A 72,089-nucleotide genomic window follows, 5' to 3' on the forward strand; every position below is an offset into this window, starting at 1 on the left:
TCTGCTTGTAGTATCCCTTTCTTGAACATCATTTTGATTTTTTCTGTTCATTTCATATCACTGACATTAAATTTTTCCCATATGGTTTCTACTCCATACATTATGACAGGTGCCACTGCCATTTTGAATAGTATCATCACTGTGCTTGTCAGCAGATTGCTTATGTTTGGAATATTGTATGAGACTTTGACACCTGCAGCTGCTGCTACTCTTTCCTGAATGTGCAAACAAATAGAGGTTGTTGTTGTCTGTAGTGTGATTCACGGGTATTTGCATTTCCCTACTGCTTTTAATGGTTCATTGAATAGAGTTACAGTGGCTTTGGGTAATGTTTTACCTCCCTTCCTGAACAACTTTTTTAGTGCTTTGTCTTGATTTACTTTTAGATCACTTTCCATTCCTTGGTTTCTAGTCTTTTTAGCATCTTATTTGTGTTCTCTGTTACTGTTGATTCTGTCACCATTTCATCTGTGTAGAGACTTATTTCTGCTTTTGAGTTTTCCTCAATTATGTTTGTAACATCTGCTGTATAGATGTTGAACAGCATTGGACTAATAGTGTCCCGTTGAAAAGTTGCCCTTATCTGTATAATTTTCTCTCAGAGTTTAACGTAGCTGTTTATTTAAATTAGATTTTGTTTAACACATTCCTGAAGTGTACTCCCTGGTGAACCATCCTCTCTGTCCTTCCCTTCAACTCTCCACTAGTTTTCCACTATTCGCTACGTTCAGTGCATTCCTTAGATCTGCAAAGACTGCATAGTACTTCCCTATCTGGTCTGTTAAGTATTTAACTGCCTATATAATGCTCTGGCCCTTCATAAAGCCAAATTGGTATTCCAGGAAGTTTCCCTCAACTACATCGAGTAGTCTTTTGTGGAGCATTTCCATAAATACTTCAAAGGAAGCATTTTGTATCACCACTCCTCTAAATGAATCTGGTGATGCTCTGTCTACCTTCCTGTTGTACAGGGTCTTTACTATCACTGTTTCCCAGCATTCAGGAATTTTTACTGTCTGTTGGCACTTGTTCCTCAGTGCCTCCATGCTGTCAGTGGAGTCTTAGGGTTGCTTCATGTATATGGTACCTAAACCCACCAGTTCACCATTTCTTCTTCCTTTGATTGCTTGTCTGAGTTCAGTAGTTATTAACTAATGGAAATTCCAGGGCGGAACAATGACAGTATTACGGAAAGGATAGATTACTACTCATAATAAAAAGCAGATACTGAGTTGCAGGCAGGCACAGCAAACAGATGACTATACATGTGAGCCTTCAGCCACAAGACCTTCTTCTAAAGTAGTAAACACACAGACGCATGCAATCACAAATCACACACACATAACCACTGTGAGCCTCTCCCTTAAAACCCACATCCTTTCGTCTTTCCCTCTCCTTCCCTCTTTCCTGACGAGGCAACCGTTGGTTGCGAAAGCTAGAATTTTGTGTGTATGTTTGTGTTTGTTTGTGGGTCTATCGACGTGCCTGCACTTTCATTTGGTAAGTCACATCATCTTTTTTTTTAGGTGTATATATATATATATATAAAACAAAGATGATGTGACTTACCAAACGAAAGCGCTGGCACGTCGATAGACTCACGAACAAACACAAACACACACACAAAATTCTAGCTTTCGCAACCAACGGTTGCCTCGTCAGGAAAGAGGGAAGGAGAGGGAAAGACGAAAGGATTTGGGTTTTAAGGGAGAGGGTAAGGAGTTATTCCAATCCCGGGAGCGGAAAGACTTACCTTAGGGGGGAAAAAGGACGGGTATACACTCACACACACACACACACACACACACACACACATATCCATCCACACATATACAGACACAAGCAGACATATACCTGCTTGTGTCTGTATATGTGTGGATGGAGATGTGTGTGTGTGTGAGTGTATACCCGTCCTTTTTTCCCCCTAAGGTAAGTCTTTCCGCTCCCGGGATTGAAATGCCTCCTTACCCTCTCCCTTAAAACCCAAATCCTTTCGTCTTTCCCTCTCCTTCCCTCTTTCCTGACGAGGCAACCGTTGGTTGCGAAAGCTAGAATTTTGTGTGTATGTTTGTGTTTGTTTGTGGGTCTATCGACGTGCCTGCACTTTCGTTTGGTAAGTCACATCATCTTTTTTTTTAGATATATTTTTTCCCCATGTGGAATGTTTCCTTCTGTTATATATATCATCAAACCCACCAACAAGCAACAGTACCTCCATTATGACAGCTGCCACCCATTCCACATCAAACGGTCCCTTCCCTACAGCCTAGGTCTTCGTGGCAAACGAATCTGCTCCAGTCCGGAATCCCTGAACCATTACACCAACAACCTGAAAACAGCTTTCACATCCCACAACTACCCTCCCGACCTGGTACAGAAGCAAATAACCAGAGCCACTTCCTCATCCTCTCACACCCAGAACCTCCAACAGAAGAACCACAAAAGTGCCCCACTTGTGACAGGATACTTTCCGGGACTGGATCAGACTCTGAATGTGGCTCTCCAGCAGGGATACGACTTCCTCAAATCCTGCCCTGAGATGAAATCCATCCTTCATGAAATCCTCCCCACTCCACCAAGAGTGTCTTTCCGCCGTCCACCTAACCTTCGTAACCTCTTAGTTCATCCCTATGAAATCCCCAAACCACCTTCCCTACCCTCTGGCTCCTACCCTTGTAACCACCCCCGGTGTAAAACCTGTCCCATGCACCCTCCCACCACCACCTACTCCAGTCCTGTAACCCGGAAGGTGTACACGATCAAAGGCAGAGCCATGTGTGAAAGCACCCACGTGATCTACCAACTGACCTGCCTACACTGTGACGCATTCTATGTGGGAATGACCAGCAACAAACTGTCCATTTGCATGAATGGACACAGGCAGACAGTGTTTGTTGGTAATGAGGATCACCCTGTGGCTAAACATGGCTTGGTGCACGGCCAGCACATCTTGGCACAGTGTTACACCGTCTGGGTTATCTGGATACTTCCCACTAACACCGACCTATCTGAACTCCGGAGATGGGAACTTGCTCTTCAATATATCCTCTCTTCCCGTTATCCACCAGGCCTCAATCTCCGCTAATTTCAAGTTGCCGCCACTCATACCTCACCTGTCATTCAACAACATCTTTGCCTTTGCACTTCCGCCTCGACTGACATCTCTGCCCAAACTCTTTGCCTCTGTATATATCTGCTTGTGTCTGTATATGTGTGGATGGATATGTGTGTGTGTGCGAGTGTATACCCGTCCTTTTTTCCCCCTAAGGTAAGCCTTTCCACTCCCAGGATGGAATGACTCCTTACCCTCTCCCTTAAAACCCAAATCCTTTCGTCTTTCCCTCTCCTTCCCTCTTTCCTGACGAAGTAACCGTTGGTTGTGAAAGTTAGAATTTTGTGTGTATGTTTGTGTTTGTTTGTGTGTCTATCGACCTGCCAGTGCTTTTGTTTGGTAAGTCTCATCATCTTTGGTTTATATATATATATATATATATATATATATATATATATATATATATATATAGAGGGAAACATTACACGTGGGAAAAATATATCTGTGTGTGTGTGTGTGTGTGTGTGTGTGTGTGTGTGTGTGTGTGTGTGTGTGTCTTCTGTTTTAGAAGAATGCTTTGTGGCCAAAAGCTCAAATGTATAGCAGACTTTTTTTATTGTGCCTGTCTGAAACTCAAAGTCTCCTCTAAATGATGAGTAGCAATCTATCATTTCAGTAGTTGTTATTAATTCAAAGTTGTATGTGGTCTCCGTTGCTTCCATTTCACATTCCTTGTATTTTTGTGTTTTTTCAGTATTTCTGAGCATTGTGTGTCCCAATTCTTCATGTAGATTTCTCATGTTGTGAGTAAGACTTTCTTCTCATTGCTGTGAATGGATCTGATTCTACATCCATTGCTAATTTTCTTGTCTCCTTTTTGATATATTTCATTTTTTCCCTTTTATTATACATTTGTGTTTCCTTCTTTTTCCTGCAAACACAGTTAAATCTGTCTGTCTTCTGGATGTTTTTAATGTGTATAGTGCCTGTAAGGTTTCTTTCCTTTCTGCATAGCTTTTTGATGATCTGACCATTTCTGCACTTTTCATCTTCTTTTGAATTTCATGACTCTCCTTATTACTTCAGTGGATATTTTCAGTCCTTCCTCCAGTTTTTCATCCTGTGTTAGTGCTCTCACTCTTTCAATGTTATCTTCTCTATTGTTCCCTGTTTTTATTTTTGGGAGTAGATTTTTGTCCATTTGTTTATTTTCTCAGTTGCAGTGTTTCAGTGTAGTAGCTTGTCATTACAGGGAAACGTTTCCTGCTGGGGACCAAACCTCTTCTTGTTTGTTTAGCTTTAAGTGTCCTGCTTCATAGAACATTAAATCAATCACGTTGGTTCCATTATGTGCCTTGTATGTTGGTATTTCCTTTTTCTTTGCTAGTCTGGAACCTTTCTCTTGTACTGTTTCTAACAGTACTTACACTCTGACATTCTACTTACCAGTTCTACAATTAAGATCTCTGGCTAGCATAACATTTGTGTCATATTTTGATTGATTTGATACCATATGTATTACATGCTCAACTGGTACACCTAGTTGATAGATACCTGTTACCACCATTGCAGTAGCTTTATTACTGTATTTTCCTCTTTAATAAATCTTTTGATGTTCCCCTCTGTTTTCCCCTTTTGAGAGCAGGTAATTCCCCTTGTTGGTCTTTCCTCTGTTAGCATCATTGGTGTATGATTGGCATATTAATGAATTTCAACATGTTCAATGAGAAAGGTCTCTGTGAATATTATAACATTATTTGCTCCTGTTATATCCTTTGATATGTAAGGCAGTGCATTTTATTCCCTCAATAGCCCATAGTAGTCTGTTTATGCTCTTATTCAGGTGTGATCTTCTTTTCTTGTTGATGAGTTTATTGTCTCCTCGCTTCAGAGTCCTCTTTGTATCTACAAAAGTAGTAACTCCTGATGTTTATCCCTTTGGGCCAAAAGTCTTTTATTTGTGTGTCTTCTAGATAAGTGAATACAAAGCCAATTTTGAATGCTGTGCCCTCTCCTCAAGAGTAGAGTTCTTCACTTTATAAATTCCCCTTGATACCAATGCTCTCTAGGAATTTTCTTACACTGCTTGTTTTAGTCTTCCTACGTGTAGCCAGGACATCTTATCTGCTGGTTCCCACTCATGGTCTTCTTTCTTGGATCCTGAGTGGATTTATGTTGGCTCATCTGTGGTCTCCTTTCTCTGAGGTATATAGTTTCCCAATTTATTTCCTTCCAATAATTTACTTCCATTTGTCATCTTGTCCCAGGTCCATTTCTTCCTCTCGTCATGATTGTCCATTGATGTCCCCCTCCTCTCGTGTCTGTGTCTTGGTCTGTGTCAGATTCTTAGTCTCCTTGGCCTCTGCATGTTTGTCGAATTTTCTCTTGTTCTCTGTTTTCACGATTTCTCCTCTCTTCCTTGATCTACCATCTTTCTCCTTTGATTCATCCACTTCCCTGATAGAATTTATTCCTTCTGATATGTCAGTGTCTTTTAGCAGTTGTTTCAGTTATTATTGTGCAACTGTCTTTATTTATTCTTTCTCTGAAAATTACCTAAAACAGATAGTTAAGAACCCCACCCATGATGGAAATATATTGGATCTAATGCCAACAAATAGACCTGACTTCTTTGAGGATGTCCACATCAAAACTGGTATCAGTGACCATGACGCAGTTGTGGCAACATTGATTACCAAAGTAAAAAAGACAACTAAAACATGCAGAAAGATATACACATTCAGTAGACTACACAAAAAAATGAGCAGCTTCATATCTCAGTGAGGAACCTGAAACTTTCAGCACAGGACAGGAGCATGTAGAGGAACTCTGGCTCAAGCTTAAAAGAATAGTTGACCATGCACTGGATTTGCAGGCATGAATCTGCCCGGCTGATTAGTGTTGAGGTCCCGTGTGCTGGCCAGCCTGTGGATGGTTTTTAAGGTGGTTTTCCATTTGCCTTGGGGAAAGCAGGCTGGTTCCCCACACAAAAATTTGAGGTTTACACTCATCTATTCATCTGGTATGAGACATACCCGAGGGGGGGCGGGTGGGTCCACTCAGGGCCAAATCGAACAATAACACTGGGTTCGGTGTGGGGCGGTGACATCCTACTATCCAAACTAAAGTATTATGGTATAAATAATACCGAGTTGGAAATAATCAACTCTTACCTACATAACAGGAGACAATTTGTGTCAATTCAAAACAGACACTCTTCTATGAATAATGTCACATCTGGTGTACCTCAGGGCTCTGTCCTTGGTCCTTTCTTCTTCATTGTTGCAATTAATGATTTGCCATCTTATGCTGGGCCTGAGTCAGTTATCTGCTATGAGGACGATACAACCTTAATCAGCACAGATCAAGATTTATCAAAACTACAACAGAAATCACAGGACACTCTCACCTTAACACTAAACTGGTTCTCAGCTAACAAACTTCTATGTAATCCAGAGAAAACTCAGCATCTGTGGTTGGGACTGGCTGATGAGGTAGAACCAAAATCCGTAAAACTGCTTGGAATACACATTGATTCCAAACTTAACTGGCAACCTCATATCAACCAGGTCTGCAAAAAGTTATTGAGGGTGTCCTATCTCATCTGGAAACTGTCTGATCTAGTGAGTAACAAATATCTCAGAAAAGTTTACTTTGGACTTTTTCAGTCTCAGTGCTACAAATAATGTGCAAGGTTGGTCCAAGGGAGCATTGCTGTCCTTTATTCATCAAAATGGAAATAATGACAGTGATAAATCTTTATATTTATGCATCACTGATGTATGCTAAAAAGAACAGAACAAAATTTAACACCAGAAAGAATATACACTTACATGACACCAGAAACAAAGAGAGTATTGACATTCCTAGACATAGGCTGACAAAAACAGGCAACTCTCACAAAGTGAACTGTTTGAAATTATTTAACAAATTATCACACACTGCACTCAATACACCTCTCAATAATTTTAAAAGTAAACTGCAGAAATGGTTAATAGACAATCCATACTACAGTCTCACAGAATTCAGGGATACTTGTAACATAGAAATTGAGTTTTAAGTCTATGATTCCAACACTGTATATTGATTAATGTAGCGTAAATAATTTGTACTTGTAATGTAAACACTCACTAATGTAGTAACTTCTTATGTATCTTGACATAACTGTAATGCCTATTTCACTGCATGTAGTCAACGGCAAATTAAGAAAGAAGGATCCTTTATTGTATGATTATATGATAGCGGAACAAACACTGGTAGCAGTTACTTCTGTAAAATATCAGGGAGTATGTGTGCGGAACGATTTGAAGTGGAATGATCATATAAAATTAATTGTTGGTAAGGCGGGTACCAGGTTGAGATTCATTGGGAGAGTCCTTAGAAAATGTAGTCCATCAACAAAGGAGGTGGCTTACAAAACACTTGTTCGACCTACACTTGAGTACTGCTCATCAGTGTGGGATCTGTACCAGATCGGGTTGACGGAGGAGATAGAGAAGATCCAAAGAAGAGTGGCGCGTTTCGTCACAGGGTTATTTGGTAACCGTGATAGCGTTACAGAGATGTTTAGCAAACTCAAGTGGCAGACTCTGCAAGAGAGGCGCCCTGCATCGCGGTGTAGCTTGCTCGCCAGGTTTCGAGAGGGTGTGTTTCTGGATGAGGTATCGAATATATTGCTTCCCCCTACTTATACCTCCCGAGGAGATCACGAATGTAAAATTAGAGAGATTCGAGCATGCACGGAGGCTTTCAGACAGTCGTTCTTCCCGCGAACCATACGCGACTGGAACAGAAAAGGGAGGTAATGACAGTGGCACGGTAAAGTGCCCTCCGCCACACACCGTTGGGTGGCTTGCGGAGTATAAATGCAGATGTAGAAGAATCTGAATCTGAAACTGCTGTAGCTTGTTGTGGGATTGTGTACCACTGAGGGCTACAGCGGGGACAAAGCCTCTCCATCATTTCTAGGTTCCCGGTTCAATACACACACACACAATGCACTGGATGGAGATGTACCCAGTAAAACAGTTCATAATGAGAGGGAACTTCCATTGTACACAGTGACTGTATCGAAATTTTTATAGAAAAAGAGCTTACTACATGATAGGTGCACAACAAAGTGTAGGGCTATAGATAGAGAGAAGCTGAATAAAACGTGTTTGGTACTCAAGAGAGCAATGTGTGATGCCATCAATGACTACTGTAGCAGATATTGTCAAGTGATCTTTCACAGAACCCAAAGAAATTCTAGTCATTTGTAAAGGCTGTTAGTGGCACCAAAGTTAGTGTCCAGTCCCTACTGGATAAGACAGGGACTGAAATTGAGGATAGAAAATCAAAAGCTGAAACGCTTAACTCCATTTTCAAATGTTCCTTCACAAAGAAAAACCCAGGATAATTGCCCCAATTTAATCCCCATACCACTGAAAAGATGAATAAAATAAGTCTTAGTGTCAGTGGTGCTGAGAAACTGCTGAGATCGTTAAAATTGAACAAAGCTCCAGGACCTGATGGAATCCCTGTCAGATTCTATACTGAATTTGCAGCTCAGTTCGCCCCTCTTCTAACTATAATCTATCATAAACTCCTTGAACAAAAAACTGTGCCCAGTTCTTAGAAAAAGCAAAGGTCACACACCTCTACAAGAAGTGTAATAGAAGTGATCTACAAAACTACCATCCAATATCCTTGACACTGATTTCTTGTAGAATCTTAGAACATTCTCTGAGCTCAAACATAATGAGGAATCTTCAACAGAACAACCTCCTAAATGCCAACCAGCATGGATTTCGAAAACATCAATTATGTGAAACCGAACTCGCACTTTTCTCACAATACATTCTTAAAGGTGTCGATCATTTCTGAAAAGCATTTGACTCAGTACCATATGTACCATACGTACATTTCAATTATGTACATTCAATTATGTGAAACTGAACTCGCACTTTTCTCACATAACATTCTTAAAGGTTTGGCTCATTTCCGAAAAGCATTTGACTCAGTACCATATGTATCATATGTACATTTCAATTATGTACATTCAATTATGTGAAACCGAACTCGCACTTTTCTCACATAACATTCTTCAAGGTCTGGATCATTTCCGAAAAGCATTTGACTCAGTACCATATGTACCATATGTACATACCTGTACCTCAGCTCTTACCAGAAACCAATAGTGATAAATGTGAAAGTGTGAAATGTGGCGAAAACGAATTTCATAAACTATGCACTGGAGAAACAAACAAAAAAACGGTAAAAAAATACGATCATCAAACCATCGAAAGAAAGGAACAACATTCTCTTATTAACAGACAGCCATGGCAGAAATTTAGCGAGTGTTTTACAGGACAATTACAAAGATATCCAAGCAATAGGAACAGTGAAACCAGGTGCAAGTATGAAATCTGTTACTGATGTTGACCTGCAGGGAAACAAAAAAGAAGAGAATGAATATGTAGTGTGTATAGCTGGTGCCAATGATATCACAAGAAATGAAGAACGAAATTGCCTAGCAAGCCTGGAAAACTTCCTACAAGCAAATAAATCACGAAACACCATTATTACAATGCTGCCTCACAGGTATGATCTCATGTACAATTCGTGTGTAAATAAGTTGATTCGAAAAACAAACATTAACATGAAACAAATGTGTGCTCATTTTGGCAAACGTAAAATATTAGATATAGGCAAATTAAAAAGAAGCCTACATACCAGACATGGTATGCACCTAAATTTTGAAGGCAAAAAATTCTTGTGTGACAAAATATGGGAAATTATCAAAGAAAAATATGAATTAAACAGAATTCTCAGTCACAAAGTAGACAATGATGTTTTTTTAGAGGAAAGCATAATAAATTAACTCTTGCATATCAGAATGACCAGTGTGTAACTAATAAAACAGAGCAGCTGATTGCTTACCTAAATGAAACTAAGCCTCACCTCTTCCTAGGGAGTGAGTTGGGGTGCAAGGAAGAGGAAGCATATGGTTAAAGGTAAAAAATTACAAACTTATAAACTTGTACTGCAGAAAGACACACAAAAGTGGTGGGGTAGGCATTTATAGTAGAAATGATGTAAAATGTGAAAAAGTTAAATGGATAGATGATCTGAGTACTGAAATGGTATTTGAGGTAGCAGCAGTAAACCTGAAGTATGGAAACAACAGCCTTATTATAGCAGCACTGTATAGGTCACCTGGAAGTAACACAGAAGAGTTTCTAAATTGCCTAGGGGACTTGCTAGAGGTGACAGCAATGTATAAAAAAACACTTGTTGCTTGTTGGAGACATCAACATAGACTCATTAAATAATAGTGTTAACTATTTGTGCTACATGGATGTATTACAGTGTTATAACTTTAAACAAATGAATTCAGAATCTACAAAAGTCACTGCAAATACAAAAGCATGTATTGACCATGTTCTCACAAATGTAGGAAAAGAGAAAGTAAATGTAAACACCTTAGAAAACTACATTTGTGATCACAGAGCCCTTACTATGGAAATTGATGTAGGGAACATAGATGTAACTGAAAGTGATACAGTTATATATAAAAGAAAATTTAATTATTCTAAACTTAAGATGGCACTAGGGAATGAAAAACGGGAACCAGTGTACAATGCAACTGAAGTGAATGAAAAATGGGAATATTTCTATAAGTTATTCAGTAACACTTCAAATGAAACCTGTCCTTTAGTTAAAAAAGTAAATAAAGCTGTAAACCATAAAGCCGAGAATCTCCCTTCTGAAATTATTGAACAGAGGGAGAAAATGAAAGATTGCTATATACTTTTTAGAGATACTAAACTACAATATTTCTCAACAAAATATAAACTGCTCAAAAAAACATACCGAGAGTCCTTGACTAACCTAAAAGCACAGAAACATACCTCTGAAATAAGGAACTCTAGCTGTATCAGTAAAACTGCCTGGAAAATAATGCATAAAAAAGTGGGAAACAGAATTCCTATGAACACAGCAACATAACATTAAAAGAAAATGGTGAAGAAATAAATGACCCAAAAGAAGTGTGTGAGAAATTTATACAAAAGTTCAGTACAATTGGTACAAATGAAGTTCATGTCAAGCCACAAAATTTTAGTCTGGGAAAATCTAGCCAGTCCTTTTACATCCACGGCATTACTGAGACGGACGTCCTAGCAATCATATCAGCACTTCGACCAAAAATGTCTTGTGGCTGGGATGACATTTCACCTAAACTGCTAAAGGAATGCAGGGATGCATTAGTGAAACCCCTGACTCACTTGATAAATACCTCCGTCAGAAATGGAGTATTCCCTGACCTTTTGAAAATTACTGAAATTATACCAGTGCATAAAAAGGGATTAAAAACTGACACTAAAAACTACAGGTCAATACCATTAACCTCAGAACTAGGCAAATTGTTAGAGAGTGTAATACTAAATCCAGTTGAATCATATTTCACCAAACACAATCTGTTAAACAACCTACAACATGGGTTTAGAAAAGGGAGATCTACTACAACAGCAGTAGCATCTTTTATACATGAAATATTAAATAAGCTGGACAATAGTGACAAGGTAATGGGCACTTTCCTAGATATGAGTAAAGCCTTCGATACTGTGAATCATACCATTCTTCTGTGTAAGCTAGAAGAGTACGGGTTGAGAGGACTAGCCTTGAAACTACTTACCTCCTATTTGAAAGACAGGAAACAGTGTGTAAAGCTAACTTATCAGAATAATGAGCAGCTCCTAACAATCAAATCAAACTTCAGGACACTTCAATGTGTGTGCCTCAAGGAAGACTAGGGCCTTTTCTGTTCAATGTATATGTAAATAACTTATTTGAACCCCAAAATTGCATGGTTGTAAGCTATGCCAATGACATATCCTTCATCAGCTGTGGCAGTGATATGCAGTCTGCAGCTAACAGTACCAAGATCAGTTTCAATACTCTGTCTGCACACCTTACAGCAAACAAGCTTCTTGTAAATAAAGACAAAACGGTATAATGCTGCCATAACTGATACGGTATTTAGATCCCCATTGGGTCTTGCATATGCAAATTCACATAAATTTTTGGGCATCATTGTTGATGAACACTTATCATGGAAAGACCATGTAGATAATATTTGCAAGAATATCAGTAGAAATGTGTATCTACTGAAAAGGGTCTCAGCCTTCTTGGACCATGATACTTTAAGGCAAATATATTTTGGGTTAATTCATCCGCACCTTCAGTATGATATTGAGATATGAGGTGGGGCATCAGCAGTTCATATAGACAGACTTTTTAGATTACAAAAAAAGGCAGTAAGAATGGTAGCCAAGGTAAAGAAGAGAGAGCCTTGTAGAGACATCTTTCGAAAATATAAAATTCTTACAGTGTACTCCATGTACACTCCTGGAAATTGAAATAAGAACACCATGAATTCATTGTCCCAGGAAGGGGAAACTTTATTGACACATTCCTGGGGTCAGATATATCACATGATCACACTGACAGAACCACAGGCACATAGACACAGGCAACAGAGCATGCACAATGTCGGCACTAGTACAGTGTATATCCACCTTTCGCAGCATTGCAGGCTGCTATTCTCCCATGGAGATGATCGTAGAGATGCTGGATGTAGTCCTGTGGAACGGCTTGCCATGCCGTTTCCACCTGGCGCCTCAGTTGGACCAGCGTTCGTGCTGGACGTGCAGACCGCGTGAGACGACGCTTCATCCAGTCCCAAACATGCTCAATGGGGGACAGATCCGGAGATCTTGCTGGCCAGGGTAGTTGACTTACACCTTCTAGAGCACGTTGGGTGGCACGGGATACATGCGGACGTGCATTGTCCTGTTGGAACAGCAAGTTCCCTTGCCGGTCTAGGAATGGTAGAACGATGGGTTCGATGACGGTTTGGATGTACCGTGCACTATTCAGTGTCCCCTCGACAATCACCAGTGGTGTACGGCCAGTGTAGGAGATCGCTCCCCACACCATGATGCCGGGTGTTGGCCCTGTGTGCCTCGGTCGTATGCAGTCCTGATTGTGGCGCTCACCTGCACGGCGCCAAACACGCATACGACCATCATTGGCACCAAGGCAGAAGCGACTCTCATCGCTGAAGACGACACGTCTCCATTCGTCCCTCCATTCACGCCTGTCGCGACACCACTGGAGGCGGGCTGCACGATGTTGGGGCGTGAGCGGAAGACGGCCTAACGGTGTGCGGGACCGTAGCCCAGCTTCATGGAGATGGTTGCGAATGGTCCTCGCCGATACCCCAGGAGCAACAGTGTCCCTAATTTGCTGGGAAGTGGCGGTGCGGTCCCCTACGGCACTGCGTAGGATCCTACGGTCTTGGCGTGCATCCGTGCGTCGCTGCGGTCCGGTCCCAGGTTGACGGGCACGTGCACCTTCCGCCGACCACTGGCGACACCATCGATGTACTGTGGAGACCTCACGCCCCACGTCTTGAGCAATTCGGCGGTACGTCCACCCGGCCTCCCGCATGCCCACTATACGCCCTCACTCAAAGTCCGTCAACTACACATACGGTTCACGTCCACACTGTCGCGGCATGCTACCAGTGTTAAAGACTGCGATGGAGCTCCATATGTCACGGCAAACTGGCTGACACTGACGGCGGCGGTGCACAAATGCTGCACAGCTTGCGCCATTCGACGGCCAACACCGCGGTTCCTGGTGTGTCCACTGTGCCGTGCGTGTGATCATTGCTTGTACAGCCCTCTCACAGTGTCCGGAGCAAGTATTGTGGGTCTGACACACCGGTGTCAATGTGTTCTTTTTTCCATTTCCAGGAGTGTATATACTGCAGACAGTCATGTTCATGAAACGAAAACCTGAATTTAATATGAGAAACAGTAATGTACACAACTATGATACACGGGGAAGGGAAAATTTTCATAGAATTGTGACCAATAAAAAGGCAACGGACCACAGCCCACACAGAATGGGAGCAATTTTCTACAATGCACTACCCTGTGAACTCAAGAAAGTAAATCTAAACATGCTAAAGAGCAGACTGAAGCAATTATTAATAGAGAAGTGTTTTTACTCTATAGAGGACTTTAAGTTGTAGTGCCATCTTGGAAAACAGTGTATATAGACAATGTCTCCGATCTATCAGTGGTATGAAAGAATGTAATTATACACTGTATTATGTGTACTGTACTATTATAAATATAAGCTAAATGGTGTTACACAATAGAGGAATCTACTTGTAGAGCCCTTTTGAAAAATAATGTGTACAGACATTTGTCTGATCCATATGTTGTTATGAAAGAATGTAAATATTTTACTGTATATGTGTAATGTAATGTAAATTTTCCTGACAATGTCCAAAAACTTTTTGTTATATGGAGAGAAAATAAATAAATAAATAAATAAATTGTCAAAACTACAATCATATGGGGTGCCAAGTGAAATTTGTGACTGGATTGAGGACGTGTTGTGACCATTGCTGTTCCTGTTGTATACTAATGACTTTGCAGACAATATTAACAGTAAAATCAGGCTTTTCACAGGTGATGCAGCTATCTATAATGATGTACTATCTGAAAAGAGTTTTTTTTTTTTTTTTTTTTTTTTTTTTTTTTTTTTTTTTTTTTTTTTTTTTTTTTTTTTGAGTTCCATGGATCCTTGACGTGACTGTATTGTTAGGATGTAGAACATGTCATGTTATTACAGTAATAGCCACATGTAGATGATCATGAGGCAAGCAATTTAACATACTCGTATATAAGCAGATACATGAAAAAGGACATCCGCATGTCAAATAATTACACACTAAAATTCAGATAACAACACAGATAATAGTACAGTAACAACATAGAGGACTGCATAAATAGTAGTGCAGTAATGACATAGATGATTATATAAACAAATTCAGAGTAATTCATCTAAAAAATATTCTGCCAACAAGTGATATGCTAATCTACATAATCAGTTCTATTAGAAATTCATGAAATTAAACACAAATTCAAGAAGTATTACACGAGCTGCATAAATATTCAATCAAATCCTTTCAAAGTGTCTAGAGATTTGCAATTTTTTCTAAATGTTCAGAAATGTAAAATTGTGCACTTAACAAAACGAAAAAATGTACTATCCTATGACTACAAAATCAATGAGTCATTGCTGGAATCGGCCAATTCATACAAATACCTGGGTGTAACACATTTTAGGGCTATGAAATGTAATGGTTAAGTAGGTTCAGTTGTGGGTAAAGCAGGTGGTAGACTTCAGTTTATTTGTAGAACACTGGGGAAGTGCAAGCAGTCTACAAAGGAGATTGCTTACAGAGCAGTCATGTGACTGGTTCTAGAATATTGCTCAAGTGTGTAGGATCCATAGCAAATAGGACTAACAAAGGATATTGAACACATACAGAGAATGAGATTTTCACCCTGCAGTGTGCTGATATGAAACTTCCTGACAGATTAAAACTGTGTGCTAGACCGAAACTCGAACTCGTGACCTTTGCCTTTTGCGGGCAAGTGCTCTACCAACTGAGCTATCTAAGCACGACTCACACCCTGTCCTCACAGCTTTACTTCTGCCAGTACCTTGTCTCCTACTTTCCAAACTTCACAGAAGCTCTCCTGTGAACCTTACAGAACTAGCACTCCTGAAAGAAAGGATATTGCAGAGACATGGCTTAGCCACAGCCTGGGGGATGTTTCCAGAATGATATTTTCACCCTGCAGCGGAGTGTGCGCTGATATGAAACTTCCTGGCAGATTAAAACTGTGTGCCAGACCGAGACTCGAACTCGGGACCTTTGCCTTTCGCGGGCAAGTGCTCTACCAACTGAGCTACCCAAGCATGACTCACGCCCCATCCTCACAGCTTTACTTCTGCCAGTACCTCGTCTCCTACTTTACAAACTTTACAGAAGCTCTCCTGTGAAAGGCAAAGGCCCCGAGTTCGAGTCTCGGTCTGGCAGACAGTTTTAATCTGCCAGGAAGTTTCACATACAGAGAAGGATGGCATGAATGGTCATAGGTTTTTTTGATCCATGGGAGAGTGTCACACAGATACTGTAGGAACTGAACTGGAAGACTCTAGAAGATACACGTAAACTATCTCCAGAAAGTCCATTAACAAAGTTTCAAAAAATGGCTTTAAATGCTTACTATAGGAATATACTACAACCCTCTATGTACCACTCATATATGGATCATGAGGATAAGATTAAAATAATTAGTGCACGCACAGAGGCATTCAGGCAACCATTCTTCCTGTGCTCCATATGTGAATGGGACAGGAAGCAACCCTAATAAATGGTCCAGTGGGACATACCACCTGCCATGCACCTCATAATGGTTTGCAGAATATAGATGTAGATGTAGATATTCTTTTATTATCTTCTTGGTGTTTGAAATAACTTACATTATGGACTGTAATAACTGATGACTTTTTCAGAGATTATTTTCACCCGTTTCTGCATTTGTGAGTGAATTACGAGTTTCACTAGTAAATGTCTCAGGATACTCATTGGTGCTTGACTCATTGCTGCTGCTGTCTCTGTTCTGCCCTACTTGATAGCTCTGATAGGGAGTGGTTTTTGTTTACAATCTTGGGTTTGGCTCCTTAGATAGCATCCCTAATTCTGCAACTATATGTGGCTTTTGTGTAATACTAGTAGATGTCTCTATATTTGACTGGTGCTCAACACTTTACGGTTGTTATACTTGTTTTTCTCTGCTCCAGCAGATGTCTTTGAGCTCTGGCTGCTGCTTGAGGCTTCATTTATTGTGCCAACAAATGGCACCACTTGTCCCATTGGGTGGTTGCCTTCTAACCTTTGTGTATTGCCATTTTTGCTTCCATAACCTTGTCTCTAGGTTCCTTGTTTCCCTTATTCTGATTCTCTAAGGTCTATGTCATTGTTATAAAATATTTTCTGATAACATATCCTCTTTTTCGTATACCCTCTTTCATGGTCTTTCTTCAAGTAGCCTCCTACTTCCAAGATACTCACCTACCTTTCTAAGCACTTTCAAGTTGTTCTTTATCTTTTCTACTATTTTTACGGGATCAACCAACCATACTATGCCATCATCTTCTCACTGCTACAGCCACTGGGCTATGATACCAACACTGTGGCAATCCACTCGACTTGTCAAATTTCATGCGTCATCCTGTTGTACTGTTGTGGCACACTGATTCTAGCAGCAGTGCTCTGCTGTGGTTGACAGTCAAAGAAAGAATTCCTCTGGGTACTTCTGCTACCATGGTCTGTGACAGGTGGAGTGCTCCGAATTTGCTCACGTTTTTATCAAGTGACATACGTTGAACTTCTGGAAGTTTGTGTGTCAGCTCCTTGTTCTTCATATATTTTCTTGTGAACTGAAGTTTTCCCTGCATACAAGAACCAGCCATTTAAGTATTAATGTCTGATGGTCATGTGGCTTCATAGACTATCAAACACCGAACGATCTTTTGCTGGTGATCTATTCTCTGTATATGATTTACCCTGATTCCAGATGTAACAGTGAATTGGGGCTGCACTAACTACAGTCCTGATTTATTATAAGAATGATAAAAAAGGAATTTAAGTGCTTGAAAAGCATTATTTGCTAGTAACTGATATACAGCCTTTCAAGCCGGCCGGAGTGGCCGAGCGATTCTAGGCGCTACAGTCTGGAGCCGCGCGACCGCTACGGTCACAGGTTCGAATCCTGCCTCGGGCATGGATGTGTGTTATATCCTTAGGTTACTTAGGTTTAAGCAGTTCTAAGTTCTAGGGGACTGATGACCTCAGAAATTAAGTCCCATAGTGCTCAGAGCCATTTGAACCATTTGAACAGCCTTTCATTCATGTTGTCAAATTTAGTCTGGCATAGCTCTTTTTGATGCACTAAAGGTGTGTTATGATGTGCACTATGTCAACAGAACAAATTTAGAACCCTTATTCACAACTAAAAAAAATGTTTTCAAAAATATTATTTTTATGGGTACCTGCTAGCCATTCAAAAGGTTTTTACTTTAAAAATGACTAACTGTCCCTCTCAAGAATTCCTCTATGGTGTAGAGTGAATTGTCAAGGAGAAACTTCTTTAACCTACATTTGAAAACATTTCTGCTACCTATCAGACACTTTATTTCCATGGATAGACAGTCAAAAAGTTTTATAGCTGCATATTTCACCCGTTTTTCTACCAAAGTCAGACTCATTAAAGAGTAATGCACATCATTTTTCCTTCTAGCATTGTACTTATTAATATCTCTGTTACTCTCAAACTTAGTTGGATTATTGATATAGTAACAAATTTCATAAGTGAGTAGATGCACTGTGAGGCAGCGGTTAATTTTTCCAGCTTATGAAAGAGATGCCTGAAAGATACGTATGCGTAAACTGCTCACATAATTCTAATTGCCGCACGGGATTAGCCGAGCGATCTAAGGTGCTGCAGTTATGGACTGTGTGGCTGGTCCCGGTGGAGGTTCGATTCCTCTCTCAGGCATGGGTGTGTGTGTTTGTCATTAGGATAATTTAGGTTAAGTAGTGTGTAACCTTAGGGCCTGATGACCTTAGCAGTTAAGTCCCATAAGATTTCACACACATTTCAACATTTTGAACAATTCTAATTATTTCCTTGTATGCAGAGAATACTTTTGCTTAATTGAGGAGTTACTTTTGAATATTCTTTTAAAATACACCACTGAATATGCAAAATGCTTAAAGACTTCATATCCCCTATTCATATGGAAAACGTAGGCAAACCTAAGTGATTTAGCATATTTACTATTTGTGTTCCTATTTTAAGTTGTCATCAGTATGCACACATAAGAACTTAGCAATTTTCTATCTTGTTTATTATATCTGTTGATATACTGGGTTAATAGGAGGTGTGATATTTTTGACTGTATAGTATAGGGCGAATTGTGTTTCTTCAAAGTTTAAAGCTTCTTTGTTCAGCTTCACAACAATGATTGTATTATCTGCAATCGGTGCTAATATTGCGTCCTGAGTCAAATGACAAATCTCCAATGTAAAGCACGAATAGTATGGGGCTAATAATCAAACCCTGTGGAATTCCAAGTGTAATTTCTCCCCATGCAGTTGATGTGGTTTTCCTCTTTGTACTATTTGAATAACCTAGAATAACTTCCTGCATTCAGTTTCTTAAATTAGAACTAAACTAGTCATTTACTGAACAATGTATTTCATAAAAGCTTAATAGCAGTTTCAGTAGAATGGTGCTCATGAGTTTATTTATTTATTTATTTACTTATTTCATGTTCCGTAGATCTCGTACTGTGAGCACGTCACATGAGATGTGGAATGACTCAAACATACAAAACAACAAACATACAAAAAGATACAAAACAGTCTTCATTAAATGTATAAAAAATGTTCTACATAACTGCATATAGTTAATACAAAATTTCATGTCTTAATTTGCAGAAAAATTGCAAGCACATTTCTTTGTTAACAAGATGGATAATTCTATGTAAATGCTATTTCCCTTTTTGCAACATAAAACTCTTCTAGTGTATAAACAGACATTTTTTTTAGTTTTGTTTTAAAAAGAGATTCATTTTCTCTTAAACATTTTATCTGGTCAGGGAGATGATTAATAATTTTTGTTCCTGACCATTTGACACCTCTCTGAACAACTGTCAGGATCTTAAGTTCACAATGAGGAATTTCTTTCCCTCTTGTATTATATTTGTGATAGTTCTTATTTGATGGAAATTGTGCAGGGTTCTTAATTACAAAACACATCAGCAAATATATGTACTGGGATACAGCGGTCATTATTTGCAGCTTTTTGAAAAAGTAACGGCATGATGTCCTAGGGGGTACTCTGCACATAATTCTAATAGCCCTTTTCTGGGCCACCAAAATTTTCTTTGCCAAAGCTAAATTTCCCCAGAAGATAATTCGGTAACACATAACGGAGTGAAAATACGCATAGTATGTGGACTTCATAGTGGTTAAATCTCCAATGGAAGACATCATTCTCATATCATACATAGCTGTGCTCAATTTTTTTAGGGTCTGTTGTATATGGAAGGACCAGTTCATTTTGCTATCAATATTTACTCCAAGAAATTTAGACACATCCATTCTTTCTATTGGTTGATTTCCACATGTTACATTTATTTCTCTCACTTTTTTTGTTTTTGTATGGAACTGGATAAAATTTGTCTTACTTGAGTTTAGAGAGAGACCATTAACACTGAACCAGTTAGTCACTTCAGAAAGTATGTTGTTAACTGACTCCTCAAAATTAACATCTGATTTTCCATTCATGAAGACGGTGGTATCATCAGCAAAAAGAGTAAATTTACAAGGCAGGCTTGCACACAATGGTAAATCATTTATAAACATCAAAAACACCAGTGACCCCAGAATTGAGCCTTGAGGCACACCACAACTAATAGAAGTCCATTCAGACTGAGCGGAGGTATCCCTTGACTCATCTGAGCTGTTTAAAATTACTTTCTGTTTTCTTTCCTGAAGATAAGATTGCAGCCAGTTACCTGCGACACCCCTTATTCCAAGTAGTTTGGGTTTCTGCATGAGAATGTGGTGATCTACACAATCAAATGCCTTTGATAAGTCACAGAAAACACCAATTCCTATCATTTTTTGATTTAGACATTCCAGTACTTCAGTTGTAAGTGCATACACTGCATCCTCAGTTAAACAGCCCCTTTGAAAGCCAAACTGGCTCTTGTTGATAAATCTGTTCATTATGAGGTGTTCAGTAATTTTATTGTGCATTAATTTTTCTAGAATTTTAGAGAAGGCTGTTAACAGTGAAATAGGGTGGTAGTTAGTGAGCTAAGCTCTATCACCCTTCTTGTGTAGGGGCTTCACAATGGCATACTTGAGTCTTTCAGGAAAAATGCCTTGTTGAAATGAAGCATCAAAAATATGGCACAGAATATCACTAATCCATATACATGAAAATTTCAATAAATTATTGGATACATTATCTACTCCTGCAGAGTTCTTACACTTTAAAGACCAGATGACAGTTTCAATTTCCTCTACAGTGATAGGATTAAATGTACATTTCTGGTATTATGTTGGAGTATGCATCCCGACATAAAGTCATAGCTTCCTCAACAGAGGGCCTACAGCCAATTTGTTGGGTTACTGACAGGAAATGTTTGTTAAAAATTTCAGTCAAATCTGTGATCCCGTTCCTACACAGAAGAATGACGTACACATTCTTTACCTTATTGTTATTATTACTGATAGTATTAAAACTTATTTTCACAACCTATGATTCAAGGTTCATTGCAGATTGTTTTCAATTGACAAGTGGTCACCACAACTCTTGATGACTTTACGAAGTTTTCGTAGAATATCTGTGATTCCAAATAATAAGAGCCCCCGTATGCCGCCGTTTTACTGCATCCTAGAATTTAATATAGGGCTCTATTGAGTTGGTGCAGTACGAATCCCGTTACCGACATTATTATTTTCTAGATACTTCCAGTTACTATTTCTGCGGCCTCCATGACGAATTATGATTTTAAAATTCCCGCCTAAATCAATCAATTTACCGGAATAGCACAAACCTCTATCGTATGACCTTTTTAATCTTAAATGGAAATAATCAAGAATAAAGCACATTCTGAAAGTTTAAATGTATAATGTGCGATGGCTATTAACTAGAAACGTTAGATAAGTTTTGCATTTTCAAGTGTCCGTTTAGGTCTTTGTTCTCACATGTAATATCTTTGGCAGAGGTTGTTTGTGTGAAGCGAATTCTATCTGTGTCGAAAGGTGTTGGGTAAATGGCGTCTCGTGAGTGATTGTAAAGGGGTATTTTTGAAATTTTAGTCTCTCGAGTAAGTGGTGGTAAATTTAAAGAGTAAATCCACCGAATTTATAATACACCAGAGGAAACAATCGGCAATATGTCTCGCTACAGAGATTGGGATTTGTCATGCAAAGTGTTTGTGGGAAATCTGGGAAGTAGCGCTTCCAAATATGAAATTGAATCCGCTTTCAGTAAGTATGGGCGTCTTAGAGATGTTTGGCTAGCGAGAAACCCACCTGGGTTTGCCTTTGTGCAGTTTGAAGACCCGAGAGACGCTGAAGATGCTGTTCGGGGTCTCGACGGTATTAGAATGTGTGGCTCCCGCGTAAGGGTGGAGATGTCAACAGGGAGAAGCCGAAGAAGTGCCGGTGGTGATCGTCGTGGTCGTTCAAGATCCCGAACACCACGACGTCGTTCTTACAGCCGATCCAGATCCCGAAGTGCATCACCGAGACGTTCTCGTGGAGATTCACGAGACAGAAGATAAACTAACAAAAAAAAAAAAAAATCAGGTGGGCAATTTATTCATTTTTGCTCTCGTGGTGAGATACCATTAAAATTAATTTTTGTTAAACTTGTTGTTGTGTGACCTTGACTGGAATTCCTGTAACACTTTTTTGTGCATTGTTACAGTATTACCATTTTTGTGTCCGCATGTTTACTTACACGTGTTATATGTTGGAAAAAATGCCTACAAAGTAACAGTATTTTCTTTCAGCGATCAGCATGGAGAAATGTCTAGCCGATTCAGGTAGGCCTAAATTATCTCCATTGTATTATGGACTATGTTTGTGGTGCCTTTCGTGAAAGATCTGGAGCAGAATACTTTGTGTTGGTGGATTTAAATTTGCCAAGATGTTTTCAGATGTTACTTTTAATGACATTTAATATGTTCATTTGTCCATATTTTTTTGTAATTATGAATTCATATTATTGTAGATATATTATGGAATGGAAAGATGTATGCGAAATTTTTGAAGCTATACAGGTAAGAGTTTTGACGAAATCGACCGAAGATAATGTTTTTGTATTATCCTCTATAAGAAGACTCATGCCATTACGTTAAAGAATACTTTTCTCAGAATATTCACGATATCTCGGTAATTAAAATACAGCTAGTGTACAGTAAGAATGATTGCCCTTACTGAATACTATAACGAATTCTGTGAATTCTATAAGTCTGTGTAAAACAGCGTAATCACGACTTAGGGGTGGGGCAGAAGAGAAATCTTCATAGCAGTTAATAAGTGATGAATTTAAAAGAATTGTTAAGAAGATACATTTGCAGCAAGTTTGTGTCCAGCAAGGTAAGAATTTGTGACATAGGCTGGTAATTGTCTTTCTTGTGTGAGTGTGTAAAGGGAAATGGTAATAGATGTGGAATTTTATACCCCTTCAAATAAATTCATCTTAACCTCTAAAATATTCTTGACATGCATTTTAACCTTTTCTATTCAATGCACTGTTCACAAGTGATGATAAATGTATGCTCAAAGTATTTTCGTAATGACTGAGTGCTTTAGATGTGTCGAATACATCAATTTTCGTTGTCTACATTAAGTTGTGATAGCCCTACATTTGTATCGGGTCTCAGAATAAACTTTTCTGATAGCTGGAGCCTAGCTCTGACTTGTGGAACGTCTCATAAATGTGATACTGTATTTTGTGAAAGTTTCTTCAGATTATCTTTTATTAAAATATATGGGTCTAATGCTGCACTTCATGTAAAGTTGAGGAAGCATAGATATTTTCAACATTTCTCAGTTGTATTGCACTTCATTTTTTCCCCCTGACATACATTGTGTAATATTACTGTTTCATGAATAAAGTTCTCAATTTTCTACAAACTCGTCCATGCATTTTGTCCAACATTTATTGCAAACAAGGGTAAGGAACACCCAACTAGTTCCATTCGTTTTTTTGCTTAGTTGCAGTTAAACTGTCAGATTGAATAGTAAACTTATTTCAGCTTGTACAGATTGAAAGTAGGCCATTTTCCTTGTCTTGTGAACTGTTGTAATGATGTTTTTCACTCTGTCTTGAGCAAGCAGTGAAAGAAAAAATAGGTGTTTAAAGTTAAAGGAGCAGCAATAAAGCTTTGAGGTTTGTCGTCATTCTGTGAGAAGGCAAAGTGGTTTGAAGAGCAGTCAAATGGAATTGATGGGGTGGGGGGGGGGCGGCACTGTGTGGTAAACATAAACAGGTAAATGAGGATTAAATTAGGTGATGGTGAGGAAATTGGATTAGAAAAGCATACCAAAATTATTTCTGTTTGGACAACAAAATTACTTATAATGGCTCAAGTAGAGAGGCTATAAAATGCAGACTGGCTGCAGCACAAAAAGCATTTCTGAGGAAGAGAAATTTAGCATTGAATATGAATTTGTGTTGGGAAGTATTTTCTGGAAGAATTTGTTTGGAGCTTATTCTTGTATGGAAATGAAATTTGGAGAATAAACAGTTCAGCTGAGGAGAATAAAAGCTTAGGAAATCTGCTGCAGAGCAATGATGAATGTACACATACATACTGAATCTAATGGGGTGGGGGGGTGATTTTTTTATTGCAACTTGACCAGATGGCAGATCAACTGGGAGGCCTTGTGCTGAGGCAGCAGGGAGGAATTGTAAATTTGGTGACAGAGGGAAGTGCAGGGGTTGAAGGGAATAATATGGGAACCATGTTCAAATGGATGTAGGTTGCAGAAATTCAAGGGAGATGACGAGACTTGCACAGGATAATGTATTGTGGGAATTGCATAAGACAAGTCACTAGAATGAAAAGCACACCGACAGAATTGTCCAAGTAATAAAAGGAAAATGGATGTAAATAAGTTTTATACAATTTTGTTAAAATTGCCTTCTTAATTATAGACTTGTGCACCGTCAGGTAGGGCTTCATGAATGCATTTAGCCTTTTACTGTTTCCATTACTGTCTTTCGTCTTCCCTTCCCTCCTCCACCCCCAGTCTTGTTTTTTAGAACATATTTTTATAACTTTTTCTATTGCTAGGCGTATGCAGATTCCCTTTAACTACGTGTACTGTAATTGTTTATTCATGTAATTAGATATCTGGTTTATGCTGCTTACTGCATTTTCATGTTATAAGTTGGGATGGATTTTATTTGGCAGGAAGTGAGTGTAATATTTGCCTTTTTACAGCAGCACTATTTTGCAGAGTGTACTGTCTGATGTGTAATCGCATATCTTCTGCTTCACATCAAGCCCTTTCTGTATTAGGACTGTATTGTTTGTATGGTTTCTTCAGTTAATAACTTCCCTCACACTTGCTTATGAAATACATTTGGTGATTAATGTATAACAAGTTAGTCTTTAATACAATAAAGATTCAAGACTTCTTGAGGCTGCAGTGTATTGGTATTAGATTGTTCATACAATGTAGATTATGGCTTTTGGATTAGTCTCCATCAGATGCTGTTCAACAGCCAAGGAGAGTTAATCAGTTGCTCCTGTCCATGATGCAGTGAGTGATCTGAAATTTTGTGTGAAGGCAGCCTGAGGAAGTCTAATGTTTCACATAAAATACATTGTGGCTGTGTGTCTCAGGTGATATTATTAAGAGCTACTGCAGACATAATTGCGTCATCACTACCCCGCATAAGCAGAAAAATGTCAGGCTATTGAAAAGAATAAAGGGTTCAAATTGCCTGCTGAACAACTCCCATCCCCTTATTGCACTATTTTTAGATTTTGCACATATTTATTTCCCAGACAAGCAGCTTCTTGTGTACAGTATGATGCAAAATATTTTGAATTTGTTCGGCCCCCATCCGCCCCCCCCCCCTCTCTCTCTCTCTCTCTCTCTCTCTCTCTCTCTCTCTCTCTCTCTCATATTAAATGTGAGATTTGAAATTCAGAAAGATGTATCAGAAATGTCAGTAAAAACCCACTAGGTACAGTGTGGTGTTTCTATTTATTACTTTAAGTAAATTTTGTAGTCAGATGGAGCTTAGTTTTTCTGCCTGCCATATTTTGAAAAGTTGTGTGCATAAAGATTTCAGGTTGTGCTCTTTAGTACTGGAATGATTTGTGAACCAGTATTGAATGTAAATTATTCCATAGTCTTGGCGTACTTTAAATGGAACAACCTTATAGTATCAGAAGTTTTTATTGCCTTAGGCGTTTCACACTTTAGACTGTGAATCTTCAATAATTTCCATCAGTTTTCGCTGACAGCTGATTTTATTTCTTAATTAGCACTTTGCTGCTTTCATTTTTGTTTTTAAGTTCATTCTTTCTAGTCATATTTCTTTCAAAAATCTTTGTGTGCTTGAATCCACTCTGAAGCAGAATCTTAGTTATCTCTAGAATGAAATTTCCACTCTGCAGCGAAGTGGGCTCTGGTATTAACTTCTTAGTAGATTAAATCTGTGTGCTGGACCGACATTAGAACTTTGCCTTTTCATGAGCAAGGATTCTACCAGCTGTATTACCCAGACAACTCAAACCCATCCCCATAGCTTTACTTCTGCCAGTACATTTCCTAACTTCACACTTCAACGAAACACGTTGGCTATCACTCCTGGAAGAAAGGATATTGGAGAGACATGGCTTAAGCCACAGCAAGGGGAATATTTCCAGAATGAAATTCTCACTGTGCAGTGGAGTGTGTGCTGATATGAAATTTTCTGGCAGATAAAATCTGTGTGCCAGACAAAGATCCAAACTCTGGGCCTTTGCCTTTTGTGGACAAGTGTCTCATTTGGGCGCACACTTTTAATCTGCTAGGAAGTTTTGTATCTTGTTTTGGCACCTATGCACAGCTAAATCACTCCACTGTACACTGAGCTGTTGTCTTGACCACTCAAGGTGTTAAAATGACGAATGTAATATATGTATCATGTCACTGTCTCGCATCTGATGCAGCAAGGAAAACTGCATTGTTAATTACTATTAGTAGATGGGAACAAGGGAGATACTCGGAGGGCAATGTTGGGTGCAAAGACTATAGAGTTAAACATCATTGTTAGGTGGTCATGACAATTGGATTGAACAAATGAGTGTGAAACATTGCTTGCATATGACTTACAAAAATTTGATGCTATTGTACCAGGCACTGTTCAGTTTTAGCCTGTATTGTTTCTCCAGTCTTTATTATATGGAATATGTGTGAAAAATTTGCAAGGTGTTGGAAGAATTACAAAAAGTTTATAATTTCTTATTTTGCTGCTTATTTAGAATCAGATTTTTAAACTTAATTTCTTACAGAAAAAATTCCATGGTATATGAAAACAATTGCTTCTGTTACCTCAGCACTTCTCATTTGTGTACATAGAATATTCTTAGGAGGGTTTTTTATAAGATGGATCAACCAGTGAAGCCAAAAGTTTTTGAGAAGGTAAAGCTTATTAAAATTCTTCAGAGTGCTGTCAGCTGTAAAGTTTGGCATCCATATTTTTAGTGCAAAGGACAATCCCACTGGATGTTAGGGAATGGTAGGAAGTGTCATTATCAGGTGGTGCTTGTTCGTACTTGGCAGAATGTCAATGGCATGTTATTGCTTTGCTCAGTACTGAGTGGTGAAAATAAGATTTAGAGACTGTATTCACAAATTCAATAGCTATTAACAGCATTAAGAAACTAGCAATAATTTCATTGACTAAGGTAAAATTAACAGTGGATGTCCTTGACAAATCCCACCACTGCTTAGTTGTGAAGGAATAAGAAGTGTTGTGCAGATATTTGAGCCTTAGCGCTTACTTGGTTGAGAAGATATATATGTGCACACACACACACACACACACACACACACACACACACACACACACACACACACACACACCAAACAATATGTGGAAGCCAGTACATAGCACCTGTTACCTTTATACTTCATCCTGTTTTCTTCCTGAGTGTTTGAAAAACTTCCAAAAGTGTTTTCCTTCAATAGAGCTAATTTTTTAACTGTTGAAACAATTTTCATTAAAAGGCTTGCTTATATCCTGTTTGTCCATCTGTTGTAAAAATATTTGTTCCTTTGTTAGTTCATCTCCCATATTGAACAGCACTTAAGTTATCATGCAGGCTTTGCAGTGTGTCTCAAAAACATATCAGAAAATAAGATGAAGATTAAGAACAAGAAATGAACTATATATGTTAGTGTTGAGAGTATTCATTTGTTTCCAATGTTAGCAGACTACGCCACAGTGCATGTGCAATCTTCTACATACTCAGGATTTTAAAACTGTATGCTTGTCGCATTCAGTTGATCATTGGTATTCTGCAAGTATGTCTTGTGCACACGTCTTTAGTAGTCCATTTAGAAGTCAGTTGTGTGAAGCATGCCTTTCACAAAAATGAGGGAGTACAGAATGTAGAAACTTTCAAATGAACAGCCATAAATGATAATCTTTAAAGTGTATTAGCTGTCAGCTTCAGTGACAACCATTGAAGTGAAAATCTTCCCATTGTACTAGGTTTTTCGGAAGTGTTGGATGTTGTAGTTATTGACAATAAAAACATTATTGTAGAGACTTTTTGACTCATTATAATGCAGGCTAATTTTATGAAATTAAAACTACCCTCTGTATATGCTGAGTGTTGGGGGCATTTGTCCAGTACAGTTGCACATTCAAAATGTAGCTCCCTTGCAAACATCTGTGGTTTCTGTAATGTAGGTCAATTCTAGAATGTTCTCCAGTTTCCCATCATGATTCAAGCGGCTGCTGTCTATAGCAAATTTAGCACAAAAGTTAAATTTTAGATTTCTTCCCACCATAAATTTCGCTCCCCTGCTCCCCCAGAGTATTTTAGTTTGAAAATGTTACTGGCATAAACATCTCTAAGAACAGATATCTATGCCCATGACTTGGAGTGCCAACTTTTGTTTTATCCTTTTAATACTTATTGGAGAAAGACTTAGTGCAAGACTGTTTTTGTTGCCGTATATTAAGTGGGTTCTCCCTTATTTCCAAACCAGTTTTGAAGTATCTCATATTGACTTCAAGAAATTAAACCTGTCAAGAACCCATTTTCAAAACTCCAAATGCTTTGTGTAGTTAGCAGTGTGGTATCCGCCTGTTAAATTGCTCTTGACAAGAACACTCTTTACTGTATGTTTGACATGATTATCAATCCCATCTTCAGATTACGTGAATGTACAGCAGACTTCTTCAGTCATTATCTGCACTTAACACTTTTTATTTTGTGGTAGCCATTGATAACTATCCTGATTAAGAATTTTTGTTCACCCACCTTTGTCAAAATTAATTGAAACTGATGATGGTTGCCATGAACTGTGCTCCTCACATTTCGATTTGTAGCAGCTGGTACTTAGAGTATCATTATCTTCCCACACCTTCCCTGTTCCTTTCTTTGTGAAGAATGCAGGGGAAGGATTATCAACACGGTATGAAATCATCCCATGATTTACAATCATTATCACTTCCCATTACGTATGTTAGAAAGTAATATGATGCTTGACTCTTCGTAAAATGTGGATTCTCATAATTTCACAGGTTAACCTCTCTGTGACACTTTTGTATACTCTGACAATGAAAATTTGCTAGTTAGGTTTCATCAGAAAGTTTTTCTCTGTTGATCCATCGATTAAGTCCTTTATGGAATAGCATTACCCACAAATCAGTCAAACAAGGATTTTGTAAGTTACCTCTTTCATGGCTGGATTACATTGAAGGTGAAGAATTCTCAGTACCAAATATAATAGCTCTGCAAATTAATATTGAAATAACCAGAAATTGTAAATAATCAGGCAGAACAGTGTCGGTTTCAAATGACAGTAGCCAGGTCCCATACAGAACAGTCTGCATTTGTGAGCCATAGATAGTTACGTTAGAACATTAGCTTAGGTTGAAGCTGGGCTGATAAAAATGAGTACTTACCCAACAAGTATATGTTATGTTGCATCATGGTAAAACTCTATAGTTAAATTGTGTTTTTTGTGGCTGTTATGCCGAGAAAGAACAACATTCATCACTTTCATTAGAATTGAGTGGAATAAAACATCTTATGTTCAAACCACACTTCAGGTTAGAGTAACACAATGTGCCTGAACTATGGACTTAGTAGTAGCACTTTCCGTACCTTCGTCAAAGTGTTCATTTCTGTATTCTGTCTTGATTCTTCAGTACATAGTAACTAAAAATAAAGACAAGTGTAAGTTAACAGTAATCCTTGCTAAAATAAATTACAAAAATAATCTACTAGTAATAAAGCAACATAATTAGGAAAAAATTGTTACGCGGATAACTTTTTGTTGGAAACTGAAATTATGCAATAGTATACAGGTTTGTTCATTCATGTATCAAATATCTTGATAATATAATTTAATCTTGCTGATATAAGAAGTTGTAAACTTTCTCTGTAATATTCTGTTTTGTACCAGTTTCATAATAGTCTAAGCTGCTAGGGATACTTTGACCTGTTGATCATGAATGTTAGGCTGCTAGGTACTTGCCAATTCGTAAGAATGAGTTTGGTTGATAAGGTTATCTTATGAAATACTATTGCTGGGCTGAGTCTTGTATGCTTGTAAAGTACATACCGCCAAATTACCTATATATGTAAATCATCATAGGATGTCTACTGTGCAGTAACTCAAAATGTGCCACATTATGCAGCATTTATTTGTGGGCAATAAAATGCGAAATGAGCCAAATGCAAACAAGTTGTAGTTGCTGTATTCTTCCGTCGTCAGGTGGTATGATACAGTTTATGATTACAGTGAGCTGTATCTGCAGGGAGTGCGCAAGAATATCACTTGGTCACACATGGAATAACAAAATTCATTCCATGATTCACAGTAGTTAGGCACATGATGTAAGCAGTGCTTCTGTTCACACGTGACAACTTCCACTGCTTCCTGCTCTGAAGGTCAGTACTCAGTGAAAGCACAGTGCTACATATTATGCTAATGCAGTATCGTGCAGTCTAAAATAAAAATCTGAAAAATGGGTTGATGGTTCATCAGCATTGAAGCTGCTTGAATTGATGCTGAAGCACCATTGACTATTTACTATTGTTCACCTGGAATATTGCCTAGAAGGCAAATGGTGATCTTGTCAGATTTTAAAAGGGGTTTGTATGCAGAAATTAAGCTGCTCACCCTGAGCAAAAAGGTTTGTTGCTTCTAAGTGAAAAATGGTCTTCATATAATTTTGCTGTTACTCAGAGGTAGAAACATGCATGGAATTGTTTTATACAAGGCATGTCTCAAAAGTAATGGTGAATTGATGTGAAAGTGACTGCAGTGATCAGCTCACAGTAGTACATGTAAATCCTTGGATGTAAATAACCACATATCCTCAGTTATGCATGGCAGCAATGTGAATTGGCTGTGAAAATACAAGATCATCATCAAATGTTAGAGGCAGTGTATGTGGCGAGGCTATTTTGTAGGGATAAGACCTTAAGATTTTAAAAATGCTGTGTAACTGTTGCTTCATGATTCACTTGTTATCGACTTTTTACTGGTGTGTCTTACGATACTTCTTATTACCCAGAAACTTAAAAGATTAAATCTAAAATGCTCAAGATGCTCTCAAAAAATTGGAATTTGCAGTTGTTAGCAAGTAGTGGAATTATGAAAGTGAAATAATTCTCACATGGGTGTAGAAGAAACAACCACTTTCATATGACAGCAAGTTGGAACAGCAATGCATAAGTTTCATCACTCATTCACTAAAAGTTCAAGACAGTCTGCCCAGAAAGTTTTGCAACTGCATTTTGGAAGCTGAGTAATATTCCTCTGACACATTTCATATAGCCCAAAATATCAAAATAACAAGTATTCTGAAACTGAATGTAACTTGCTTGTGAGGGACAGACAGTGAAATTAGAATAGTGTTTCATCTCTGTGTCATGAGAAGTGCTTTAAGAATGGTTATGATCATGCAAAAGTGTGTAATTTTTGTCAACATATGACATTTTCCATCCAATTGGCCCTTATTTTTGAGACACACATTGTATATACCTGATGGCAGAAGATTATTGTATTATTGGCTTTCATAGACTTAACAGATGCTTAAATATTACAACCTACTAACATTTAGAAGACATAAATGCAATATTCGACTGTCATCACAGAATTAAGAAATGCAGTTCTTTGCATCTTCCAACCAATGAAGTAAAACAGTAGATCTGTTGATATAATTTTAATGGTAATTAAATGTGTACATGCATAACATTTAGATACATCACTATTTTAGTTGGTGCTACCATAGCATATATAATGTGCAGTGTAGCTGTGAATGTTCTATTTCATGTGAGCAAATTAAGTACAAAATAAATATTTATGGAGAGGTGCATTTGTGTTGGTTATCACTGTTAACATTGATAGATGCAGGTTTGTGCTGACAATTACTCTGAGGCCATTAATATGAAATCACTTTAACTAATGGGTCCTCCAGAGCTGAGATTCTCTGTTGGAAACAATTGTATTCAGTCCTAACTTTGAAAATGTTCTTCAGAGGCCGTGTACCGTATTATCGTGGCTCACTGCTTAAATTTACAATGATTTTCATTAGTCACCTGTAAAAATAATGAAGTCATAGATCTGTTTCCTGATGGGAAATAATGTGCACATGAAACCATTTTATATAGTCTGGCAAAAACTACAAATTCCATTGTGTGTTTGAACGCCAGTGAAACGTAATTTTCTTGACACTGGACAATTAATATTAAACAAGAAGGGGTCTTTGTTTTGTTATACACCAAAAGTATATTATGAATGGCAACACCATTTGATGTTAAAGCCTTCTGCATAACATTGCCATTGATTGTAGTTTGGACATTTAGTTTGTGAGTAATTGTGTACCATTCATTATCTACATTCCACTAATGTGAATTTGTTTATAAAGTACTACCCATACTAGTGTTTCTTTGTTGTGAAGCAGATTTTTCTTTTCAGTTTGTCAGCAGTTCCTTTATGTAAAAAAGTTAGTGTACATGGAGCAGTTAGAACAAAAGAATATTCCCCTGTGTTGGTGCCATCTCCAAAGTAATCACTTGAGTTTCTGCCTTGCTGTGTTATTGTTTCACGTATTCTTTCAATCACATCAAGATAGAAACTTAAGTGATTACTTTGGTGACAATACTAACAAGAGGTGATAATGTTTTGTTGGTAATTGCTCCATGTAGACTGACTTATGATCTTAAGTGGGGGGGGGGGGGGGGGTTGAAAAGTAGATTTACTTTAAAATGTGCCAACCTGCTGTTCAGTGCCTCATGTAATTCATGTTATTTTGCTTTGATCACATCTACGCACATTGGCCAAGGCATTGTGGGGGTCATTCAAACTTACATATTGGACATAGACATACTATGTTGTTACATGTTCAGAAATTATAACATGGTGTTAACAAGTTGTTGAATGATGGCCATTATCCAGTAAAATCTAAACTGAAAAAAGAGATGTAGGGTGTTCAGAAGTTAATTATGTTGCATTCTTATCATTCATTTTCTCTCTGCAGGTTGATCAAACTGCCAGGATGAAGAGGCTTCGACATACATCTCCAACAGAAAAAGTGGACAACCCATAGTAGTTGCTTTTACCAGGAGGCATGTGTCGTTCACTGAAAGCAAAAATCTTATACAACATTGTCAAACTTCAATTTCTCAGAGCTTTGAATATTAGGAAACTATCAGGCTGCACCATGTGGCTCCTGTGGTGGCCCATTCAACAATATTCCTCACAGTTTTGTATGCATCATCACGTCTCAGTTCATAATGTACACTTCCTCAGTTTACTCCATATATGCTTTCCGGCATCTCATGAAGTATGGCTGTTACTGTAAATGCATGCTTATACACATTCCACAGCACTTGTTTCTTTGCCCAACATAGTGGCCTCCTCTCCTGTGTTCAAGTACTCATGAGATGAAGATTTGCAATGTTCTAAATGTAATTTGGTTGTCAGGTGTTAAAAGTTTGATATATGCATATATATTGATTTATGCACACCGATATTAAAACAATTATTGCATAGTTACGAAGCACAAACTTCTTTCTTCTTGGGGAATGGTTTACTTTGGTTTTTGTGTTCACAAAGAAGTGCCATTGTCTGTCTAATAATGAAAGTAAAAGAAGTTGGTACATTGTAATATCAGCAACCCAGTAAACTTCTGAACATGTTTTCAAACATGTTAATTAAACTGAGTGTCTAAGGATAATTGTTCATGGTTATTGTTTCAGTGAAGTTCTGTTCATGAATACGTATGCCAATTTTGTATCCCACTAGCTGTGTAATAAGTAGGTAGTACTGTTGCTGTTACTAAGTAATAGTATACAAAATCAATACAGTGTCTCTAGGTTATATAAAAGTGTTCATTAATAATATACTTGGCTATTCACTGCAAAACTTAATTGCATCTCTACCATCAGGGATTAATTTTCAGGGATGGACATAATACAAAATGAAAATTACTATATTTACTGTCAGCTGAAGCCATGTTTCTTCTGTTGCTTTTAAAGTGTGACTTTGTTCTTCACGGAACAGAATTGTTATAATTTCTCATTTTCTGTGCTCATATCTGGGATGCAGAATGTCTCTTCCACCTGGCACCCTGTTTGATCCATTTATAATTTCTCTTAATTGTGAAAAGTCTTTATACTAAGTATCTGTAACTTGTTTGAAATCCATGTCAAAGTTTCGAAAATAAAGATTGAACGAAAAGATTTATTGGATCTTCTTAAAGCTGTTCTTGTCACTTGTGTTAAACATGAAAACAACCTAGTAATTCTTACCAGTATGTGCTTGCTGTTACCACTGAATAATAGTGCAGCACATTTCCTCATTAATTTGTTGCAGTTTATTTCAGAACACAGTGATGTAGTAGTAATCATAGCTTTCACAGTAAATATGTAGAATATTACCTTTTTTTCTTTCAAGAAACCTATGTGGTATTAAAAGTTTTTACATTCCAGTAAATATTGTTATTCTTTTGTATAGTTATGAAGAAGCAAACAGTTGCTTGATTATTGAGTGAGATAATTAGGAGGAAGAATTAAATATAAAGTTCATTCAAAGAAGAATGTTATTTATCAACTAGACTATTGAAATTTTAGCGTCAAAAAACTGACATTTTGGTGTGTGTGTCTGTATGTGACAATCTTTGTCCCTTCAATTATTGACCTTATGAATTAACATTAATATGTAATGTAAGTACATCTGAGGTAGTGTAAGTACTATATACCATTGATTAGTAAAAATGTGGTGTGTCCCTTCATTAATTCAACTCTTTGAAAGATCCTGATGCCACTGTCCAGGTTGATATTCACAATTGCACTTTTTTCGTGATATATTTTTATTTTATTGTGCCCACAGGTGAAGTTCAGTTTCTGGAAATGAGTGATTTCTACTTCATGTAATCAAATACGTGTTTTAATAAAGGTATTTAAAAGTATGCAGCACTTGTTATTCTGTAGAATAATTCTTGTTTCAGTATTTTAATTCTGTGTGCAGTCAGGAGTATATATTTGTTAGAACAAAATGACATTTGACAACAGAGGGGGTCCCTACATTATTTCTGGCAGATTGGAAAGATGACCAATTCTGCTGTGCAGTTTGCCTCATTGCTGTCAATCGTCCAACTATCACTACTGATGCAAGGTTAATATGTACTAACTTTTTTCCATTTTGATAATCATGGATGTTTTGTTTCTCCATACATGTCTTCAGGTATTCGCATTTTATGTGCTTCAACTGTATAAGAGCAGTCGCTACAGAAATCAGTACAGTCTATCACATAACTGCAGAGAGTGAGACTGGAATGTAATGTGCCTAAACAAATTTGAGCAGAAAGGGGGTGTCTATTTAACAATTGCCATTCCAGGTTTAATCTCATAATAGCTGATGTAATCAGAGATGAAATACTTTATTGTTCTTGGAAAAAGATGTGACATATACTGACGGTAAAAGGGGCAAAAAAGATTATTCATTTGTTAGTTACTACTTTTGAATGTTGTATAACAGTACATGTAAGAACAAAGAAAAAAAGTCTGCCAGCATTTCTGTTCACATTACAGTAGTCAAATAGCTTCATTTCTGAAACATTTTTTATGAAAATTAGGATAACGAAAGAAGATATGGGTTTTGCACAGCCAATATTTTTGGAAACGATGCAGGTTGGCAGGGAGGAGGGAATTTGAGAACTTACATTTCAGCTCAGAATATGTTACAGGAGTCTGCAACAGAGGGATGTCGGTGTGATAAGAAAGTAGTTTTTTGGGTCACTTTTCCCAGTCTTCTTGTAGCTTGGTGTGGCCTCTTCTATTCTCCAGCTATTGGCCATGTGATAATTAATACATTGCAGTAAAGAGAAGCTAACTGAGCTGCAGACTGTAGAATATTAGGATTCCAGTTTGATTCTGTCCACTTTTAGTGATTTCAGCGATTTCTCAACAGTACCAGAATATGCATTGTTCCAGATTTTCTTTACCAAGGAACATATGAAAATGTAGTTACAGATTTTTGATTGTGCTTTGTTTCCCCCAATTTTGTTTCCCATGTCAAGTGTGTGTGGATACTAACTTTGAGCCCACTGACAGCTTTTACATATGACCAGAATTTCTTTTGGTTCTGTTAGAGATATTTTGTTAAGATTCTACTACTGTAGTCATTGAGGGTTTCACACATTGGCTTTTGTTTTGCGTTTCTCTGATTATAACCCTGTATTTAAACACTCATTTTTCAGCAGCCTCCGTGTCTTCAGAAGTTCCATTACAGACAGACAACCATGGAGGGTCCCTCATCACAAACAGTTCTGCTTGGTACATTTTTAAACTTCAGCCATAATCATATACATGCTCATGTCCTGAGCTAAAAGTTTTAAGTTCATTACTGAACTGTCACACTATTCCTTCTTTAATTAGTTTTTCTGAACATATAAATCTTTCTGCATGTTTTATTTACTCTTCGTAATTTGGTAATCGTTGCAGCTACAGCTTCCCTGTGGTAAAACTGGTATCAATTTCAGTATCATCCTCAGAAAGGTAAAAATCTGTTTGCATTTAGATCCAGTGGTTTTCCAAACTCTTATGTTCTAGTACTTTTCAGAGACCACATTTAATAATGGTTCATAGGATGACTTGTCATGTTCACTACATACAAAACTATAACCATGTCAGTTGTTGGATGATGGGTTTAAATTAAGGGACGTATCTACCAATGACGTGAGCTTTTCTCTGAAGTATTCGGTTGCCTCTGGGAGCCAGTCTGCTGATGGATGTAAAGATACCTTTCTACATTAAGTTGACTATTGATACTGTCTTATGCAAACAAGCTTTTATCAAGGTAACTGCTGATTTGTTGCACTGTCTTTGTCCAATTTGACTAATATCTTTGAAAATATTGTCCATAAGGTAATCTAGAACTTTAATTCTAGTATACTGTAAATGTTCAGATTTGAGTGATGGAGCATGAATGATAGAGATATATATATATATATATAACTATTAAGTTCAAGGTAATTGCTCAAAACTAAATTGGCTGAGTGCAGTTGGGAAATGAACATGAAAAACAGAGAGAAATAAATGTAAAAAAAGAGATAAGAAAGCATTGATTGACAGGATGTAATGGGTGAAGGGCTGGAAAGTGACGAAAAAAAGGTGAAGAAAAAATTAGTGTAAGGCAAAGTGAATGACAAGAGCCCATTTATGTTGAACTAGTTTCTCTCTCAAATTTTGGTTGTGAGAAACAGACTGGGGATCAGCCTTCCGAATGAGTGGTAAATGAGTTGTTTTGTGCTCTGGTATAACTTTGTAGAGCTTGTTCTTAACAGGCCATTCATCTTTCCACGATATATAGTTCTCTAGCCATTAAGTGGTTTGATACTTTGAATTTGAAAATTAGTTAACATGCTTAATGTTCCCTCTCACATTATGATTATGCAGGCTGTTTTGCCAGACATTTGAAGGATCTGGTGTGAGCAATGTGCCTGATTTTATAGTGACTATCATTACAGTAAACATGGTCATGGTTGCCATAGGTTTTGATAAGCATTTTGTAGAAGTTCTTTGTGAAGCAGAGTACTTTCATATATTGCTCGTTTTTCATGGCATGAGAAGTGTAGCAGCTGATTAATGTTACAGTCCAGGTGGCTAAAGTATAATAAAAGAACACACATTTTTAAGGTGGCGAGTCATTTAGTATGGATTGGACCAATTTAATGTTGAATGTCTTAATTGTGCAAATGATCAGACCATATTAAAAGTAGTCACGAAAGTGAAGTAGAATATATTTAACAAAACAGTGTGCACCAGAAGATTTGGATCCTATGGAAATGAATGCAATAAGGGGGTGGGGTTTGCTCTGGTCTTTGTGAGGAAGATGTGATAGCTGTAAAAATGAAGACACTAACATTGATGAAGGACAGAAAAAAATGTGGACATGAACATTGTTTTTTAAAGAAATTTTGTTTCATCTAGAAAAGCCACCACTTACATTTTTCAAGCAAGGAAAATGTTTAGTTCCTCCAAAATAAAAGTTCACTTGTACCATGAATACGTACAGCAAGAGTAGTCTTCTGAAAATCTCAACGTTACCAACTGTTGCCTGTCCCAAAATAAATTCCTTTTTGACAACTTCCATAACGAAAGAGAGCCTTCAAGAATGTGAACAAGTTAAGCTATCTATACATTTACAGGTAGATGCTGGCAACATCTTCGATGTTGACAATGTGTAATACATGATGAGACTAGAATTGTTAGGGGGAGGAGGACTGTGTACATTGTTCTACTCCTTGTATATGTTGCCTTCTGAAGTGAGTGGAAATAGAAGAGTGCAAATGATCAAAGATTTGCAACAAGGACTTGAATGGAAGTACACCCAATATGAGAAATATATTAATCACAAATTTTGTCTCCTGCCTGTGCCTTTGGCGTTGCAGGAAACTGCCTCGCCTGTATTATGACTCAGTTTTAGTGATAATCACCATATTATCTGCATTCACAGGAAATCAGAGGCGTATATCTTTGTGGTCACTTAACTGCACAATTTTTTTTTCTTGCTGCTTTCAGATGGATTTGCAATTAGTGGGGAGATGAAGCTTTGGCCCTCAAAGTGTAGGGTAGTGAGGTGTGGGTAGCAGGAAACTCCATGACATTGTGTTATCAACTAAAATAACACACATTTTATGCTAGTCTCACTCATGGAAACATCCCCCCCCCCCCCCCCCCCCCCCCCCCCCCGCCTCCCAGAGTTACAAATACTAGAACACGGAAGTTAGCTGTTATTGAATTATATGTTTTGAGAGTTTTTTCCATCACAGTTCTCAGTGAAAGCAATGGCAATGGGACAATATCCCACAAATGCAGCTTTTGAATTTGTCTCAAACACCATTTACCCTTTTCTATTTCAGTCGACATATGGACACCACCACATTGACCCTTACTATTCTGAAACGTCGTTCATCTCTACAACAGGCACACCCTTTGCACAGAACATTTGAAGTATGCCTTTAACAGATGAGGTAACTTCAATTACAGCAAGAACACAGTATTACCATCAAGTACAGAATGCTTCTCTGATCTATGTTGTTTGAATTAATTTTCCCGATGTTCTACGGCCCTTGCCGCAAATCTCGACATGAGCTACACTGCTATATTTCTGATTCCTTTGTATTTCATTTCCCAGTATTTATGATCATTTCACCTCTGTGGGCTGCTGTCTAAAGTGCATCAGACTCAGCTTGGGGTTGAACTCCGACCCACGCTGCCTTCTATCTATATTAACAGAGCCAACAGTACCTTTCCACATCTGTTATTCCCTTGTTTCCAAATTGTAATTTATTCATTGCTGTTAGTTCTCTTGTATACGAGGAAGAAATTGTTACTAATTTCTCACATTGTGCTGTGCCACTAAAATTTTCCTGACTCATCACACCATTACGTTATTAACAGCAGATTTGTACATAAAGGAAAGCCTTCATGAACCTATGATGTCCATTTTTCATGAATTAAGCAGCCTGTTTTCTATTTCATGTGCTTCTAAAATTCCTTTGTCAGTGTCCCTATGGTGAGTGTTTTTGTGAATGGAATAAAATTGGATTGAAAGTCTGCACTTTGTACATACTTTACTTTTGACACATTTTGAGAGAGAAAGTAGGAAGCATGATTTCCCCACTTTTAATATAAGTGTGGGTAATGGAAAGAGGAAATGCCGCCTTCCCATGTAGTTAGGCCAATATGCACAGTGGAACCTAAGCTTCCCACTTTGGGCTGCTGTGCACAAGCAACAGACATAACATTCTCATAACCAAAATGAAACCACTACCCCCAGTGTGTCATAGCTGTTGGCTCCTACGATAGGACACAGCAGGCTCCTGTGCAGACAGTGGTAGTATGTCTGCAACCACATTACTGCACTGCTTGACAGCAGAGGCAGCCAAAAGCAGTATCACCTTGATACAAAAGAAACGGACTGCTCACATTACTGAGAAACTACTTGTTGAAGCATGACAGGGCACTATTGTTCTTAGTGTAAATTTTGTACCTTTACTTTGATGATACTTACCTGTATTAAGTTAATGGGAGGCATTTTCAAATTAGGAGATATTTGAGACCACATGCATTTTCATTCATTCTTTCTAGTGCTCAAAAATATTTCTGCATTGTACTTCCAGTGGATGCTCTGTCTCTGTGGCTTGCATACACAGGACAGTCTACGAGCTGCCGTGTGAAGAATGTACTGAGGGTACATAAAATCAGAGAACACTGCCACTGCTGTTGACTCGAGCATTACAGAGTTCTTGTCGGTAGATGACGTAAATCAGCAATGGAAGATGAACAAAAGTGACTGACAGCCAAACGATCTAGAACCACCTTTGCACGATTCAAAAAACATCTTGTGTATCTGCTTATTGCATGTCATAGGGAACACAAATTAGTACTTTGCATACAGGAGTATCACTGCTGGACTCTCAAAAGTGTGGGTACACATTGCCTGGACTGATGAATCTTGAAACATAGTTTCTCTATACAGCCATATTGCAATTTTTTCTGTTATTACAATAGGTAGGCAGGAACAAAATTACATGAATGTACTGAAAGAGAAATTGTCACATATAGTGTTGAAAATGAAGATTGGATTAATCTCTACTGACTTCAAAAAATCAGTATGAAGTACAAAAATAAAAGGAACATAAATTATTTGCTTATCAGAAGGCTAGCGCGTCTGCTTACATGGCTGGGGATCCCAGGTTCGAGTCACACATTTTCAGCTGTCCGCATCGAGGTATATCAACAACACCTGTTGGCAGCTGAGGGTTTCAATTAATTATCATTTATTCTAGAGAAGCTGCACGGTCATCAATGGTATCTGTTCTTTCAAGAACAGTTACTATCTTCATATAATTATTTTCATTTTTCAACATTACCTGAGTGTGTTCTTTGTCAGTCTGTATGTTCTGCGGTAGCAAGATTTGATGCTATGTGTGTTCGTTAACATCTGTGGTACATATTTTTTCTCAGCTCGGACAAGTCAGGATATCCTGCCCTGTCCATGAACTTGTGTAACATTATAACAAAATTTTCTCATTAATTCACAATATATAAAAATCACATTTCATATCCGGGCTGTAAAATTTTCATTAGTATTCAGCCTAAAACTTTCCCATAACATCGTGTGACAGTTATGAGGTATTGGTGAACTGGTGGCTCCTCAGTAGACAGGACCCACATTTTCCCATGTCAACCAATTAACAATGTCTGTTACAATTGCAGTTGGCTTGGAATCATCAAGATTGAAACATGGAGCAATGGAAACAAGCCGTTTGGTCCAATGAACCATGTTGCTTGTTACATCCAGCTGATGATCGTGTCAAGGTATGCTGTCACCCATACAAATGACTGAAATATGCAATACAACAAGGACGCGGATGGTGATTGCAATATTGTGCTACAGTGAACATTCATCTAGACTTCCATGGGTTCTTCAATACTAATTGGAGTCCCTACTGCAACTGTGAACTAAATGAATTATATTGTGGAATATCTGCATCCCTTCATGCTTAATGTTTTATCTGATGGTGGTGCAATGTCAGCTAGATAAACTGTCCATGTCAAAGACCAGAATAGTGCTACAGAGCTGCCAAATTTGACTGGTCTGAACCCAATGGAACACTTCTAGGTTGCTATCGGGTGCCAACTTTGTGCCCCCAAACTGCTGACACAATTTTAAGGGAATTGCATTACCTGTGAACAGACATCTGCTGCCACATGCCTGTGGAAACCTACCAAGGGTGAGTCGAATCCATTCCAAGCAGAATTGCTGCTGCACTGCATTCCAGAGGAGAATCAACACACTATTAAACAGGTGGGATTTTTTTTCCCCCATCAGTGTAGATAATGGTTGCGTACACACTATCAAAACACTTGTCAAATATCAACCATTAGGTTGTGGAGTACTACGTCATATTCACAAAGACCTTTTTCCATCATCTGACTAATGGCAAACATGTTTGCTTGAAAGAACACTATCATACTACCTAAGGATATTTTCAAGCCACTTTTTTATAACTGCTTTCACATTAATTTCTTGTATGACTTACTCGGTAATGTAAATACTTAAGGAGTAAATGAACCATTCGCCAAAAAGCAGAAGCGTTGATTCATCAACATGCACACACGAAAAATAAGCAGGCTTACTAGCTTTCGGAGTAAATCCTTTCTGAGCTAGAGTACAAATACACATACAGATGCCTATGCCCCTACATGGCACCAGCTGGATGCACAACGCCAGTGCTGCAGTTCAGCAGCTGGACTAAGTGGGGTGTATAGGAGGAGACAGAGGCAGGAATGCTAGGGTGGATGGCTTGTGGGTCAGAGAGATGCAGCTGCTTTGCCAGCTAGGAATGTGGGGGAAAGGGTGTGCGAAACATGCTGAAGGTGATGTGACTGTCGATGACTTGACACCTATGTTTTTAGGTGCGTAGTCTCCTTCCCCCCTAAAGTATTTACATTCTAATAATTATACTTAGTTATGCAGTTTTATAACTTAAACATTATAAATTTCTCCTTTTTCTTTACAGAGCTTATTATTCTAGTTTGCCATGCTTTACTTCTCCCATATCTTCGTTTTTAGTGCATGAATGTTATTCGTTTCATCACAGTACTTGTATTATATAAGTGCTAAAATAACACCATCTTCACAATGCGCATAACTATTTTTTAGTTTGTGAATGAGTGACTACTATTTTGCATTGTTGGTCTTCTGCTATCCTCATCCTTTGCTTTCGTATTTTTTCTTTTGATGTACAGCATGGGACATATCCAGTAGTATTCAAAATGTTACACCTATCTCTGCAATATTTTTGTTAAGACTTCAATTACCACATAATCTTTTTTATGTGGATTTAGTGCTGCAATTCTTTTCTCAGTTGTACTATTGCATGACAGATTTTTTTAATCCATTTAGTTGCTGGAATCATTCTCTCAGCCACTTTTTTTTGTAGTTAACCTTACATACTGTCATTCAGTTCAGGTTCCACAGCAAACTATAGATACCCCTATTATTGGCTGGATAAGTCATTTTCAAGACCAGAGGAGGGCAAAGGCATACCACGTGCCTAGTAAAACACAGTGGTGTTCAAACCAATCGTCAGGCTTTGGACAGCTTTACCTGCATATATTCCAGTATGTCCTGTAATCATGCCCAACACAATGAATCAATCGATATAATGATGCATACATCCGGTGACGTTACTAGGCACAGCGTGGAAGTATACATCTGCTGGCAACTAGCCCTGTGGCTAAAAACCAGTGGCAAACTTAAGCTCTCCGACATATATTGACAATGACCTGTACTACACATTTTTCTCTTGGGCTGTTAGTTGGACTTCCTTGTTGTCTACCCTTGACATTTGACTAGCACAAGCATTTGCCTGTCTGCCTAATGCTCTTTGCTCACCACTCAGCTGGCAGTTGTGTTTTCGGTGAACGAACTGACAGTATGTGGGAGCACTAAGTACATGGTTCATAGTTTGTGATTCACCATCAAATCTACTAGTATTCTCCTGCACTAACATGTGACTTATTGCACCAACTTCCAGAGTACTGTGTTGGCCACAAGGTATCTACCTCCAAAAGGTTTTTTGTTTTGTGTGTTTCAGGAGAGTTGCAAACTATTGCTTTCTGATTTGTTAATAATCTGTGCTCATTAAAATCTGTTGTGGAAGAAGTTGTCTTACATCAATGGCAATGAGGGCTTTTTTCTGAAACTGCAGCTCACCCAGTGCTAGAATAAGACATGTAAGGCCGTTTTCTTGGCTGTTTCAACTACAGTGTATCAAGCTCTGGTAACAGCACTTAAGCACCAGTATGAGCATGTACATAAGCTGATGGATCCAGCATGTCTGCATATGCTCCAGCAATCCTGGCTTTCAAGCTGTGCAGAGAGGCTCAAGAGGACTGGGATGTGGAAGTGTGTCAAAAGCACTCGATTAGCTCTTAATTTTCTGGTGAGTGATATATGCTTTGAGCTACAGTGAGCCTTTCATATCTACAATCCCACAGCTCTGTTATCTTGTGTAGATGTTGACCCTTTTATCTCATCCACCAGTGCTGCTCCTGACTATTCACTCACATTTAAATGAACATTTTGGTACAAAAGTGCGTGGGGTTCTGCTCATTTATAGTTTTTCCGGGCTATTATCTGCAGAATCATTAATGTGATGTGGTGATTATATAAGCCCTGGACAATGAAGCACACACTCAAACAATATGCCAGGTATATCTTTCTTTAGCTTAAGTTTTGTGTATTTCTAAGACTTTCAAGATTTCTCAAGCAGCTCAATCTTCGATTTACACGGACTGTGAGATACCAGAACTGTCATCTCGATCAGCAGTGAGCCCTAGTCCGTCTGATGCTGAAACTGCAGTGGAGCTGTTGCTACTTCACCACATACAAATTAAACTTAGTGCCACAAGTTTTTTCACTCAGCCTTGACAAAATTTTTGCAAACTGCACAATCGTCCTGGTCTTTTTTCTATACATGCTAGATGTAAACACTCACATTATAATCATGCCTGTTAACAGTGTTTTCACAAGGATCATATAACATACATTTGTCAGAGCCAGTCATGCTGTCAGCAACAAAGTGTGCTGATGCAAATATACACTCCTGGAAATTGAAATAAGAACACCGTGAATTCATTGTCCCAGGAAAGGGAAACTTTATTGACACATTCCTGGGGTCAGATACATCACATGATCACACTGACAGAACCACAGGCACATAGACACAGGCAACAGAGCATGCACAATGTCGGCACTAGTACAGTGTATATCCACCTTTCGCAGCAATGCAGGCTGCTATTCTCCCATGGAGACGATCGTAGAGATGCTGGATGTAGTCCTGTGGAACGGCTTGCCATGCCATTTCCACCTGGCGCCTCAGTTGGACCAGCGTTCGTGCTGGACGTGCAGACCGCGTGAGACGACGCTTCATCCAGTCCCAAACATGCTCAATGGGGGACAGATCCGGAGATCTTGCTGGCCAGGGTAGTTGACTTACACCTTCTAGAGCACGTTGGGTGGCACGGGATACATGCGGACGTGCATTGTCCTGTTGGAACAGCAAGTTCCCTTGCCGGTCTAGGAATGGTAGAACGATGGGTTCGATGACGGTTTGGATGTACCGTGCACTATTCAGTGTCCCCTCGACGATCACCAGTGGTGTACGGCCAGTGTGGAAGATCGCTCCCCACACCATGATGCCGGGTGTTGGCTCTGTGTGCCTCGGTCGTATGCAGTCCTGATTGTGGCGCTAACCTGCACGGCACCAAACACGCATACGACTATCATTGGCACCAAGGCAGAAGCGACTCTCATCGCTGAAGACGACACGTCTCCATTCGTCCCTCCATTCACGCCTGTCGCGACACCACTGGAGGCGGGCTGCACGATGTTGGGGCATGAGCGGAAGACGGCCTAACGGTGTGCGGGACCGTAGCCCAGCTTCATGGAGACGGTTGCGAATGGTCCTCGCCGATACCCCAGGAGCAACAGTGTCCCTAATTTGCTGGGAAGTGGCGGTGCGGTCCCCTACGGCACTGCGTAGGATCCTATGGTCTTGGCGTGCGTCGCTGCGGTCCGGTCCCAGGTCGACGGGCACGTGCACCTTCCGCCGACCACTGGCGACAACATCGATGTACTGTGGAGACCTCACGCCCCACGTGTTGAGCAATTCGGCGGTACGTCCACCCGGCCTCCCGCATGCCCACTATACGCCCTCGCTCAAAGTCCGTCAACTGCACATACGGTTCACGTCCACGTTGTCGCGGCATGCTACCAGTGTTAAAGACTGCGATGGAGCTCCGTATGCCACGGCAAACTGGCTGACACTGACGGCGGCGGTGCACAAATGCTGAGCAGCTAGTGCCATTCGACGGCCAACACCGCGGTTCCTGGTGTGTCCGCTGTGCCGTGCGTGTGATCATTGCTTGTACAGCCCTCTTGCAGTGTCCGGAGCAAGTATGGTGGGTCTGACACACCGGTGTCAATGTGTTCTTTTTTCCATTTCCAGGAGTGTACGACACCACAGAGTCAAGGGTAGCACTACAGCATTGTATGCTGTTAGCAACACTTAATTGTACTCCCATTTTATCCCTTCCATGTACAGAGGCCTTAGCCTTGATTATTGATCAGCTTACATACAGGGTGGTCCTTTGATCGTGACTGGGCCAAATATCTCACAAAATAAGTGTCAAACGAAAAAATACAAACAACGAAACTTTTCCAGCTTGAAGGGGGGAACCAGATGCCACTATGGTTGGCCCGCTAGATGGCACTGCCATAGGTGTAATGGATATCAACTGCATTTTTTTAAATAGGTACCCCCATTTTTTATTACATATTTGTGTAGTACGTAAAGAAATATGAATGTTTTAGTTGGATCACTTTTACACTTTGTGATAGATGGCACTGTAATAGTCACAAACATATGGCTCACAATATTAGACGAACAGTTGGTAACAGGTAGGTTTTTTAAATTGAAATACAGAATGTAGGTACGTCTGAACATTTTATTTCGGTTGTTCAAATGTGATACATGTACCTTTGTGAACTTATCATTTCTGAGAACGCATGTTGTTACAGTGTGATTACCTGTAAATACCACATTAATGCAATAAATGCTCAAAATGATGTCCATCAACCTCAGTGCATTTGGCAATATGTGTAACGACATTCCTCTCAACAGTGAGTAGTTCGCCTTCCGTAATGTTCGCACATGCATTGACAATGCGCTGACACACGTTGTCAGGTGTTGTCAGTGGATCACGATAGCAAATATCCTTCAACTTTCCTCACAGGAAGGAATCCAGTGAAAGTGCGGGCCACAGTATGGTGCTTCGATGACCAATCCACCTGTCATGAAATATGCTATTAAATACCACTTCAACCACAGGCGAGCTATGTGCCGGACATCCACCATGTTCGAAGTACATCACCATTCTGTCATGGTGTGAAACATCTTGTAGTAACATCGGTAGAACATTACGTAGGAAATCAGCATACATTGTGCCATTTAGATTGCCATCGATAAAATGGGGGCCAATTACCCTTCCTCCCATAATTCCGCACCATACATTAACCCGCGAAGGTCACTGATGTTCCACTTGTCGCAGCCATCTGGCATATAATGCCAGTTTATGTTACCGCTGTTGGTGAATGACGCTTCGTCGCTAAATAGAACGCGTGCAAAAAATCTGTCATCATCCCATAATTTCTCTTGTGCCCAGTGGCAGAACTGTACACGATGTTCAAAGACATTGTCATGCAATTCCTGGTGCATAGAAATATGGCACAGGTGCAATTGATGTTGATGTAGCATTCTCAACACCGAAGTTTTTGAGATTCTCCTGCAATTTGTCTGCTACTGATGTGCGGATTAGCCGCAACAGCAGCTAAAACACCTACTTGGGCATCATCATTTGTTGCAGGTTGTGGTTGATGTTTCACATGTGGCTGAACACTTCCTGTTTCCTTAAATAACGTAACTATGTGGCGAACAATCCGGACACTTGGATGATATCATCCAGGATACCGAGCAGCATACATAGCACACACCCGTTGGGCATTTTGATCACAAGAGCCATACATCAACGCGATATCGACCTTTTCCGCAATTGGTAAACGGTCCATTTTAACACGGGTAATGTATCACGAAGCTACCATCCGCACTGGCGGAATGTTAGTGATACCATGTACTTATACATTTTTGGCTATTACAGCGCCATCTGTCACAAAGTGAAAAACGTGGTCCAACTAAAACATTCATATTTCTTTATGTACTACACAAATATGTAATAAAATATGGGGATTCCTATACTTAAAAAAAAAAAAAACCAGTTGATATCCGTTTGACCTATGGCAGTGCCATCTAGCGGGTCAACCATAGCGCTATCTGGTTCTCCCCTTCAAGATAGACAAATTTCGTTCTTTGTAGTTTTTTCATTTGATGCTTATTTCGTGAGATATTTGGCCCAGTCACGATCAATGGACCACCCTGTATATCTGATTAGGGTCTCGGTAGCAGATAAGCAGTGGACTTAAGCTTATCATGAAATTCCAACACTAAGCAGTTAGTTCCAGAATCAACATATAAACAAGTAACCAGAACACTTCCTTTCATTAAAAGAGCCAAATCCTCAATGAAAATAATTTTGACCTCGGCATGTACACAACTTGTGGGTTTTCTTTCCTAGCTTTGATCCCAGCAATTCAGAATGCTGTTCCATGTGCAGCAGTGAATTTGTTGTTCTCCAGTGTGCTCCCTTGTTTTCTCCATGCCCGGGAATGGCTTCTAATTATTATTATTGTTATTATTTCAGAAGCCCATCTGAACCTTTACCCTTGCAGGATGATTGTAAGGTGGATATGGTTTTGTTATAGGAGTTAAAATGCTGTCCCCAATTCCTTGTAACAGATGGACATCACCTTTAGTCGTTATTCACAAACCAGGTTGTGTGATACACCTTTGTGGGGACTTCAAAATTATAGCAAATATTCAGTTAATTGTTGATTCCAACCCCTTTCCATATATTGAGGAGTTATTTTTCAAAATTGACATTGGGCTGGTATTTCTACAACACCAATCTTTCGGAAGCTTATTTTCAGTTCCTTTGGGAGAAGCTTCCACAGCCCTTTTAGTATTAAATACTGCTTTGGCATCTGTCAATGAAATAGGTTACCTTTTCATGTTGCTAGTGCACCAGCAATCTTTCAGAAATTTTCAGGATGAACTGTTGCCAATATTCCACATGTTGAATCTTCATTGAGTATTTTCTGTTCTTTTGTAAGTCAGAGGAAAGTGTAACTTGTCAAAATACTCCTTCTTTCTGCCTTCCATTATGTACACAGTTTATATCCCTTGCTGGGACACATGTAAACCAATGTCAGAGAATGTGGCAGCCAATTTTGATTTATCTATACAAAGGAACATAAAGGACCTGCAGGTTTTTATGGGCAAGGTTACATATTATTCCAATAATATAGCCCATCCATGAAATCTATAGTGGAGAAAAAGACGTCCTTTTCTAGTGCTTTGCAGTATATCACCAAACATTCCTTAAGCCGAAGCAATGTCTTAAAACCATTCCTTACCTGAACTTGTATCAGCCTCATTTACCCCTCTAGTTGGCCACAGATGTCTCACCATGTGACATTGGTGCCACTATGTCACATAAGTACCCAAACTGTTCAGGTTGACCTAACACTTTCACATCTAAGAAGTTCACCCTGTCACAAGAAGATTATTCCCTGGTAGTGAAGAAGGCACTGGCAATTATCTTTCGTGTCCTCATTTTCCTCTATGGCAACCAATTTCATAAGCCACTGCCAGTATTTCTCCCTAAGTCAAAGCTGCCTGAATGGACATCGCAGACACTTTTTTCTTATCAAATTACCAGCGTTTCTTTCCTTGATGTACACTGACCAAGCACGCGAATGCAAACACTGTTCCTTCTGGGTCCCAATGAGGAAATTGATAAACAAGAGAATGTTTACTTTCACATTAATTTACAAATAAAACAGTTGGTGGAAGCGTTTGCTGTCGCTTTCTGAGACACTGCAGCAATCCCATACAAGAAACTACTATTTAGACAGGTTATCCAGTTTGTACATAACAGCTGGCTGCAGGTGCCCCCTTCCTAAACCTCTTCAGAACATTTTTCTTTCTTTTTTCCTTATGACATCCTTCTTCATTTCAAAAGTGTCCAGTCGTTGAATGAAGATAATTTTCAGTGGTGAGACTGGTTCTGGAGGTTCTGCATTCCCATATATTGCTACTCCCGCATCAGTCTCCCTAGGGCATTTCCTGTATAAAGAATGTGGCAACATGCATATTGGCCACAGGACAATAAGAATAGTGCTGGCATGGCTCAACACTGCCAATATCACCAGACACCTTAACCACCAAAGCCCTTAGCCTACCATTCGTGGCCTATGTCCAACCATGGGACTGGGTGCACGCGGATTTTGTGTGTCCAACCGTAACAGAGCAGGATGAGTTTATTCTTCTTGTTCTTATACCATTCCAGGCGCCAATAAATGACGATACGCGCAAGGTTGGTAGAGCTTCGTGCGTTTGTGAAAAGATCTATGCGCGAAGTTTGCAACAACTACCATCGTGACACCCTAGCTGAAGTTTTAAATATCACGCTTACGAAATCATTTACACAGGAGAATCTTACAAACATTTGGCCATCAGACAGACACCTGTGTGGACGACGTAGTAATAAGCATACCTGGCATAAGAAACAACTGAAGGATTTGAAAGCAAGTAAATCGCCATGTCTGGATAGAATCCTATTTCAATTTTACAAAGAGTACTCTATGGCCCCCTACCTAGCCTGCATTTATCATGAATATCTCGCCCATCGTTAAGTCCCAGGTGACTGGGAAACAGCACAGGTGACTCCAGTATATGAGAAAGGTATGGACCCACAAACAGACCAATATACCGAACTCGTGTTAGCTGCAGAATACTTGAACATATTCTCAACTCGAATATAATAAACTTTCTTGAGACTGAGAACCTTATGTGCACGAATCAGAATGTTCTACAAAGCATTGCTTCTGAGAAACTCAGCTTGCGCTTTTCTCACATGATACACTGAGAACTGTGAATGAAGGGCAACGGGCAGATTCCATATTTCTACATTTCCAGAAAGCATTTGACACAGTGCCCCACTGCAGGCTGTTAACAAAGGTACGAGCAGATGGAATAAGTTCACAGGTATACGAGTGGCTCGAAGACTTCATAAATAATAGAGCCCAGTATGTTGTCCTCAACGGCGAGCTTTCATCAGAGACAAGGATATCGTCAGCAGTGCCACAGGGACATGTGATAATACCGCTGTTCTCTATATACATACCAGGTGTAGAAGTATGAAACCAGAATTTAGTTGCAATAATTACACATCTGTTGTTTGAAACTGATAAAAATAGTTTATTCAAAATAATCTCTATTACTATATATACATTTCTCCCACCTCTCCGGCAGGCTGTGAATGCCACGCCAAAAAAACAGTTCTTCTTTTGAAGCGAACCAGTCAGCAAGCCATTTTCATACGGATTGAAGCGTTGGTCAGCGAGTGTGTGTCCCAGTGATGCAAATAGACGATAATCGGATGAAGCCAAGTCTGAAGAATAAGCTGCATGTCCTCGTATTTCCAAACTGACTGCCTTGATTGTTTCTGTGACCTGTTTTGCTGTGTGTGGTAGAGCGATATGACTGTGTTGCCTTTCTTCCGTATTCCGGACATTTTTCATGTAATGCTCGATTTACATCGATCATTTGCTGTTGGTAGCGATCAGTGTTAATGCTTTCACCAGGTTCTAGCAGCTCATAATAGATGACGCTCTTCTGATTCCACCAAACACAGAGCATTGTCTCCTTTCCAAAGCGATTTGGTGTCGCAGTGCATGTCGATGGTTTGTCTGGATTACCCATGACTTACAATGAATAGAATTCTCAAAATACACTCCTGGAAATGGAAAAAAGAACACATTGACACCGGTGTGTCAGACCCACCATACTTGCTCCGAACACTGCGAGAGGGCTGTACAAGCAATGATCACACGCACGGCACAGCGGACACACCAGGAACCGCGGTGTTGGCCGTCGAATGGCGCTAGCTGCGCAGCATTTGTGCACCGCCGCCGTCAGTGTCAGCCAGTTTGCCGTGGCATACGGAGCTCCATCGCAGTCTTTAACACTGGTAGCATGCTGCGACAGCGTGGACGTGAACCGTATGTGCAGTTGACGGACTTTGAGCGTGGGCGTATAGTGGGCATGCGGGAGGCCGGGTGGACGTACCGCCGAATTGCTCAACATGTGGGGCGTGAGGTCTCCACAGTACATCGATGTTGTCGCCAGTGGTCGGCGGAAGGTGCACGTGCCCGTCGACCTGGGACCGGACCGCAGCGACGCACGGATGCACGCCAAGACCGTAGGATCCTACGCAGTGCCGTAGGGGCCCGCACCGCCACTTCCCAGCAAATTAGGGACACTGTTGCTCCTGGGGTATCGGCGAGGACCATTCGCAACCGTCTCCATGAAGCTGGGCTACGGTCCCGCACACCGTTAGGCCGTCTTCCGCTCACGCCCCAACATCGTGCAGCCCGCCTCCAGTGGTGTCGCGACAGGCGTGAATGGAGGGACGAATGGAGACGTGTCGTCTTCAGCGATGAGAGTCGCTTCTGCCTTGGTGCCAATGATGGTCGTATGCGTGTTTGGCGCCGTGCAGGTGAGCGCCACAATCAGGACTGCATACGACCGAGGCACACAGGGCCAACACCCGGCATCATGGTGTGGGGAGCGATCTCCTACACTGGCCGTACACCACTGGTGATCGTCGAGGGGACACTGAATAGTGCACGGTACATCCAAACCGTCATCGAACCCATCGTTCTACCATTCCTAGACCGGCAAGGGAACTTGCTGTTCCAACAGGACAATGCACGTCCGCATGTATCCCGTGCCACCCAACGTGCTCTAGAAGGTGTAAGTCAACTACCCTGGCCAGCAAGATCTCCGGATCTGTCCCCCATTGAGCATGTTTGGGACTGGATGAAGCGTCGTCTCACGCGGTCTGCACGTCCAGCACGAACGCTGGTCCAACTGAGGCGCCAGGTGGAAATGGCATGGCAAGCCGTTCCACAGGACTACATCCAGCATCTCTACGATCGTCTCCATGGGAGAATAGCAGCCTGCATTGCTGCGAAAGGTGGATATACACTGTACTAGTGCCGACATTGTGCATGCTCTGTTGCCTGTGTCTATGTGCCTGTGGTTCTGTCAGTGTGATCATGTGATGTATCTGACCCCAGGAATGTGTCAATAAAGTTTCCCCTTCCTGGGACAATGAATTCACAGTGTTCTTATTTCAATTTCCAGGAGTGTATATCCATTTTCATCACCTGTTACTATTCGATGGAGAAACGACTTTCTTTTGTATCGGGCGAGCAGCATTTCACAAGTGGTCTTTCGATTTGCTTACTGTCTTTCATTCAGTTCACGCGTAACCCATCTTCCCACTTACTGCACCTTTCCCATAGCTTTCAACCGAAGAGAAACGAATTTCTGCGTCGCATTCGATTGTTCCGCGAATTCCTGTTGAGTTCGGGTATCATCTTCATCCAATAAAGCCTCCAATTCGTTGTCTTCGATCTTTTTCGGTGGTTTCCCGCACTCGTCGTTTCTCACGTCAAAATCACCGCTCTTGAATTTTTTGGACCACTTGAGACACTGTGTTGTCCCAAGAGCATGTTCGCCGAAAGCTTTGACAAGGGTTCAATGCGATTATGCAGCAGTTTTCTTTAAATGGCAATAGAAAACCGATACTGTCCGCAAATCGTAGTTCATAGGCACAAAACTCGACATGTTTATGGGTTTGGAACAGGTACCATTGTGTGGAACTTCGGATACTAAGTGTGGACATTCATCGTCAGCCATTACAGGAAGCAGATGGTGCTGCAGAAGCAGTCTCACGTGCACTAGGGGAGAGAGGAGTAAGACGGGATAGATAATATACACTGCTGGAAATGGAAAAAAGAACACATTGACACCGGTGTGTCAGACCCACCATACTTGCTCCGGACACTGCGAGAGGGCTGTACAAGCAATGATCACACGCACGGCACAGCGGACACACCAGGAACCGCGGTGTTGGCCGTCGAATGGCGCTAGCTGCGCAGCATTTGTGCACCGCCGCTGTCAGTGTCAGCCAGTTTGCCGTGGCATACGGAGCTCCATCGCAGTCTTTAACACTGGTAGCATGCCACGACAGCGTGGACGTGAACCGTATGTGCAGTTGACGGACTTTGAGCGAGGGCGTATAGTGGGCATGCGGGAGGCCTGGTGGACGTACCGCCGAATTGCTCAACACGTGGGGCGTGAGGTCTCCACAGTACATCGATGTTGTCGCCAGTGGTCGGCGGAAGGTGCACGTGCCCGTCGACCTGGGACCGGACCGCAGCGATGCACGGATGCACGCCAAGACCGTAGGATCCTACGCAGTGCCGTAGGGGACCGCACCGCCACTTCCCAGCAAATTAGGGACACTGTTGCTCCTTGGGTATCGGCGAGGGCCATTCGCAACCGTCTCCATGAAGCTGGGCTACGGTCCCGCACACCGTTAGGCCGTCTTCCGCTCACGCCCCAACATCGTGCAGCCCGCCTCCAGTGGTGTCGCGACAGGCGTGAATGGAGGGACGAATGGAGACGTGTCGTCTTCAGCGATGAGAGTTGCTTCTGCCTTGGTGCCAATGATGGTCGTATGCGTGTTTGGCGCCGTGCAGGTGAGCGCCACAATCAGGACTGCATACGACCGAGGCACACAGGGCCAACACCCGGCATCATGGTGTGGGGAGCGATCTCCTACACTGGCCGTACACCACTGGTGATCGTCGAGGGGACACTGAATAGTGCACGGTACATCCAAACCGTCATCGAACCCATCGTTCTACCATTCCTAGACCGGCAAGGGAACTTGCTGTTCCAACAGGACAATGCACGTCCGCATGTATCCCGTGCCACCCAACGTGCTCTAGAAGGTGTAAGTCAACTACCCTGGCCAGCAAGATCTCCGGATCTGTCCCCCATTGAGCATGTTTGGGACTGGATGAAGCGTCGTCTCACGCGGTCTGCACGTCCAGCACGAACGCTGGTCCAACTGAGGCGCCAGGTGGAAATGGCATGGCAAGCCGTTCCACAGGACTACATCCAGCATCTCTACGATCGTCTCCATGGGAGAATAGCAGCCTGCATTGCTGCGAAAGGTGGATATACACTGTACTAGTGCCGACATTGTGCATGCTCTGTTGCCTGTGTCTATGTGCCTGTGGTTCTGTCAGTGTGATCATGTGATGTATCTGACCCCAGGAATGTGTCAATAAAGTTTCCCCTTCCTGGGACAATGAATTCACGGTGTTCTTATTTCAATTTCCAGGAGTGTAGTATTACTAGTTTCCTGCATGACACAGTCAAGTCATTCAAATATCTGGGCATAACGTTGCAAAGCGATACGAGGTGGAATGATCAAGTGAGAATTGTGGTAGGGAAGGTGGAAGGTCGACTTCGGTTTATTAGGAGAATTCTAGGAAAGAGTGGTTCACCTGTAAAGGAGACCGCATATAGCACACTGGTCCGATCTATTCTTAAGTACTTTTCGAGTGTTTGGGATCTGTACCAGGTCATGACTTTACCTAATCGATGGTGCGGGTCTCCCTACGCTCCTCGGAGTATGGGACACCATCATCACCACCAGGTCAGATTGAAGGGAGGCATTGAAGCAATTCAGAGGCTGGATGCTATATTCGTTACTGGTAGGTTTGAACAACGCGCAAATGCTATGGAGATGCTACGGGAACTCAAATGGGAATCCCTGGAGTAAAGGATATTGACAGAGAATATACAGACCTAACCAGTACCTCTTCTGGCTTCAGGTGTATTGATGGAATGGGTAATAGTCTCTGTGCAATACTTCTGATGCCGGAAATTATGCTGAAAGAAATAAAATTGACGATTCCCTAAAGTGTAACATTTTATTGAAACTATGGCAGCATGAGAAAAATTAATAATTTACAGAATGACGCAGATAGCATAAAGAGAACATTTCGAATGACCTGGCTGTCGTTACATCCATGGTTGGCTCATTACAAAGCAGCTAAAGGTGAACATTGTTAGCCCCGTATGATGCACGTCAATTATGGCACATTTGTAAATCATCCATTTACGAATTTCAAAAATTTCACAAAGCTGCAAAAATCGTTAGGAATTCCGAATGAGATGGAAATGAAAAGTCAAATTATTTTTAAGTGACTTCAAAGTAATTTTGTTAATGTTATGACAAACAAAAATAAGAGTGTGGAAAAATTCCCTTGTGAAATTATAACAATCTAATCGCGCTAAGTTGGAATCAGTTGTTTCTTACACATTCTTTTGTGCATTACATAACTGGTCTTTAAGTGGAAAATCAAATTCCAATGCTGTTTTTGTCGATTTATTGCAGTTTAGAATACAGACAGGTGATGAAACAATGCGGAAATATTTTGAAACTGCCCCTAAACTGACACTTACATTCGTCATAAAACCAAAAATGTTTTACATTCTGAAACAATCTGCACAGTTTTATATTATGCATTATCCTACAGGTCGTAAGTCAACGGGAACATGATACAGGTTCTACAAAAATCGACTTGAAAATCATATTGCAGGTAGTGGTTGTGGATCAAACGCGCGGAATGTGGAAAATGTTGTCCACATGAATTTTTCATAGCAGGGAAACAATTAATTTTGGAAACACAGCGTACGGTAGGACCAACAGAAAATAGTGGGAGAATTAGAATCTCAAAACAGATTTTACTAGAATTACACTGTTGGCATGTTTATGTCTATAACACTGACCAGGTAGTAAAAGTGCGGTATAGAAATCAATGGGAGAAAATGAACATCAGGTTACCCACCATTCAGAGGCTGTTGCACGCAGTGACCGTTATTTTAATTTGTAAATAATAGATTTCAGCTATCAGTCATCTTTTGAAATTTTTATTGGCAGATCTAGATTTCAGCTGGAAACTAACCATTCTCAATGCACTATCATTTTTGGTCAATGCATGTAATGCCTGTTGGTCCAGCTTTGTCCACAGTTCAATGAACAAAGCCCGACCAACAGGCATTACATGCATTGACCAAAAATTATAGTTCATTGAGAATGGCTGGTTTCTAGCTGAAATCTAGATCTGCCAATAAAAATTCCAAAGGGCGACTGAGCTGATGTGGAGATAGCAATATCCTCAAAATTTCTAAATCACATGTTTGGGAAAAACGCTTTGCCCCTACTGACATTAAAGCCTGCGGGCGCCCCAGCCTATGTTTGTCTTCAAAACGTTATACAAATGTTGTGTACTGTACCTAACACATTGAAAATATCAAGCACACATAACCACAAAACACCACCAACGAATATACTGTTACTTCACTTTTGAACTTTGAAAAATTAACATATATTGGTATTTAATTTCATGGTTTGCTACAGTCACAAGGAAGAAAATGTTGTTTAGTTTTCCAACCAGCTGCTTTAACTTTATAATGCAATACAGTTACGCATACAACAATATACTGCCCTACTTAAAGTCATCAGTTATCTTTTTTTGCTTTTTGTATTTAAGATGTGCCTATGCATTTTGCATTTGACGATGTATTCGTTTTAACATCTGTTTATTGTCGTTTATATTAAGCTCTTCTTTGAAAATATGAAATTTTTGTGAAGTTTTCACTGTGCTGAGAGCTTCGTCAAGTGAAGGCACAACAAATTGTCCTTCCTGTTCATTTTCGTGTTTGTCATTCACCTGTTGGCTTTGGATGTCAGCTACTACTTCTTCTTCACCCGCTGAGGCATACACGATAAGATTGTTGTCTACCTTGGAGAAGTGCCCTATTTCACAAGTTGACAAAGGTAAACACAGTTCCTCCTCTTTTTCCGCCATAGTAATGTTTTCTCACCTTTATCACAAACACCATCGCTGTGGAAAACGTGTCGCCCCCGCTATGGGATGGGGAAGAAAGATATCTGAATCCTACATGTTTAAAAAAATTGGCAGCTGTCTACTGAGTTACATTTTCCCATTCTTCCGATATTAATAAATTTGCGCGAACAACGTTGAAATCTGTTTCTTTACTTTCTTCGACTTTTTGTAACATCACCACTTAGAACTTTCTTGTACTGCGTTTTCAGAGATTTTATAACTCCCTGGTCCATGGGTTGTAGAACTAAAGTGACGTTTGTGGGTAAATACATAATGCACTGCAGATTGTTGACTACTGGAGATCAGGAGACCAATTTTTCGTTTCTGTGGTTGCAGCAGAGAGTCCCAGTTTCTCAACCACTTCTTAAAAATGTCAGATGTCATCAAAGATTTTGGATTGTTCTCATAAACTACAGGTAGGGAATGAATGTTTTTAAAATGTCTAGGTTTTCTCGATTTTCCGAAAACCAAAAGCTTTTCTCTACATTACCCAGTCATATTTGCAGCAACCATATTTTTTATTCTTTTCTTACACTTTTTCCACCTGAACACTTTAAATTTCAATGTCCTATCTTGTGTCTTGTTGTAAAACAATACATCATCTGGTTTGTACCCTTCAAACAACGCAGTCCACTTCTTAGATAGTGACTCACGTGTTGCGTCATCAGTTACACCGGAAGCTTCACCACCAATCCTCCCGGCGGTAATGTCCTATCTTGTGTCTTGTTGTAAAACAATACATCATCTGGTTTGTACCCTTCAAACAAAGCGGTCCACTTCTTAGATAGTGACTCACGTGTTGCGTCATCAGTTACACCGGAAGCTTCACCACCAATCCTCCCGGCGGTAATGTCCTATCTTGTGTCTTGTTGTAAAACAATACATCATCTGGTTTGTACCCTTCAAACAAAGCAGTCCACTTCTTAGATAGCGACTCACCTGTTGCGTCATCAGTTACACCGGAAGCTTCACCACCAATCCCCCCGGCGGTAATATCGGAGCGAGCTCGGAAACGCCATATCCAACATGAAGAGCAATTTAGTTCGGATTTTCCAACAGACGCGCAAATTCATTGGCTTTCGCTTGAAGATTAGGTCCATTGGTCTGTACATTATAAGGTTTTAGCCACTTAAACCACCCAATGAAACATCTGCAGTATCTTTATGCTCAGATGATCTCTCCCATTAGATTTCGAACTGTGTTCGAAAAGAGACTATTTTCTCTCTATCCTTTCGGATTGTAGAAATTCTTGAGTCACCTAATTCCTTTATGACGCTGATCTTTGCTTCCCCATTCTCTAATCGCCATATTTTGTGTGAGTTTTCTTCAGTACTAAATACTTTCCTCTTTCTTCTTGTTTAACGCATACAATGATTTTAACAGAAAATCTACAAAAAACAAGAGTTTGAAAATAGGCATAACATTGTTGTTAGTAATTCCCAAACTTGTAGCAAACAAAAGCAAACATTTGACTTTACAGTCGATATATTTCTCTTAAAATGTAATAAAAAATTCGTCGCTTTATACAATAAGTCGAAATAAGTGAGGTCTTTCTAAGCGATTTTTTTAAAAATAGCATTTATGTAGTGCGTAGGTGGGACCGTTAGATTCCACTCTTCTAGTTCTTAAAAGCAATGTCACTATATACGGTATCAACTGTATTAATATTACAATTCTCATAAATATAAACATACTCCACTCTTATTACTATTTCTCCAACAATAAAATATTTTAAATTCCATTTTAACTTAATTAACTTAGTTCATTAATTTTTATACTTCATTACTATTAATTCCTCAACAGCTCTCTATTTCTTCAAAGATATATCTTTATACATTTAATTTGCGTCAGTTCTCTTACAAATTACTATTATCCATTGCTGTTAATTCTTTGTTCTTTCAAACATCAATATTTACGTTTAATTTACTTCATAGTTCTCATACTAAAATCCTTCAAACTCTTTTTTTTTAATAATGACAGTTTTGTCAATATCTTTCTTGGTTGGGAGATCAGGTGACATGTTTTAGAGGTAAATTTTTTCCTCAAACGGTTATTTATTGTTCACATACGCTACTGCTTAGTTCAAAAATGGCTCTGAGCACTATGGGACTTAACTTCTGAGGTCAACAGTTCCCTGGAACTTAGAACTACTTAAACCTAACTAACCTAAGGACATCACACACATCCACGTGCGAGGCAAGATTCAAACCTGCGACTGTAGCAGTCGCGCGGTTCCAGACTGTAGCGCCTGGAGCCGCTCGGCCACCCCAGCCGGCTACTGCTTAGTCCAGAGAGATCTGCCAATACTACTAGACGTCTCCCAGATCTACTGAAGGCACCCTATATATTCGAATATTACACATCTCCTATTTTCTTCACTGGCTATTTTTCTTCTGATGCATTAAAACCTCCAACATCCATCATCTTCCATTATCTCTTATACTGTGGAGATCACCAATCTGAAACATAAAAACACAAGCACAATATGGTTCTCGACTCATACATGAAAACTTACAGAACAAAATCTTACTTTACTCGATTTTTTACTTTTGTGGTCTCTTACCATTTTTTGCCCTTACTGGCAACATTATTTCACATTTACGATGATTAGTAGTCTGTTTGTCTTTTACTGAAAATAAACTTACTCTTTCCTCCAGACTTGGTCTTACCAGGTTCACTCTTTGATCATTTTTTATTTGTTTGCGTTCATCATGCCTTTCCTCCTAAAGTTCAGCTATCTGGCCTGTCAACAGTATATGGAGATACATAACAAACGTCACAGCATACTCACATCATACTAGCAAATATTCATGTAAATTGGCGTATTGCTGTCTTCACCAACCTTCCTCATGTCAGAGCTTTCCTACATGTCTGCTAAATTCTCACAGTGCAGTGTTCCTTCATGTCTGCTATCCAACTCTTATCAACACTAACATCAGTCACATAAACTCAAATATCAATCTCCTTGACTTCTTGCTCAGTGCTTCTTCATGTCCACTGAACACATGCAGAATAAACCCCATCAATACGCACATCTTCATCAATGGGCAACTACAGCCAATGATCCATTTAATGCATCTCTTCTCAGTACCTCCTGCAGCATTTTACTGACTTTGTCTGATGACATATGGACTTATTTCATTTGAAAATTCTGTTTCATGACTTCATGGCTCTTTTTTCAAGTGTTGTAACATATTCATAGAACCTCATTTCTTACTCTTCTTATTCTCTAAATATCTTAAGATGTGAGATGTTCTGATTTACAGTTGATTTGCGGCTTTGGAGAGTTTCTAATTCTACGTCATTGTGATGTACAATTTTCTGGATGCAGTTACGTCCACAAAATAATAAAACAATCTGCTGTTTAAATATCGACTCTCCCTTGAGGTAATAACACTTTATCGCCCACAGTAAACTTCATCTCTGTTATCAGTCGTTTATGATTTTTCTTCCTCTTCTCTGCTTGTGCACTTTCCCCCTCCAAAGCTAATTTTACGGTTTCCTGGCGTGTCTACGTCTAACAGGTGGGTAGTCTACAGTTTCTCTTCATCCATTATCGCCTTTATCTAGTCTTTCTCACATCCCACCACACAATTTTTGTTTAGCGTTTCTTCACCTTCCCAACACATATTTGTTGTCAAAATATTTCCATCAAATAGTTTATCCCACATATGGTCTCTGCAATTGTTATCTGTTACTTCTTCATCACTCTTCCTATTCTTCACAGTAGCACATTCGAACATTTCCAGCATCTCAAAAGTTCTCGTCCTCGTTTGTGCCCCGTTCCTCTTCTGCTGCTTTTACCAGAGCATCAACAAATCCTCTTCCATTAGATTGCATCTTAGGAATTCTGCCTCTTTCTCTTCTGATTCGCTGGTCCAAACATCCTCCCATCCTTCGTCATCTATTTTCTTCAGAACTTCTGTGATCAAAGGCGGGTTTACATTTTCCGTCAAATCACCTGTTTGAAACTCCTCAGAATCTTTTATTACGTCGTGGCTAACTTCGCCTCCTGCTTCTTCCACTTGTTTTTCTTCGTTCCCTAATGTCATTTGCAGAGCGGTTCTAGGCGCTTCAGTTCCGAACCGCGCTGCTGCTATGGTCGCAGGTTCGAATCCTGCCTCGGGCATGGATGTGTGTGATGTCCTTAGGTTAGTTAGGTTTAAGTAGTTCTAAGTCTAGGGGAATGATGACCTCAGATGTTAAGTCCCATAGTGCTTAGAGCCATTTGGACCATTTGAACATAATGCCATTTCCTCTTCCTTTTCTGTGACAACCAGACCTGATAAATAACTTCCTACTACCAATGTTTCTCCATTATCTACGAATTTTAATTTGATCTTATTGTTCTTCAAACTCGCAAGTGCAAACCTATCCCTCAAATGTAGTCTGATGTGGTAATGTTTCACAAAATCGAGTCCTAATGTGACTTTCACTGTCAAATTCTTCACAACCAAAAAATTTGCGCTACATACATGTTACTGGCACTCAGAATCTTCATTACCAGATCTAACGTTTCTCTTTACAATCAATTAATTTTGGCCTGAATCTCCTTAAACTTTATCACATCTCTAATTTCTTCATTCTCACGTAACTTTACTGGTACTGTCCTGTCGGATGTGGTTTTGTTATATGTTGACAACTGCTCAACAGTGGTGGTTAATACTTCAATTTGATCTATTACTTTCCCTAGCTTATTCTTCTGTGAGCTTTTGTGCTCCTCCTTCCATGGCTTGCTGGTTTCAGTATCTTCGTTTAATCTGTTTGTAGTCCCTTTTGTATTCTGTGTCAACATATCACCCTTTGTATTTAAGTCTTGTTTCTGTTCATCTGTTTTCTTCGTGATATGTTTCTTTACTTCGGTAACCTGGCTATCAGTCTCTTGTCTAATGATTGTATTTATTCTTCGCATTACTTCACGTATTCGGAAAATTTCTTATTTACAGATCCTACTTGTTTGTCTACCTTCTCATTTAAATTTTAAACTGTTTTCTGTTTTCTTCCAACTGTGCTTCCCTTTTTACCTCGCTTCTCTTGGACCGTCCCTTCATTTTCTTGAATCGTTCATTTAATTTTTCGAACTGCACGTTATTTTTCTCTGCTCTTTCCTCTGCTCTCTTGAACTGTTCAGTCAGAAAAATCTGCAGACTGAATGCTATCAGCTGCTGGGGCGTGAGCTCACGAGTGGCATCCCCTGTGCTTTGCTTTTGTGACATGTTATTTCGGAAGTCTACGCTGAACTTTCGCTATCGTTTTTCATCTAACGTCACTTTCGAACATCTCATCGTTAACTTGCGTTTGACTTACCTCATTTCCGTCATTCATTTCATTTTGTGATGCTGCGTCCCATGTTCCGCTAAACTCTACGTGCTGAATATTCTCCTGCTGCACCTCCACTTCGTTACAACTGCCTCCTATTTCTGAATTAAATGCAACTTCTCTGTCTGCCTTTCTCATCCTTGCCAAATTTCTAACTAGTGACATAGAAAATTAGTCAGATCTCTAACACTCCTAACGTTTGAATAAAAACTAACTGACCTACGATAAATGGCTCACACCCGCATACACACTACAGTTGAATGCTCTACTAACCTGGAAAACAAAATTCTCTCCGACCATTCGACAATTATCTTCAGCTGGGTAACAATGGACACATACTAACTCCACTTTACTGCAGTAAAACACGTAGATGGTTAGATGCATACCAGCAACTTAATATAATTTACATTAATTTAATTGTTATTGAGATGGCAAACGTTAATTCTTCTTCAACAGTAAAGTTTAAATTGGAATAATTTCACAGATCTAACTGTGGCGTTAGGAGTTCACGAGTAAACCTCTCCTGAACAGGGTCGCCATAGTGTAAGGTGTTACTGGGACTTTTGTTGGAGGTGGTAGCTTAAATGTGATTCTTTAATTAAATATATTAAAATAAACCGTATATCTGACATGCTAAGATCGCTACCCACCAAAAGAAGGATAAAGTAGTTCTGTTATCTACTATATTAAAAAAGGATTTCAGTTTACTCAGTTTATTACGTGAACATGCGAAAGAAATGGGTTAACAATTACTGGAAATAATAAGCTAATGCCCCGACAAACCTGGACATTGGATCTGGGATGTGATTCAGATAAACGTGTATCTGGATAAATCGATTAAATTCGCGTTAGTAGTACCGTGATTGCCAAAGAGATAAAGATGAAAAGCACTACAGAATGCATGTGTTTGCATCTATGGTTGCAGCTGAAAGCATGTTGAACCTTCAACTGTAAACAAGGCTTCAGAATGAAGACTGAAATTGCCGAACATCGTTAAAAATGACTCAAGTGGGAATTAATTTATTCCGATTTGGTTTACTTTTTTATTTCTGTTTTTACATTACTTTCGGGACATTTTGGGAAAAACGGTCTCATAACAACATGGACAGAACAAGCGACTATAAAGTCTCTGAGAGAACTGCTGAGGAAAGAACATTAAGAAAAAACAATCAAAGACGATATGAGTGGATATGTCATATAAAATCTTTTAAACGTTCTAGAAGGAAGAATACACAGAAAGAATCTGTTTGTGGCATAGGGGTGAGTTTTGCCTGATTTGAGTCAAGGTAGGTGGCTTGCAAGGTTCAGACCTATGAATACCGACAACTTAAGAGATTTGTCCATGGATGAATTCATGGTACATCATTTGATGCAGGGATGTTACACACACAACTCCACTAAAAGAATTTTAAAATAATGAATGCCTTTGGAGCTACGTAAACATTTTCTGTTCCCTGTAAGCTGTCGATTTTTCCCAGGTACTTGGATAATATCAACATCGATACAGCGTATTGCTAACTGTATAAAGTATAAGCCGAGTAAAATTGCAAGGAAGAAACGCATTTTAACATCTTAAGGTATTCAAAATACACACACAGCTTGCCACTGCTGGATTACGGCCAATGAAAAGTAAACTGTCTGTGAAACTGTTATTGTATGTCAAAAATAAGAAAAACATCAGTTTCAATTTTTAATTTTGACGAAAAATTAAAACGAAGACTTCAGGATCATGAACTTTACGTGTGTCACAGAACGAAAAAAGAACAATAATATACAAGGACTAACCCAAAGTAAACAAAATAAAATCTGTTAAGCTTATTGTTATAGATAAAAATCGGATATGTTTCGGCTGATTCGATTGCTCTGGATTCAACGTGTACCCGTTTTCCACAACTGACACATTTGTAACACATTTCAGCCTTACAATACTCTTCACACACCAAAGACATTTATGTTTCATTAGAAAATTGGTCAGAAGTCTAAACTATCAGATAAGGACTCCGTGGAAGCAGGGTATTATCTTATACAACAAGTTCCCACGTGATACAAAGAGTGTAAAAGTATTGTTAGAATTCATATAAAAAAACAAAAGTTACATGGCTATGAAATGCCCCTATAGTATATTCGATTACCTACACAAACATCACAGTACCTTACAACAAACTGAATGTGCTTATGGGTAAATGAGAAGAAAGAAAAGACAACATGTACAACTCTTGTTCGAATCAGTCTCATTCTGTTCCTTTCATTTTGCCTTATATATTTCCGTGAAAAATAACGTCTGTATTAACACAATGTATCGTTTAAGTGTACGAGCCTGCTGTAGGCTAATGTTTAAAGTTATGTAATTTATTTGAGCTTTATTCAGTGAGCTCTAGTGAAGTCGCTACGCCAAATGGCATTCGTGAATAATAAAGAGAAATTATTTTATCACTGTGGCGATAACTGCGTCAACTGTAACGTATTGCTTCTCTGCTTATAGCAAGAATACAGTTGTAAATGAAAAAATTAAGTTTTGTCTGTACCATTAAACAATTCTGCGAAGTCTGTATTAACACAATGTATCGTTTAAGTGTACGAGCCTGCTGTAGGCTAATGTTTAAAGTTATGTAATTTATTTGAGCTTTATTCAGTGAGCTCTAGTGAAGTCGCTACGCCAAATGGCATTCGTGAATAATAAAGAGAAGTTATTTTACCACTGTGGCGATAACTGCGTCAACTGTAACGTATTGCTTCTCTGCTTATAGCAAGAATACAGTTGTAAATGAAAAAATTAAGTTTTGTCTGTATCATTAAACAATTCTGCGAAGTTCATTACTTTAAAATCTAGAGGATAGACAAGAAGGAAGAGGTACAAGAGCGTGGCTCTATTTTTCCTATGCGCGGAAGTAAAATCACTGCGCAAGAGCTTGGTAAAAAAATACAAGAAACTTTACACACCTTTTAATGAAATATGCGGATGCCAAAATTGACTCAGGAATCACTTGTAATGATTTTTGTAACATACGTCTCACTTTCCGAGATCAGTCACACTGTTGTGTCATTATTTATGCTGGTAATAAAGGATACTGGCGCCAGTGCGAGACAGGACCTATATAAAATTCTTATTATTTGCGTTTATACGAATCACTCGAGAGTTTTGACCTCGTAAGGATAGAAGTATTAACAATATGCGAATACAGTTTTCCAGAATTGATTAAATGTACATGTACCAGTATCAGTTGCAAAGCGATTTATGCTGTATGGTGTGGCAGGTGGCAGTTGACGCTAAATAACGAAAAGTGTGAGGTGATCCACATGAGTTCCAAAAGAAATCCGTTGGAATTCGATTACTCGATAAATTGTACAACTCTCAAGGCTGTCAGTTCAACTAAGTACCTGGGTGTTAAAATTACAAACAACTTCAGTTGGAAAGACCACATAGATAATATTGTGGGGAAGGCGAGCCAAAGGTTGCGTTTCATTGGCAGGACACTTGCACAGATGCAACAAGTCCACCAAAGAGACAGCTTACACTGCACTCGTTCGTCCTCTGGTAGAATATTGCTGCGCGGTGTGGGATCCTTACCAGGTGGGATTGACGGAGGACATCGAAAGGGTGCAAAAAAGGGCAGCTCGTTTTGTATTATCACGTAATAGGGGGGAGAGTGTGGCAGATATGATATGCGAGTTGGGATGGAAGTCATTAAAGCAAAGACGTTTTTCGTCGCGGCGAGATCTACAGGGCTATTACAAATGATTGAAGCGATTTCATAAATTCGCTGTAGCTCCATTCATTGACATATGGTCACGACACACTACAGATACGTAGAAAAACTCATAAAGTTTTGTGTGGCTGAAGCCGCACTTCAGGTTTCTGCGGTCAGAGCGCTCGAGAGCGCAGTGAGACAAAATGGCGACAGGAGCCGAGAAAGCGTATGTCGTGCTTGAAACGCACACACATCAGTCAGTCATAACAGTGCAACGACACTTCAGGACGGAGTTCAACAAAGATCCACCAACTGCTAACTCCATTCGGCGATGGTATGCGCAGTTTAAAGCTTCTGGATGCCTCTGTAAGGGGAAATCAACGGGTCGGCCTGCAGTGAGCGAAGAAACGGTTGAACGCGTGCGGGCAAGTTTCACGCGTAGCCCGCGGAAAATTGGCCCATGCCACAACTGGAGACCGACAGCGCCGACTTCATCTTTCAACAGGATGGTGCTCCACCGCACTTCCATCATGATGTTCGGCATTTCTTAAGCAGGAGATTGGAAAACCGATGAATTGGTCGTGGTGGAGATCATGATCAGCAATTCATGTCATGGCCTCCACGCTCTCCCGACTTAACCCCATGTGATTTCTTTCTGTGGGGTTATGTGAAAGATTCAGTGTTTAAACCTCCTCTACCAAGAAACGTGCCAGAACTGCGAGCTCGCATCAACGATGCTTTCGAACTCATTGATGGGGACATGCTGCGCCGAGTGTGGGAGGAACTTGATTATCGGCTTGATGTCTGCCGAATCACTAAAGGGGCACATATCGAACATTTGTGAATGCCTAAAAAAACTTTTTGAGTTTTTGTATGTGTGTGCAAAGCATTTTCAAAATATCTCAAATAATAAAGTTATTGTAGAGCTGTGAAATCGCTTCAATCATTTGTAATAACCCTGTATTTACGAAATTTCAGTCACCAACTTTCTCTTCCGAATGCGAAAATATTTTGTTGAGCCCAACCTACATGATCATCAAAATAACATAAGAGAAATCAGAGCTCGAACAGAAAGGTTTAGGTGTTCGTTTTTCCCGCGCGCTGTTCGGGAGTGGAATGGTAGAGAGATAGTATGATTGTCGTTCGATGAACCCTCTGCCAAGCACTTAAATGTGAATTGCAGAGTAATCATGTAGATGTAGATGTAGATGTAGTAATGCTAATAATTTTCTGTTTCATGAAAAACTTTCGTATATACATGTCGCTAAAAGAACTGGAATTTTGGATATTTAAATAATTAAAAAATGTGATAAGACATTTACAGGTAATGATATTTACGATCGTATTTGTCTTTGTAATAAGTGAGTAAACATTCAGTTTAAGTGAATGACACTAGGCATATTTGCAACCATTTTGTACGACTGTTTTAGGAAAATAGTTTTTCTTCTCTTGTACAGATAATTTCAATTATTTGAATATTATTTCTATGTAGTGTCGTATTCCGTAGCCGTTTATATTCTTGCATTCCAGATGTAGAAAGAAACCACCCTGTCGGTAGAATACTCATATCGACAGTGATAAGTGGTATCTCTTAGTAAATATAGACACTACTGATAGAATGTTAGTAAGGGATTGAAAATTGTTAATGAAAAAATTGGAAGAAATAATGCAGTCCGGCGAAATGATCGTACAGCCAATTGATAACGAGTCGCCAATGGAAATGGCGGTGAAACCAGAGAGCACTGAAAGTAGAACAGATGATAACCAGAGCTTAAACTCGATACAAATAATGAACAATGGTTTGTCGAGGGCAGATGATAACTTATAAGTGGTCGTCTTGAACTATACACAGGAGCTCGTTTTCCCGCAGCGGTTTTTACCATAATGATTTACGTGACTCATGTATCATTTCCACAAATAGTGAAACAGAATATACATGCTGAAAAGGAACAACAGAGAAGAGTAGGAAATCCAGTCTTATTGGCATCTGGTGGTGACAATCTTCTCCTAAAATATCTTGAGTGGACGGATAAGCAGTCTGAACAAATACTGTCTAAGCAGTTGGAACAAATGTCAAGTAAATTTCACCAGAAATTATCGAGTTTAAAAAAAGAATTTTCGAGTTTTCAGCTAAAGTTAGACCAGAAGTTTGACGAAAACTTTCCCGAACTTGCAGATGAGCACAAGAAAACCACTCACAGGTTACACGAACTTAAACTAAAACAAAATGGTTTGCAGGCAGAACATGGTAGCTTAGCTAAAGTTGAATCGGTGGTGCAAACTAGCATGTCAGTTTTACACAACACATACCGTGATTTACTAGATCAAGTACAAAAGATATCTGTGGTTATGGAATTTCTTAAACGAGAACAGAAACGCATCAGTAATGAGGTACAAAAATTAAACGACCATGCTGATGTTGAATTATTTCACAGTGATACTTCACTTGCAGAAATGTGGCGGAACATCACCGCACTCACCTTGCACAAGTGGAAGGGATAGCAACAGAAAGAGAGCATAAGGTTGTTAATAAACTCGATACCGATTTCAAGACCCCTATGCAACAAATACGTAATGAAATAGGTGTAGGAAGCTTGGGTTCAAATGAACCGTTTGTCATTAATAACAAAAAGACGAATGGTAAAATAGTAAATAAGCAAAACATAATATTATATGGAATGTAAGTGAAGGAGAGTAAGCGGCATATGGGCAGTTATCAGTACCTTATATACAGCAAGAAAACTATCCACACACAACACCGGTAAATGGATTGCATAAACATAATAATACATTTTGTCTATCGACGATCTTGACAAACGAAAGCCTGTTAAAACATAAACAATTCCAGGTATTCTGTTTGGAAATAAAGAAGGTACACTCTGTAGTATTCATTAGATATTTTCGAGATATTCTACCATCTAGTTGGAATGAACAGCGAAAGATTCGTCACATAGTAGGATGTACACAAGGGACACCTTGCTATGGGCTACGGACATAGTTGACTTGTGAAACCTACAGTCAATATGAACAGGCTTCTCTTACTAACGTTTGGTCACCTAGAATACAAATCGACCTAGACTAGAAGTTTTTGACCCAGAACCATTTAATAACAGACAAGGTGGACTTAGAAATTATTTTGAAAACTAATTTAAAAACAGGTGGAAAGGTACATAAAATGGGATGGAATACATATAACCCTGGTTACCTCCTTTGCAAGGTAATGGTAATAATCGGAATAAACATACAGTGCACACTCTAATGCGAATCTAAACAACAGCAATGGACATCACAGAAACTCAAATTGTGGTACGAACCCTGTCTCAAGTAATAACGTTAGACAAGGGGACTTCTCATAGTAATCAAAACAACAGCTGGCGTCCAGTTCAAATAGTTGAAGTAATTAATAGAAATGAGAGTATTCCAGTGCCATAACGCCAGATCCTGCATTTAGAGAAGTGCATTTAACTATTAATTTTTTGAGGTATGACAAGAAACACAACTTGAGAGAGGAGCTGCATTCAAATGAAACAAGGAAGCATGAAGAGGCAATAATATATGCAGCTATAGACAATACACCAGTACATATAATTCTGGATACAGGTGAGACTGCAAACTTTTTGTCAAAGAGTTTGTTTGACATGACAGCAAAGCATCTGCATGTACCCACTTCTGCCGGCCATGGTCACCGAGCGATTCTAATCCTGCCTCAGGCATGGATCTGTGTGATGTCCTCAGGTTAGTTAGGTTTAAGTAGTTCTAAGTTCTAGGGGACTGATGACCTCAGATGTTAAGTCCCATAGTGGTCAGAGCCATTTGAACCATTTTTACCCACTTTCCTCACACAGAACTGCAAAATATTAGTAGCCATAGGAAACAAGACACAAAATGACGAGCTGCAAGCATACTTTCCTATTACCTTCGATAATTCCATGATTAAATGCAATTTTCTAGTGGTTGAGAAATTTATAGCAAATTGTATTCAGGAATAAAGTTTTTCAGGCAGCTTAAGCTAAACTTCAACATAGGTACTCATAAATGCTGCTTGCAGGTTGCTAACGAGATTTTAATCAGTTAATTTGGTTATGACAAAGGAAAATTGTACTTGAAACAGCAATGAAGCAAATTTTAATTTTATCTATCGTAAAATACTCTCAATAAATGGGCCATACAGTGAGGAGGTGTTGGGTACCCCTGTAACAAATCGTGTTATCAATGAAAAGGTTGGTGAGTCTGGTTAATTAGCTCAGGCACAAAGGAAGCAGTTATGCAAATTACTCATACAATATGAACAGGTGTTCAGTAAAAAAATAGTTTATAAAAGATTACATTTACAAAATGGACATCTAGCTACAACAAATTTTCTGTCGTAATTCTTATCCAAGAGTGAAGAAAGGAGCAATGGATAAGGAAATAGAAAGTTGGCAAGTAATATAATCTTCAAGTTCTCCATATTGCAGCCTGTTGTTAGCTGTCAATAAGGCAAATGGTAGTATTCGATTAGTACTTTGATTCATTAGAAAATCATTCTTCCCATAAGGACAAAACCTGAAAAGATCAAGGAACAACTCTTGAAATTTCGTGGTGTTAAATATTTAACTTCATTGGATCTGTGCTCCTCATACTGGCAAGTGCCATTACATCCATAAAGTAGGAAATACATCACAATTGTTTGTTTGGTTGCAGTTACAATTTTTATTTATTATCTTTTGGACACAATGATACTGCAGCTGTCTTCATAACAACACTGGACACTGTTTTGGGTCCAGTGATGTACAAGACAATCACCATGTACCTTGACGATGTGCTGATCACAACAAATTCATGGAGGGAACATTTAGATTTGCTTGAGGAGATACCGAAATAATTTCTTGACTATGATGTTACTGTTGACTTCCAAAAGTCCAAACTGGACAAAAATAAATTTTTTGGACCACATTATCTCTCCCACAGGTGTTTTACATTATCCTAGAAATACTGTGTCTATCAAATGCTTTTTTACACCACCAAACAGAAAACAAAGACGTTTCTAGGCTTAACTTCATTCTTTAGGAAATTCATATCTAACCAATTGTTTAATAGTTATGCCCTCCTAAATCAGTTAAGAAAAAATAGTGTATAGTTATGGACTGAAGAATGCCAGTGAGACCTCCTAATTTCATTCCTTAGGAAATCAATACTCAAACAATTGTTAAATTAGTGATGACCATCTGAACCTGATAAGAAAAAATAATGC

General features: G+C 39.4%; 1 protein-coding gene and 1 long non-coding RNA gene across 5 annotated transcripts; one reads left to right on the forward strand and one right to left on the reverse strand.

The window, feature by feature from the left end:
* The first annotated feature begins 21,770 nt into the window (after window positions 1-21,770).
* On the forward strand, window positions 21,771-34,495 carry LOC126187403 (RNA-binding protein 1-like). 4 transcript variants are annotated; one of them, XR_007537721.1, is made up of 4 exons: window positions 21,771-22,358; window positions 22,565-22,597; window positions 30,546-30,694; window positions 33,292-34,495. XR_007537721.1 is itself a non-coding variant. In XM_049928466.1 (2 exons), the coding sequence occupies exon 1, from the start codon at window positions 21,944-21,946 to the stop codon at window positions 22,331-22,333; it is 390 nt and encodes a 129-aa protein (XP_049784423.1). In that variant the 5' UTR covers window positions 21,771-21,943; the 3' UTR covers window positions 22,334-22,358; window positions 33,292-34,495. The 4 variants fall into 4 exon arrangements, 1 of the variants encoding a protein (XP_049784423.1); XR_007537723.1 differs by lacking the exon at window positions 30,546-30,694; XR_007537722.1 differs by lacking the exon at window positions 22,565-22,597.
* A 25,275-nt stretch (window positions 34,496-59,770) lies between these two features.
* LOC126188936 (uncharacterized) lies at window positions 59,771-64,025 on the reverse strand. The gene is made up of 3 exons (XR_007537881.1): window positions 63,951-64,025; window positions 63,441-63,519; window positions 59,771-60,307 (listed from the first exon to the last, which is right to left on the reverse strand). It is a non-coding gene; the product is annotated as an uncharacterized LOC126188936 (long non-coding RNA).
* Between the last annotated feature and the right edge of the window lie 8,064 nt (window positions 64,026-72,089).

Source organism: Schistocerca cancellata, chromosome 5 (assembly GCF_023864275.1).
Source record: "Schistocerca cancellata isolate TAMUIC-IGC-003103 chromosome 5, iqSchCanc2.1, whole genome shotgun sequence".
In the NCBI taxonomy this organism is placed as follows: Eukaryota; Metazoa; Arthropoda; class Insecta; order Orthoptera; family Acrididae; genus Schistocerca; species Schistocerca cancellata.

Bases quoted from the DNA above. Each gene is read 5' to 3' on its own strand.
- LOC126187403 (XM_049928466.1), top strand. From the start codon at position 21,944: ATGTCTCGCTACAGAGATTGGGATTTGTCATGCAAAGTGTTTGTGGGA.